Raw genomic sequence first — 72,089 nt, forward strand, 5'->3', positions numbered from 1 at the left:
CTTCCTTCCTTCTCTTTTTCCCTTCCTCTTTTCCTATTCCATATGGGAGGTGGAATCCTACTAGGACTAGGGAGTCCTAGTAGGACTCCACACTTGGTGCGCCCCCTCCTAGGGCCGGCCTCCTCCTCCCTTGCTCCTTTATATACGGGGGCAGGGGGCACCCCATGGACACAACAATTGATCCTTGAGATCTCTTAGCCGTGTGCGGTGCCCCCTTCCACCATATTACACCTCGATAATACCGTTGCGGAGCTTAGGCGAAGCCCTGCGTCGGTGGAACATCATCATCGTCACCACGCCGTCGTGCTGACGAAACTCTCCCTCAACACTCGGCTGGATCGGAGTTCGAGGGACGTCATCGAGCTGAACGTGTGTAGAACTCGGAGGTGCCGTGCGTTCGGTACTTGATCGGTCGGATCGTGAAGACGTACGACTACATCAACCGCATTGTGATAACGCTTCCGCTGTCGGTCTACGAGGGTACGTGGACAACACTCTCCCCTCTCGTTGCTATGCATCACCATGATCTTGCGTGTGCGTAGGAATTTTTTTGAAATTACTACGTTCCCCAACAGTGGCATCCGAGCCTGGTTTTATGCGTTGATGCTATGCACGAGTAGAACACAAGTGAGTTGTGGGCGATATAAGTCATACTGCTTACCAGCATGTCATACTTTGGTTCAGCGGTATTGTGAGATGAAGCGGCCCGGACCGACATTACGCGTACGCTTACGCGAGACTGGTTTCACCGTTCGGAGCACTCGTTGCTTAAAGGTGACTGCCGGGTGTCTGTCTCTCTCACTTTAGTTGAATCGAGTGTGGCCACGCCCGGTCCTTGTGAAGGTTAAAACAGCACCAACTTGACAAACTATCGTTGTGGTTTTGATGCGTAGGTAAGAACGGTTCTTGCTAAGCCCGTAGCAGCCACGTAAAACTTGCAACAACAAAGTAGAGGACGTCTAACTTGTTTTTGCAGGGCATGTTGTGATGTGATATGGTGAAGACATGATGTGATATAATTTGTTGTATGAGATGATCATGTTTTGTAACCGAGTTATCGGCAACTGGCCGGAGCCATATGGTTGTCGCTTTATTGTATGAGATGCAATCACCATGTAATAGTTTTACTTTATCACTAAGCGGTAGCGATAGTCGTAAAAGCAATTAGTTGGCGAGACGACAACGATACTACGATGGAGATCAAGGTGTCGCGCCGGTAATGATGGTGATCTTGACGGTGCTTCGGAGATGGAGATCACGAACACAGTACTTCGGAGATGGAGATCACGAACACGGTGCTTCGGAGATGGAGATCACAAGCACAAGATGATGATGGCCATATCATATCACTTATATTGATTGCATGTGATGTTAATCCTTTATGCATCTTATCTTGCTTTGTTTGACGGTAGCATTATAAGATGATCTCTCACTAAAATTTCAAGATAAAAGTGTTCTCCCTGAGTATGCACCGTTGCAAAAGTTCTTCGTGCTGAGACACCACGTGTTAATCGGGTGTGATAGGCTCTACGTTCAAATACAACGGGTGCGAAACAGTTGCACACGCGGAATACTCAGGTTAAACTTGACGAGCCTAGCATATACAGATATGGCCTCGGAACACAGAGACCGAAAGGTCGAACGTGAATCATATAGTAGATATGATCAACATAGTGTTGTTCACCATTGAAACTACTCCATCTCACGTGTTAATCGGACATGGTTTAGTTGCTTTGGATCACGTAAACACTTAGATGATTAGAGAGATGTCTATCTAAGTGGGAGTTCTTAAGTAATATGATTAATTGAACTTAAATTTATCATGAACTTAGTCCTAATAGTATTTTGCAAATTATGTTGTAGATCAATAGCTCGCGTTGTTGCTTCCCTGTGTTTATTTTTGATATGTTCCTAGAGAAAATTATGTTGAAAAATGTTAGTAGCAAAGATGCGGATTGGATCCGTGATCTGAGGATTATCCTCATTGCTGCACAGAAAAATTATGTCCTTGATGCGCCGCTAGGTGACAGACCTATTGCAAGAGTGATGCAAACGTTATGAACGTTTGGCTAGCTCAATATGATGACTACTTGATAGTTTAGTGCACCATGCTTAACGGCTTAGAATCGGGACTTCAAAGACGTTTTGAACGTCATGGACCATATAAGATGTTCCAGGAGTTGAAGTTAATATTTCAAGCAAATACCCGAGTTGAGAGATATGAAGTCTCCAACAAAGTTCTATAGCTAAAAGATGGAGGAGAATCGCTCAACTAGTGAGCATGTGCTCAGATTGTCTGGGTACTACAATCGCTTGAATCAAGTGGGAGTTAATCTTCCAGATAAAATAGTGATTGACAGAATTCTCTAGTCACCATCACCAAGTTAGTAGAACTTCGTGATGAACTATAGTATGCAAGGGATGACGAAAGTAATTCCCAAGCTCTTCGTGATGCTGAAATCGACGAAGGTAGAAATCAAGAAAAACATCAAGTGTTGATGGTTAACAAGACCACTAGTTTCAAGAAAAGGGCAAAGGGATAGAAGGGGAACTTCAAGAAGAACGGCAAGCAAGTTGCTGCTCAAGTGAAGAAGCCTAAGTCTGGTCCTAAGCCTGAGACTAAGTGCTTCTACTGCAAAGGGACTGGTCACTGGAAGCGGAACTACCCCAACTATTTGGTGGATAAGAAGGATGGCAAAGTGAACAAAGGTATATTTGATATACAGATTATTGATGTGTACTTTACTAGTGTTTATAGCAACCCCTCGGTAATTGATACTGGTTCAGTTGCTAAGAGTAGTAACTCGAAACGGGAGTTGCAGAATAAACAGAGACTAGTAAAAGTGAACAAAGGTATATTTGATATACAGATTATTGATGTGTACTTTACTAGTGTTTATAGCAACCCCTCGGTAATTGATACTGGTTCAGTTGCTAAAGAGTAGTAACTCGAAACGGGAGTTGCAGAATAAACAGAGACTAGTAAAAGGCGAGGTGACGATGTGTGTTGGAAGTAGTTCCAAGATTGATATGATCATCATCGCACACTCCCTATACTTTCGAGATTAGTGTTGAAACTAAATAAGTGTTATTTGGTGTTTGCGTTGAGCATGAATATGATTTGATCATGTTTATTGCAATACGGTTATTCATTTAAGTTAGAGAACAATTGTTGTTCTGTTTACATGAATAAAAACCTTTTATGGTCATACACACCAACAAAAATGGTTTGTTGGATCTCGATCGTAGTGATACACATATTCATAATATTGAAGCCAAAAGATGCAAAGTTAATAATGATAGTGCAACTTATTTGTGGCACTGCCGTTTAGGTCATATTGGTGTAAAGCGCATGAAGAAACTCCATACTGATGGGATTTTGGAATCACTTGATTATGAATCACTTGATGCTTGCGAACCGTGCCTCATGGGCAAGATGACTAAAACGCCGTTCTCCGGAACTATGGAGAGAGCAACAGATTTGTTGGAAATCATACATACAGATGTATGTGGTCCGATGAATATTGAGGCTCGTAGCAGGTATCATTATTTTTTTGACCTTCACAGATGATTTGAGCAAATATGGGTATATCTGCTTAATGAAACAGAAGTCTGAAACATTTGAAAAGTTCATATAATTTCAGAGTGAAGCGAAAATCATCGTAACAAGAAAATAAAGTTTCTACGATTTGATCGTGGAGAAGAGTATTTTAGTTACGAGTTTGGCCTTCAGTTAAAACAATGTGAAATAGTTTCACTACTCACGCCACCTGGAACACCACAGCATAATGGTGTGTCCGAACGTCATAACCGTACTTTATTGGATATAGTGCAATCTATGATGTCTCTTACCAATTTACCACTATCGTTTTGGGGTTATGCATTAGAGACAGCTACATTCACGTTAAATAGGGCACCATCAAAATCCGTTGAGACGACGCCTTATGAACTGTGGTTTGGCAAGAAACCAAAGTTGTCGTTTCTTAAAGTTTGGGGTTGCGATGCTTATGTGAAAAAGTTTCATCCTGATAAGCTCAAACCCAAATCGGAGAAATGTGTCTTCATAGGATACCCAAAGGAGACAGTTGGGTACACCTTCTATCACAGATCCGAAGGCAAGACATTCGTTGCTTAGTATGGATCCTTTCTAGAGAAGGAGTTTCTCTCGAAAGAAGTGAGTGGGAGGAAAGTAGAACTTGATGAGGTAACTGTACCTGCTCCCTTATTGGAAAGTAGTTCATCACAGAAATCTGTTCCTGTGACTCCTACACCAATTAGTGAGGAAGTTAATGATGATGATCATGTAACTTCAGATCAAGTTACTACCAAACCTCGTAGGTAAACCAGAGTAAGATCCGCACCAGAGTGGTACGGTAATCCTGTTCTGGAGGTTATGTTACTAGACCATGACGAACCTACGAACTATGAAGAAGCGATGGTGAGCCCAGATTCCGCAAAATGGCTTGAGGCCATGAAATCTGAGATGAGATCCATGTATGAGAACAAAGTGTGGACTTTGGTTGACTTGCCCGATGATCGGCACACAATTGAGAATAAATGGATCTTCAAGAGGAAGACGGACGCTGATAGTAGTATCACTATCTACAAAGCTAGAATTGTCGCAAAAAGGTTTTCGACAAGTTCAAGATGTTGACTACGATGAGAGTTTCTCACTCGTATCTATGCTTAAGTCTGTCTGAATCATGTTAGCAATTGCCGCATTTTATGAAATATGGCAAATGGATAAACAAAACTGCATTCCTTAATGGATTTATTAAAGAAGAGTTGTATATGATGCAACCAGGAGGTTTTGTCAATCCTAAAGGTGCTAACAAAATATGCAAGCTCCAGCGATCCATCTATGGACTGGTGCAAGCATCTCGGAGTTGGAATATACACTTTGATAAGTTGATCAAAGGATATAGTTTTATACATACTTGCGGTGAAGCCTGTATTTACAAGAAAGTGAGTGGGAGCACTACAGCATTTCTGATAAGTATATGTGAATGACATATTGTTGATCGGAAATAATGTAGAGTTATTCTGTAAAGCATAAAGGAGTGTTTTGAAATGAGTTTTTCAAAGAAAGACCTCAGTGAAGCTGCTTACATATTGAGCATCAAGATCTATAGACATAGATGAAGACGCTTGATAAGTTTTTCAATGAGTACATACCTTAACAAGATTTTGAAATAGTTCAAAATAGAACAGTCAAAGAAAGAGTTCTTGCCTGTGTTACAAGGTGTGAAATTGAGTAAAGACTCAAAGCCCGACCACGGCAAAAGATAGAAAGAGAATGAAAGTCATTCCCTATGCCTTGGCCATAGGTTCTATAAAGTATGCCATGCTGTGTACCAGATCTATTGTATACCCTACACTGATTTTGGCAAGGGAGTACAATAGTGATCTAGGAGTAGATCACTGGACAGCGGTCAAAATTATCCTTAGTGGAATAAGGATATGTTTCTCGATTATGGAAGTGACAAAAGGTTCGTCGTAAAGGGTTACGTCGATGCAAGTTTTGACACTAAATCTAGATGACTCTAAGTCTCGGTCTAGATACATATTGAAAGTGGGAGCAATTAGCTAGAGTAGCTCCGTGCAGAGCATTGTAGACATAGAAATTTGCAAAATACTTACGGATCTGAATGTGACAGACCCGTTGACTAAAATTATCTCACAATCAAAACATGATCACACCTTAGTACTCTTTGGGTGTTAATCACATAGCGATGTGAACTAGATTATTGACTCTAGTAAACCCTTTGAGTGTTGGTCACATAGAGATGTGAACTATGGGTGTTAATCACATGGTGATGTGAATTATTGATGTTAAATCACATGGCGATGTGAACTAGATTATTGACTCTAGTGCAAGTGGGAGACTGAAGGAAATATGCCCTAGAGGCAATAATAAAGTATTATATATTTCCTTATATCATGATAAATGTTTATTATTCATGCTAGAATTGTATTAACCGGAAACGTAATACATGTGTGAATACATAGACAAACAGAGTGTCACTAGTATGCCTCTACTTGACTAGCTCGTTAATCAAAGATGGTTATGTTTCCTAGCCATAGACATGAGTTGTCATTTGATTAACGGGATCACCTCATTAGGAGAATGACGTGATTGACTTGACCCATTTCGTTAGCTTAGCACCCGATCGTTTAGTATGTTGCTATTGCTTTCTTCATGACTTATACATGTTCCTATGACTATGAGATTATGCAACTCCCGTTTACCGGAGGAACACTTTGTGTGCTACCAAACGTCACAACGTAAATGGGTGATTATAAAGGTGCTCTACAGGTGTCTCCAAAGGTACTTGTTGGGTTGGCGTATTTCGAGATTAGGATTTGTCACTCCGATTGTCGGAGAGGTATCTCTGGGCCCACTCGGTAATGCACATCACTATAAGCCTTGCAAGCATTGTGACTAATGAGTTAGTTGCGGGATGATGTATTACGGAACGAGTAAAGAGACTTGCCAGTAACGAGATTGAACTAGGTATCGAGATACCGACGATCAAATCTCGGGCAAGTAACATACCGGTGACAAAGGGAACAACGTATGTTGTTATGCGGTCTGACCGATAAAGATCTTCGTAGAATATGTGGGAGCCAATATGGGCATCCAGGTCCCGCTATTGGTTATTGACCGGAGACGTGTCTCGGTCATGTCTACATAGTTCTCGAACCCGTAGGGTCCGCACGCTTAACGTTACGATGACAGTTTTATTGAGTTTTGATGTACCGAAGGAGTTCGGAGTCCCGGATGAGATCGGGGATATGACGAGGAGTCTCGAAATGGTCGAGACGTAAAGATCGATATATTGGACGACTATATTCGGACTTCGGAAAGGTTCCGAGTGATTCGGGTATTTTTCGGAGTACCGGAGAGTTACGGGAATACGTATTGGGCCTTATTGGGCCATACGGGAAAGAAGGAAAAGGGCCTCAAGGGTGGCCGCACCCCTCCCCTTGGTCTGGTCCGAATTGGACTAGGGAAGGGGGGCGCCCCCTTCCTTCCTTCTCTTTTTCCCTTCCTCTTTTCCTATTCCATATGGGAGGTGGAATCCTACTAGGACTAGGGAGTCCTAGTAGGACTCCACACTTGGTGCGCCCCCTCCTAGGGCCGGCCTCCTCCTCCCTTGCTCCTTTATATACGGGGGCAGGGGGCACCCCATGGACACAACAATTGATCCTTGAGATCTCTTAGCCGTGTGCGGTGCCCCCTTCCACCATATTACACCTCGATAATACCGTTGCGGAGCTTAGGCGAAGCCCTGCGTCGGTGGAACATCATCATCGTCACCACGCCGTCGTGCTGACGAAACTCTCCCTCAACACTCGGCTGGATCGGAGTTCGAGGGACGTCATCGAGCTGAACGTGTGTAGAACTCGGATGTGCCGTGCGTTCGGTACTTGATCGGTCGGATCGTGAAGACGTACGACTACATCAACCGCGTTGTGATAACGCTTCCGCTGTCGGTCTACGAGGGTACGTGGACAACACTCTCCCCTCTCATTGCTATGCATCACCATGATCTTGCGTGTGCGTAGGAATTTTTTTGAAATTACTACGTTCCCCAACAAGGGGGGTCTCCGAGTCGTCTACGAGGCAGGGGGGCGCGCCCTGGGAGGTTGGGCGCGCCCTCCACCCTCGTGGACGGCCCGGGACTCTTCTGGCCCAACTCTTTTACTCCGGGGGCTTCTTTTGGTCCATAAAATATCATAAAAAATTGGCACGTCAATTGGACTCCGTTTGGTATTCCTTTTCTGCGATACTCAAAAACATGGAAAAACAGAAACTGACACTGGGCTCTAGGTTAATAGGTTAGTCCCAAAAATCATAGTAAATAGCATATAAATGCATATAAAACATTCTAGATGGATAATATAATAGCATGGAGCAATCAAAAATTATAGATACGTTGGAGACGTATCAGAGACTTTGCTGCACCTCGCCACCGAGACTCCACAACGTCGATGCGTCATAGGGAATGCCGCTCCACCGCCAAAGCAGTCCACTTGGTCTTTCGAGCCTATGCACACCTCCAAGAATGACGCCCTCAAGAGGGGCACGACACATGAGCGCCGCCATCATCCGATCGAGTGATCTAGTGTTTCCCCCAGAGGTAGCGGATAGCGGTCTAGAGCTTCTCAACGACGATGCCTTCAAGAAGGGGATGACGCAGAAACACGCCGCCATCACCGACCTTGGCAACGTGCCAAGAGTAGGGTTTTAACACAGATCCGCTCGCGGACCCTCTGTCGTGTGCACGGGACTGCCATCGATCGCCGCCGCAGCACTTGGAATAGGCCGTACCGGCCGAAGAAGGCCCACCGTGTCGCCGCCGTAGTTCCGAAGTCAGATCTGATCTGACACGCCGCCGCCGCGGGCACGCAGCCAGCGTACAAGGGCCGCCCAAAGAGGACACATGCCAAAGAGGACGCAGCCGCCGTGAGCCGCCGCCGCTGCGCTACCAATCCTCGCGCCCGCCCGACTTTGCCGCCTAGCGAGACCGCCCACACCGTTCCTCCCGAAACGCGAAGAACAGGGCCTCGCCGCCGGCCATCGCAAAGGGCTTTGCCCTGGCGGACCCTGGCCGGTGGCGAGGGTGGAGGAAGGTAGTGAGGAGGCTAGGGGAAGGAGATGGGTTCCGCCGCCTGAGTCGTCTACTGCAACTATGAAAGAAGCGGGGGAGTGTGGATACTTGTCACTGTTGTCAAGTACAATACACATTTTTGAATTGGAATACCTATATATTTTTGTTTTGTGGCAACACACGTTTTAACATCTACTCCCTCTGACCCATAATATAAAACCATTTTGTAAGATATGGGACATAGGGAGTAGTATTGTATCCCTAGTGCAAAAAAGCCTAGTTGTGGCGTTGCAAAAAGACGACATCGGTGGCGTTTGCACCGAACACCATCATATGGCGCTAGTGTTAAAAATTAGTGGCGTTAGATGCCCCACGTCACTAGTATCATATATACTGACGGTGTTGGACCTACATGGATGACAGCAGTGTCATATGTATAGCTGGCATTCGACATACTTTGACACCACAAACTACGCAAAAATTTAGAGGCATCGTATTTTCTCCACACACGATTACCTAGTTTGAAGGTAGCAAAAAAAATGCTGCCATGACATCGTTTTTTATTATCTATTTTTTGAACATCAGTACAGACGCAAAGAGCTCATACATACGCGCATACACCCACCCCTATGAACGCACACACACCCTACCCCTATGAGCACCTCTGAGAGACTGAGCCGGCATATCATCTTGAGATTTACAAAGTCACTGAAGGCGCCTCATCATCGACGGGAACGTCTCCTCCTACTTAAAGCGCATCGCCGAAAATTCTGAAATAAATCTAGAAACAATGCGAGCACCAGGACTTGAACCCTGATGGGCTGGGGTCCCACTGTAAAAAGACGCTTGCATGCCTTAATTAGAAACTGGTAAAGTTAACTAAAAGACATCGACAATAATTATGAAATATGTAGAGTACTTAGTTAAGATAGCTAGCTAGGCAAGTTTTGAAACAGAACGATACTAGTCGAGTACTGACTAGAGAACCACAATAGCATAGTTAGCTGCTACTCTCCTTTTATAATGCATCATCGTAAACAGAACGATGCAAAAGCATTTTGGAGATTTGATTATTTTTTTTGGCACGCTGAGCCATGGTCGGAACCATGTGTTTCTCGCATTTCCATTGATATAGGTTTCAACTCTCGCAGCTCTTACGCCGTAGCCCCTCCATCAGCCGAGGGAAGACTTCCATCAGACTCCAACTCCATCAATCTTCAATATGACTCCGTAGAGCTGGTCATGCTACTCTGCGCCATGTCGATTTCAAGCTCCCATATGTGCACCATATCGAATCAGCCCCGCGTCATCACCATGTTGAAGCACACAAGTCCTCATACCTGTGGCACGTGTTTCCACCTTACGCCGTACTCCACCTTGTTCAACTACAACCGTACTCCACCTTACGCCGTATCAGCCCATCGTATCACAATGCATTGCTTGATGCCCTATAGAACATGATCCTCTACGGCACGTTCCAGACTCCATCGAAACATGCATGCACGTCGCAATGCCGCCACGAATGTCTGAATACACACTTGTTAAGCACTATAACTTCAACCACAAGTATCTGAACCCACATATCATCTTCGTGTGCAACTTGATGAACCATCAACATTAATAAAAAAAACTGGCCACATTGATGCTCATGCCATGCATCAGAAGCTCCCTGGTTTGCTACTGGCCCTTGAGCACCGTACCAACCTCTTATTGGGACCTCTTTTTTTTCATCCAAACAAATCTGACTTGCATTTGCAGCTTTTCCTTCGGCCTTGCACATCTCGCCGTCACGCTGGAGCCCCAAGCACGTGCACCGTCCGCCTTTTTTTTATAGGATCATGTGCACCGTCCGCCTAGGCCTCAGCTCACGCCTCCCGCCTGCTCGCGCCGCCGCGCCTTGCGGCTTGCCCACTGCACAGCCCGTTGCACAAGGGCCTCAAGCACACACAGGTCCGACTGGCCTTGTGCGGTCTGCGCGCTTTGAGCGCACAAGCCGCCCGCTCGAAAAAAAAAGAAGCCGCTCGCTCGAACCGACCCACGCTTGCCCTAGGGTGGCACCGTTGTTATTTTTTTGATGGTTGGGTGGCACCGTTGTTGATCCGTGTACGCGTCGCCGCTTGCACGCTGCCTCGAATCAGATCGGCGCTGCACGTTCGCGGCCTCGCCTGCTGCTTGCTTGCCTGCACTCCACTGCTCCTGATCACTTTTTTTAGCATGCTCCTGATCACTTTTTTTTTAGCATGCTCCTGATCACTTTTCGCATGACAATCTCCGATTGCTGCTGAGGTCCTTTCGGTAAAAGTATTCATTAGTAAATGGAAAACTGCATGTCCACCTACTATCTACAGAAAAAAGAAAAAAATTCGATGTCAAAAGAAAATTCATTAATAAAATGGAGCATTGTATATCTGCATACCTATATCTATGTAGTACGTAATAAATCCAAAAAATAATATCCATGACACTAATTAGGTCGATCTGCAGAAAACAGTGTGGCAGAAAGAAAATTCTATATCATTAAATGAGATCCACCTGGTCACATAGTTCCTTAGATTTTCGGCATACGATATTCTTTATTGATAATACTTATCATTGATAAATACAGGATTTTATATCCAGCTATTCTATCTGCAGAAAAAAATTTGATAACACTATTGAGGCTTATCTACAGTAAAGAGTGTTGCAGAGAGAGCCAAACCTATAACTTTAAATGAGGTCCACCTGCAATCACATATTTCTTTAGATTTTTGATATACATAATTCTTGTTTGATAAAACTTATCATTAATAAAAGGAGGATTGTATATTCAACTATCTATCTGCAGAATAAAGACTAAAGATTTCGTTATTAAATGGAGCAATGTATATCTGCCTACCTATACACACAAAACAAATTGATCCAAGAAATAAAAATCTATTACACCAATGACTCTTATCACAGAAAATATTGTGGCAGAAAGAACCGAACCTGGGACATTGAATCAGGTCAATGTACAACCACATAATACTTTCGATTCTCTATATACATAAATCTTTCTACATAAAAAATATAATTATTAAATGGAGGATTGTACTGTATATCCAACCATCTATCCGAGGAATAAAGAAAAAGATTCATTAATAAATGAAGCATTGTACATCTCCCTACCTATGCACACACAATAAACTGATCGAAGAAAAAAAAAACTATGACACTAATGAGGCTTCTATATAGTAATTGTTGTGGCAGAAAGAACCGAACCTAGGACATTGAATGAGATCCATCTACAATCTCGAAATACTATGCAGATCTATCCTTTTTAAATGCTAGAAATTACATGCTCCTCGGCACACCATCTATATAATCTTACTATTTGGATGCCGATGAGCAGAACAACACAATCAGCTCAATTACGAGTTACTACTTTCATAGCCATGGAACACTTCTGTTTCCTGGTCATCCTCTCACTCTCTGGCTTGGCCATGGCCTTGCAGCTGACCAGCCCGTGCAACGCTGCGCAAGCGCAGCCGCAGCCGATCTACGACACAGATGGCCATGAGCTAACAGGCCACAACATGTACAACATCATGCCGGTGGACCGTAATTTGAGCGACCAATGCATCTATGTTAGCTCATTACGGGACCCCAGATGTCGTATGCGTGCGATTCTGACACCGTGCAAGCAGTTTCGCGGGAATCCAGACGGGTATGTTTCGATCAAGCTGGCGGAGGCGAGCTCCGGCTCCGGCAAGGAGGCGTCACCCCGCCTCTCCACCGACGTCGTGATCGAGTTTGGCGGCATAATCACCTGGTGCATGCATCGTCGCCAGTGGTACGCCCATGGAGGGATCACTAACCAGACGCACGTGACCGTCGGCCGCCCCGGAGGGATGGAGGGGTGCCAAGCGCCGGCAGGCACATGCAAGAAGAGTTTCATGTTTCGCGTCGAGAAGCACGGCACCGGGTACAAGCTGACGTCGTGCTTCCAAGCGCCGTGCCGCGATCTGGTGTTGTTCGACTACAATGGACACATGTGGCTGACCGTAGAGAAAGATGGGCGTGAGCCTCTAGTGGTTGTGTTCAAGAAGTTCCATCTCGCCAGCTTGCCTCCTGCAAATCCTCCACAACTAGGCTAGTGCCGATGCTACTATGTATGTGTACTTGCTTAACCGTTTGATGCAAGGAATAAATTTCTAGTGGAAGCATGAAACAGTCCTATTTTGCTGGTCGTCCGGTATTGCTTTATGTTTTCGGGTCATTCTAGTGCACCATGTATCAAAGTGTTTTGAGACCTTGATCGGAACATCATGAGCTCACCCAGATGTCCACATGAGTCCCATAAGACCAACCTGAAGCGGTCGCGCACTTTCCCTTCTTATCTCTTCCATGGTTTCAGATGTTTCTTGTTCGTTCCCCATCTCTGAAGCCAGCGTCGGCCATCCCCGCCTCTCCTCGGATCCATCGTCCTACAACTCCGGCTAGCTCCTCTGCCACCCTAATCTCTCCTCCTCCTCGAGATAGTCCATTCTCCACGCCTCCTTCCTACACATGAGCCCTCTCCTTGGTTTGCGCACACGGTGCTCCGTGCAGTCATTGTCGCTACAAATAGCGAGCTGGGGGCGACACTAGGGTTGCGACTGGTGTCCGAGTTGATACAACCGTAGTCGCATAACGGTGCTGCTATGACCTCCACATCATGTTGCTACAACTAGTGAGCGGCCGTGCTAGAACTGGCGCATGGCAATGCTGCTATACGCCCACTGCCTGCTGGTGTTGGAGACGACGCGCACACACAACACCCGATATTGAAGATGATACACACACACAACACCCCCGTGCGCTGCGTCTAGCAACCCATCGGTGCTGGAGATGGCGCCGACAGTGTTGCAACTGGCAACCGCCGAGGCTGGTCCTGACATGGGATGTTGCAACCACGACCTTGGCAAGCTAGAACTAGCAACAACCTATGTTGGAACCTTACCAGCGATTGATGGAACCAGTGTCAGGGTTTTCTCGAACCAGAGGCACCTCGGGTTGCAACCAGCAAGCTAGTGAGCTGGAACCAAAATGGCGGCGAGCTGCAATCGGCGGGCGCCAATGTTGGAACCATCTCGGCGGTGAGCTACAACCTACATGCGCTGATGCTAGAATCAGCTATCGGCGGTGCTGCGATCCCAGATGACCACGCCATAACCTGGAAGCCCGTGATACAAGCCAACCTTGACTATGGAGTTGCAACCGACAGCACCAAAGGCTGCAAGCAGCGGACGAGATGTTGCGACCGATATTTTTGCACCCGCAGATGTTGTGTTGCGACGGAGCTGTGAGTCTTGGGATGCACGCAAGGGGTGGCGGACGCGCGGAATTGTGTTGTAGCAGGGCCCAGCTCGCTCAAGTCAACGCTCTGTCCCGTTTCTTTATTTCGTATCTGTTTCTTGGGACGAAGCTATGGGAAAGTGATGACGTGCGAGATTGCGATCGAACAGTTAAAGAGGGTTGCATCAAACGGTTGTGTGGCGACCACCGAAAATTTGGGCCGACCGGATGGCGCCTAGCGTCCGCCTTCTCTTTTTCTTTTGATTCATTTCATCTATATGTTGCGTGTTTCTGTCGTAGGCGACACAGACAACAACAGTGGCCAAGGCCCTGGTGTCGAGCCCCTAATCCATGTTCATTTCCATGTCCCTGGTGGTGGTGAGCTGCTCTGCCAGCACCCCACTAGTTATTCTTTTCCCTCGACCTGTGATGTGTTCGACGATGCTGTTGAAGAAGGACCTAACCGTAGGCTGCGGTGCTTCCCCACCCCATAAGGCCTAATTTGGTCGTAAGGAGAAAATATCCTAGGGCCACGGGGGATTTCCATGGCCATCGGGGACCCTCGCCTTCCACCACGGCGAGATCACCATGTCAGTTTGGATCGTAGGGAGAAGGGGAGGTGAGGAAAATGCTAGGGGTAGTGCTCAGGTGAAGGAGATCGCTATACGGTAGGTATGCTTTACCCTGTCGCCTCCCGCACTCCAATTGGCGGCTTTTCTCCCCGACGTTTGTAGGCATGGATCTCCCATCCGGGGAAAGGACGGGGATCGGGGCAGAATATTCACAGCGAGCGATCGACCAAATGTCGGGGTGGTTTTCCACGGGCCGATTGCCCTCCTGGGCTATGCACCCTGGTTTTTAGCGGGGATCCCCCCGGGATAACGAGCTACCAAATGAGCCCTAAGAGAGTCTTGTTTTCCCTTTCCTTCTCCCATCTACGCCTTCCTCATCGGCTATTCCATTGGATGATTTGCTCTCTTGATTATTCTCTACTCTGATCAGCCATGGCAGATAGTACTCTTACCCCATCAAGGAGAGCTTCAGTTAGGAACTCAAACTCAAGTACAATGGGAAGAACAGGAACACCTTCCACTCATGTCGACCATTTGCAATAGCTGCCCTAAAATAAGGCACTATCCCTTTTCAAGGCACTTAAGGCAAAAACAAACCCCTCCAACGGCTGCCCTAGAACAAATAATTTTTTTTTCTGAAAACTTGGGTTGTCCTAAAATATAGCAATTGGTACTACAAATATACAAAACCATGGGCAGCTGCCGCAAAATAAAACAACTTGTAGCTCAACCTGCAGCCTCCATCCACAGCCGCATGCAACCGCCGCCCCCTCTCCAGTGTCACCGTCATCTCAAGATCCATGATCGCCGCCGGATCCACTCACCTCCGATCGTCGCCGCCTACTGGACCGATCAAATTTCCGCGCGCCGCACCAAATTCACTGCACCGCACTGCTGCAGCCGAATCCGCTGCATCCTCATCACCTCTCATACATCAATGGTTGTTCCTCCACCGCCACAACATCCTCCTTTTCCTCCGTCCGCAGCTAACCCACCGCAGCCACCATGCGGAAGGGAAAGGGCACGACCGGGTTCAAGGGGTGCGGCCGCGGCCGTCCGGCAAGTTCAGCGTCGAGTAACAGCATGCCGCCCGGTGGTACTGGCTCAACACCCTCTTGACGCTAGACATTACTGCCCGCGCCAACGACATCGCGGCGTGGATGCTCAGCCTACCACATGAGAGGCTCAACTTCCTGGAGATCGAGTGTCTGCAGAGACCACCCTGAGTACGCGCAATAGGAGATGCAGTTCTACTAGAAATCTAGAATAGGGATCTCGAGAAGTGGAAGCTGTAGAATTGTATTAAATAATTGTTGATGCAATATTGTGCCGGTACAAGAAGTATATATAAGAGCCAAGCCGCACCTGACCTAGCCTTATTACAAACCGAGTAGGAGTCATAATCCTAATACAAGTTGTATTCTAACATCCCCCGCAGTGTCAACGGTAGGCTCGACGACGTTGAGACTGAAATGAATGTCTTGAAACGGAGTAGTCGCCAGGCCTTTAGTAAAGATATCAGCAAACTGAGCAGAAGTAGGCACGTGGAGAACGCGAACTTGACCGAGAGCCACCTTCTCTCGAACAAAATGAATGTCGATCTCAATACGCTTGGTGCGACGGTGTTGAACTGGATTCCCGGACATGAGGACAGCTGAAATATTATCACAGTAAACAATGGTAGCTTGCTCAATAGGACGGTGCAGCTCCGACAGCAACTGGCGCAACCAAACCATATCAGGAACCGCATGAGCCACAGCGCGGTACTCAGCTTCAGTCGACGAGCGGGAGACCGTAACCTGCCTTTTTGAAGACCAAGAAACTAAATTGTTACCAAGAAAAACACAAAATCCTGATGTGGACCTATGATTATCTGGACAACCAGCCCGGTCTGCATCTGAGTAAGCTGTCAAGGAGGTGGGAGAGGATTTGTTGATATGAAGACCCAAGTCTAGTGTGCCTTTGAGATACCGAAGAATATGTTTGACATGATTGTAGTGGGGAATACGAGGATCATGCATGTATAAACAAGCTTGTTGGACAGCAAAAGAAATTTCAGGACGAGTGAGAGTGAGATACTGAAGTGCACCGGTAAGACTCCGATAAAGAGAAGGATCAGAGAAAGGATCATTGTCGGCAGAGAGTTTGGAACCTGTATCAACAGGGGTACGGGAAGTTTGACAATCAAGCATACCAGCACGAGAAAGTAGATCCAGAGTGTACTGACGGTGAGCCAAGCCGCACCTGACCTAACCTTATTATAAACCGAGTAGGAGTCATAATCCTAATACAAGTTGTATTCTAACAGAAGCGCAAGAACGACAGCGAGGCAGGACCTTCGCGGGTCAAGGAGGAGGATGCATGCCCCTCCAGTGTGGTCAACCGCTGTTCCAGCGACGAGAGTGACGTGTCCGACGAGAGTTACATGTCCGCCGAAATTGACGGGGACAACCTGTAGTGTTTCTAGTTTAAGTTTGCATGTAGTAGTTGAGCTATGTTTGTAGTTTGCATGTTTAAACTTTGAATGTGTGGAACTTTGGATCGAAGTATGAAATATGGTCGAAGAGTTTGAATGTTTGTTTGGAAGAAATGAGGTTTTGCTGTTTTGGGTGCCCTATTTTAGGGGAGCTGTTGAAGACACTGAATTTTCCATGTCCTAAAAAGCACTTTTTAGTGCCCACAAATTTAACCCACACACATTTTGTTCAATGGGTGGAGAAAGCTCCACCCATTATTCCCCTCCTCTGCATGAACTAACATCGGTTAATGATTACTTTTGGGGGGAATGGGCGAGATAGCAGAGAATTTATATGCCATTTCTTGCTGGAGTCAGTGGGACGGCGGACTGATTATTTAGTTGTCAGTTGTCCAATGTGTAGTGTTTACAATGATGGTTATGCAGATTTTAGATGAGTGTTTCAGCCGATGATTGTCTCACGAGTCTCCTCGATTACCTGTTATAGGGGTTTGGACACTGAATTTTGTGTAGCTTCTCCCCCAGGTTTATCTACACACATAATTGGGGAGAAGTGTAAATTTGCGACCAGATACTGTGAACTGTGGTCAGAATTCTGAAGCATATTCTTCTCCCTGATTGTAAAAGACCAAAACTTGTTGGTGAATCAGTCATCTGCTAGATTGCTGCTGCCTGCTGCTACTATGAACAGAGTGGAAAGACCCTAGGAGAGCACGAGCTTCTGTGTATGCATCATTAATCGACTTTTTTTATGCGCATGCTCCTCTTTAACTCATTTGTATGAAGTGCACAATGGCAATTATTTCAGTTTTTCCTTGTTTGTAGTAATCCATCCTTTTATAATGGGGAAACACTTGTTATCTGTAGTCTGGTAGAAAGACAACATCAGACCCCTCCTTGTCCATCGATTCCAATTCAATCCCACGGTGGAGAAATTAAGCACTGACCCTTGTTCCTATAATTCCTCTCAGCTGTTGCTAACTACCCGTACATCACGCATTAATGATCGCATATCCCTTATCTCTCTCGTCTGCTCCATCTCTCCTGCTCCCCTCCTTCGTCTCTCCCGCATGCACGCTCCAGCTCGCCATCAACATCGCCGCTTCTATCCTCTTCGATTTCTCAGCCCAGATTCAATCTGCTGCACATCGTGCGTCCTTCCCACCTCGTTTCCGGCCACAACATCCACCACACGGCCCAGATCCAAACCTAAACCCATGCGTGATCTGCTCCATGATGCAGCCACCAGTGAGCTCGCCTGTGCGACATCCCTACAGCAGGTGCTTGTGCCCGCCATCTCCATCATACATCACAGGTTGGACGGAGGCTGTAGGTGTGCCCGACATCTCAACCACCCCTCGATCGGTGAACTAGCAGTGACCACCCTTGATTGTTCTTCCCTTTTTATTTCTAGATTTGAATCCATTTTTACCATTGATTGATGGTAATTTATTCAAATTGATTCCATGTTTTTATCTTGTTCTGCCTTGTTTTTATGTGTGCATAAAAAAATAGAACCAATCAATTTGAATGGAATTGGTTTGCAAATCACAAAATGATGCGCATGCATATGTTGGCAGTAAGCGTTGTGAATTTCTACTTTCAGTTTTTATGCTTCCATTCTTTTATTGAAATAACATGAAATTGGTGCTTTGAGATATCCATGCTTCCTAATCTGATCTATATTTCTTCAGTTCAGGTACTTTACCGCAATATAGAACCATGCTTCGAAATGTTTATTTTTAAGCATCCAACGTTTCTGTACATGTATTTTGATTTTCGAACCTTCTTTCTAGTACTTGTTGTTGCTTCCTACCTTCTATTATTATGCATCATGCCTAAACTTATTATGCTTCAAAGGTACCTATAGGTCGTCGACGCCAGCCAGGTGGGATGCTAACCAGCAGGCATGAGGAGCTCAAGGATAGGGGGGCGCCAGCAGCATGCAGACGAGTCACGATGACAAGTAGAAGAATCGGCAATGGAAACTGATGGCAATGGCGACGAAAACTTTTGGCACGATGATAACTTAACTCATGATAATGGTCGATGGGCCTGCTTGCTTCCCAACACATGGAATAACAAGCGATGCGGTTGCATCGTCAAGCTCCGTGAAGCAAATAGGAAGCATATATGTAGCTTGGAAATAGGAAACGACATGGGCGGACGCTTGTCAATGTTTATGAAAGCAAACAAGAACCTATTAGGAAGCATATGTGGCACAATCAATCAAAAGAAATATTTGTGATTACCGATCTCATAAAAAAGGTTATCCTTATAATTTGAGGTGTTTTCTTCAAGAAGCAAACTCACCGTAGGAAGGGAGAACAATTATATTTCTCTAGATGCACACTCCCTGTTCGGTTGAAGCATGTGCGATTGTGATAGCGAAAATAAGTGTGCTTTTGATGGAAGCAAATTCCTATTACGTATGAAGCAATACTATAGTTTCTGGAAACAATATTGTGATCTTTTTTCACCAAATTGAGCCGAATCTAATTCACCCTGGAAGCTAATTGTCCAATCGACATAAACACGTACGATTTCATTGTTATGGAAAGAAACAAAAATGTTAGGGAGTAGAATAATTTGCAACAAATTGAAATACATTGGATACAATGTTTTCTACGTGAAAACAGGGATTATTTTCCTAAAATAGGGGGCTAATTACTCGTCAATCCCACATTACTAGCGCTGGATTAGTTACCATAGAAAATAAACGCAATCATCATTGATGCAGAAGCGGTCCCACCGAATTAGTGATCCAGTCAACCGGATCTCTTGCCTGGACCAAGTAGCAGATCCAACGTACGTGTTGCTTCCGATCCAACCGCTAATGAATGGTCTGATAGGATGCAATTAGCAGTAGTCTGATGCCTAGCGGCGTCCTTTATAATGTCCCATTTATTAAGGATTGTAAGGAATTAACAAAGAAGTGTAACGGAGCGTCAGCAGAATGGAGTAGCATTCAAATAGTGGACTTTGCCCATGGCAGGAGCATGAACATTGTTCTTCTGCCTCCCATTTGTTGTGTCAGCTCCCATGCACGGGTGCTCCAATCAATAGCAGGGTAGACTACCGCAACCAACAATCGCTACACAGGAGTATCGCCCCCGGCAATACCTATTAACTGCGCAGGTCTCTGAGTAGCGACGTATCGTGTACTGCCATCGCAAGCTTCAAAGTTAATAGGGGACGTTTTTTTCACCCTGTTCTGCACTGTGTTTGCAAAAGTTCTAGAACCTTTCGTGTCCATTTTTTTTGTTTCCATTCGGTTTTCTACAGCTTTTACTTTCCATTTATTTTAGATTTCACAAACAATTTTTATTATCAAGCATTTTTGTATTTCATGAAATTTGTGAAATCGCAATTTTTTTGAAAATTTTCAACATCTAATATTTCATAAATTTATAAATTTTTCATCAATTTATGAAGATTTTTTAGGAATTTAAAAATATTTAAATTTTGGGAGCCTTTTTTTTTCAAAAATCATGAACATTTTGAATTCATGAACATTATTTTATCCACCAAAAAAATTCAAATTCGCAAACATTTCTGTAATCCATGAATTTTTTTTGATTTCATATACATTTTTATTTTGAATTCATGAACACTTTTTGCAAAGTCCTGAACATTTTTTATATTCTCAAAAATGTTTTGCAAAATCATGAACATTTTTTATCCTTGGAGATTTTTTAACTGGCAGAGACTATTGTCAAAATCATTAAAAACTTCAAATTCGTGAACATTTTGTCAAATTCGGGAACTTTTTCTGAATTAATAAATAATTTCCAAATTCAGAATTTTTTGAAAATTCATGAATATTTTTTGAATTCGTCTATACTCTTTTTATTAACAAGCATGTATTTTTTCTAAAATTCATGAATATATTTTGAATTTGTCTATGTTTTATTTTTATTCATAAGCATGTATGTTTATAGTTTTTTGAAAATATCTTAATACTAAACCAACCAAATAAGAAACAACAGAAAGGAACCATTGAAGAAAGTCTATTTTAAGTACTAATTGTTGAACTCTGTAGGTCGTCCAATTTAGCGCACGCGAAGGGGAGGGGGGGGGGGGGGGCCTCAAGGGTGCGCAAGTCAGGGAGTATGAGCTCTCAACCCCCATTCCCAGTAATGCACGTGGCACTTGCCCATTAGCCTAATAGAATCGTGTTCATGAATAGGGAAGCCTCAGGTTGTGATGGACTATCTATACATGGTTTTATTTATATCCGGAAAAGGAACCTCTACACAGTTCTAACCTGTTCCATAAAATTTCTCAACTGCGCAAGAAGGAAAAAAACATGAAAAGCTTGGTCACTGCGATGTCTTCGCATTCATGAATTAATTCTAGCCATTCATTAGTCAGTTGATTGATTAATTGATTGTCATAGCAGCTTCCAGGTTTAGATTTTGGGTCCTGATAACGCCCACACGTGTGGCATATCAGACATCCGTTCACACACCGTGTGTGGCGTGAACAGGAGGCAGCCCACACGGGCTGTGTGTGGGCCAACGTTAGAATTGCCCACATGTGTGAGCACAACTACTTCATGTCATACGCCCAACAAGTACTACTCATCTCTATCCCGCGTGTGTGGCACGAAGCAAAAATGCCCACACGTCCTGGCGCAACTACGGTTGCCATCCGGGATGGTAGATGTAGTTATCCGGGATGGCAAATGTAGTTGTAAAAGCATGTCAACTCTATCTGTTTTGGTTAACTATAGTTGTCATGTCTAATTTATAATAGTTGCCATGTGTGTTTACCTAGTTGCCACGTCTGGTCCAACCATAGTTGTCATGTATGGTTAATCACAGTTACCATGTGTGTTTATCTGGTTGCCACGTATGCGCAACTGCAGTTGCCGTCTAGCAACGAGTCATAGTTTCCATATGGGTTTACCTAGTTGCCAAGTACGCGTAACTGCAGTTGCCATCCAACAACGTACGAGTGTTGTGTGGGCGAAAAGCAGTTCGCCCACACACGAGTGGACTAGGTAGTGGCTGTGTGGCCAGAAACTAGTTCGTCCACACAGCGCAGCTGGCAAACCGCATGCTGCGGGGCATGTGGGCGAACTCTCCAACGCCCACACACCAGCCCCGTCCTACGTGGCACGCAAATTCTGCCTCAATGTGTCAAGATTCGTGCAACTCGACTGGACGGTGATCCACGCGTGTGGGCGACTTACAAAATTGCCACACGTGTGGGCGTTGTCATTTAGGTAGATTTTTGACTTGAATTTAGGGTGCGTAGTGTCCCCCTTCACTATTAACACAGTTTTGTTGGGGAACGTACTAATTTCAAAAAATTTCCTACGCACACGCAAGATCGTGGTGATGCATAGCAACGAGAGGGGAGAGTGTGTCCACGTACCCTTGTAGACCGAAAGCGGAAGCGTTAGCACAACGCGGTTGATGTAGTCGTACGTCTTCACGATCCGACCGATCAAGTACCGAACGCACGGCACCTACGAGTTCAGCACACGTTCAGCCCGATGACGTCCCTCGAACTCCGAACCAGCCGAGTGTTGAGGGAGAGTTTCGTCAGCACGACGGCGTGGTGACGATGATGATGTTGTACCGACGCAGGGCTTCGCCTAAGCACCGCTACAGTATTATCGAGGTGGACTATGGTGGAGGGGGGCACCGCACACGGCTAAAAGATCAACAGATCAATTGTTGTGTCTCTAGGGTGCCCCTGCCCCCGTATATAAAGGAGCAAGGGGGGAGAGGCGGCCGGCCAGGAGGGGCGCGCCAGGAGGAGTCCTACTCCCACCGGGAGTAGGACTCCCTCCCTTTTCCTTGTTGGATTAGGAGTGGAGAGGGGAGGAGAGAGAGGGGGAAAGGAAAGGGGGGGGGCGCCGCCCCCCCTCCTTGTCCAATTCGGACTTGGGGGGGGGGGGAGGGGCTGCCCCTTGGCCGCCTCTCCTCTTCCACCAATTGGGCCCATGAAGCTCCCGGGGGTTCCGGTAAACCCCCGGTACTCCGGTATATATCCGATAACCCCCGGAACCACTACTAGGAAAAGGCCTACTAGTGGCGCACCAGGTTTTCCTACTAATGGCGCATTACTGGTGCGCCACTAGTACCACGCCACTAGTATTTTTTACTAATGGTGCACCACTGGTGCACCATTAGTATCTGGTACTAATGGCGCACCACTGGTGCGCCATTAGTATAGGCCACGGTGCGCCATTAGTATTTTTGAATTTTGAAGGCGGGAAAATAGTAGTGGCGCACCGTCTAACCCCCACCGTGCGCCATTGCTATTTTTGAATTTGGATCTGGATCGCGAATTTTTTGCCCATTTTTTGCTCGTTTTTTTTTCAAATTTTGTTCTCGTTTTTGGATCTTGTACGTTATTTTGCCGTGTTCTTTTGCCGGAGAGGAGTTCGCCGGAGAGGAGGGCCGAGGTCACCGGAGAGGCGCTCGCCTACATCGCCGGAGAGGAGGAGGAGGTCGCCCGAGAGGAGTTCACCGGAGCATCGGAGAGGAGGAAGGAGAAACCATGAGGGGAGGGGAGGAGAGGAGGGAGGAGGAGCTCACCGGAGAGGAGGGAGGAGGAGCTCACCGGAGAGGAGGGAGGGAGGAGCTCACCGGAGAGGAGGAGGAGGAGCTCACCGGAGAGGAGGGAGGAGAAACCGTGAGGGGAGGGGAGGAGAGGAGGGAGGAGGAGGTCGCCGGAGAGGAGAAGGAGGAGGAGGAGGTTGCCGGAGACGAGGAGGGTAGTATGGTGGAGGAGAGAAGGGGAGATGGAGTGGAGGAGAGGAGGAGATGGAGTGGAGGAGAGGTGGAGTGGAGGAGAAGAATGAAGAGGTAAGGAGGAGAGGACCACGCCCAGCCATATATACGGCATAGCGGCATAGTAATGGCGCACCGTGGGCAGGTGCGCCATTACTAACTTTTTTTTTATTTTTTTGATTTATTTTGAATTTTGAAGGTGGGAAGATAGTAATGGCGCACCATGGGCAGGTGCGCCATTAGTAAGTTTGAAATTTTTTTGAATTTTTTTGCCTCTCCAGATCTTAAAAGCCCCGTATCTTTTTTTCTGTTAGGTTTTGAGGATTTTGAAAGTGTTTAACAAGGTTCCCCCGATTAAATTCGGATGTATCTTTTCGAGTAGATGATTTTTCATATAAAAAACTTTTTCATCCGAGTTCGTATGCAAAAGTTATGCCCATTTTACAAATTCTCGAGAGATTTTGCAAAAAAGTCGAAAATTCATGTTTGTAAATTTTGCTAACAACTAGACCACATATCACATGGGAATCTTATTTTATTTTATTTTTTTTACATTTCTATCATTTTCTTTTATTTTTTTGAAACTGAAAAGGCGGTCCGGGGGTGCATTCGGGGGAATGTTTGGACCAAATTACTAATGGCGCACCGTGGGAGTGGTGCGCCATTACTAGTTTAAAAAATAAAATAAAATAAATTTGATTTTTTTTTTGAAACATAACAAGTTTTGAAAAAAAATTACTAATGGCGTACCGTTCATGTGGTGCGCCATTAGTATTTACACACTAATGGCGCACCAACACATGGTGCGCCATTAGTGTCCATATTGGCTATAGCTGTTTTCGTAGTAGTGAACCATTCCGGTGTCCGAATATAGTCGTCCAATATATCAATATTCATGTCTCGACCATTTCGAGACTCCTCGTCATGTCCGTGATCACATCCGGGACTCAGAACTACCTTCGGTACATCAAAACATATAAACTCATAATATAACTGTCATCGAAACTTTAAGCGTGCGGACCCTACGGGTTCGAGAACTATGTAGACATGACCGAGGCACGTCTCCGGCCAATAACCAATAGCGGAACCTGGATGCTCATATTGGCTCCCACATATTCTACAAAGATCTTTATCGGTCAGACCGCATAACAACATACATTGTTCCCTTTGTCATCGGTATGTTACTTGCCCTGGATTCGATCGTCGGTATCTCAATACCTAGCTCAATCTCGTTACCGGCAAGTCTCTTTACTCGTTCTGTAATACATCATCCCGCAACTAACTCATTAGTTGCAATGATTTGCAAGGCTTAAGTGATGTGCATTACCGAGTGGGCCCAGAGATACCTCTCCAACAATCGGAGTGACAAATCCTAATATCGAAATATGCCAACCCAACAAGTACCTTCGGAGACACCTGTAGAGCACCTTTATAATCACCCAGTTACGTTGTGACGTTTGGTAGCACACAAAGTGTTCCTCCGGTAAACGGGAGTTGCATAATCTCATAGTCATAGGAACATGTATAAGTCATGAAGAAAGCAATAGCAGAATACTAAACGGTCGTGTGCTAAGCTAACGGAATGGGTCAAGTCAATCACATCATTCTCCTAATGATGTGATCCCGTTAATCAAATGACAACTCATGTCAATGGCTAGGAAACATAACCATCTTTGATCAACGAGCTAGTCAAGTAGAGGCATACAAGTGACACTCTGTTTGTCTATGTATTCACACAAGTATTATGTTTCCGGTTAATACAATTCTAGCATGAATAATAAACATTTATCATGATATAAGGAAATAAATAATAATTTTATTATTGCCTCTAGCGCATATTTCCTTCAAGTTTGGGTTGTAGCTTCAAATTTGATGCTGAATTGTTCCCTTTTTAGGCCATTGGCGTCGAGTGGTTTTATACGCTATATGTATATTCCCTTTCTATATTGGCCTGATGAGGATTATAATTTTGATTATGTAAATGAATGTTTCATTTATATATGCAAACGAAGCTGTAGTTCTTGTTGTTTAAATAGTAATTATGATATTATTTTGTGGTCAAGTACTTATGATACTTTTTTAACTAATCATCTCATACGCTACTTGTGCAACAATGCAGAAGTATTAAGGCTTACTTTCAGGATGGTGAACCGTGATGTGTCAAAGTTACTTTATAATCCTTTGTGGATACGGTATTGCGGAACTAAAGATGGGTTGGTTAAACAAACACTAGGATGTGAAAAACTAGTTGGGTAAGGTATAGTATCATAATCAACTCAGATGCCATACATTTACCAAGCTCATCTTGTTTCTTTTACTATTCTATTTTCATAATATACAACGGCATCGACGGCTAACCTCCAACTCCCCTCCCGTTGATCCCGGCACTGAAACAGGAGTTATCCTAACCGAGCACTTCCCGTCAAGGGGTTCGGCTTAACGCCACTCATGGTGTACCACTCTATTGATGAAAATAGTTGAGTATATTGCAGTTAAGGGGTTTTGGGATCCCAAAACTAAATCTGTTTGTATGTATGTGCCACTTTTATATGTACAACAAGCCATATAATATTTTGTATTAATGGTCTATAACTTATTTCCATTTTGCCTCCGATACAATTTTACAATGATCTCCTAGGACCAGTTAAATTAGTCAAACAAAAAATGTATGCATACACTTGAGCACTTGTTTCGTAATTTACTTTGTTGCGAGCTCAACATTTTAAAAAAACTGGTCCCCAAGTAAACTGCTAGAAAATTTCAACTAATTTGAGTTTATCTTTATTTTTAGGGAACATAAATTAGTAAGATTATCATATACCAGATTCAGATTAGATTTATTTACAATGTGCTTGGGGAGGAAGATGAGAAGACGTTGATGTTGGTCGTGCCATTGATGGCGATGGAAGCCATGCGGAGGAGATCAAGAGCATTAACAACCTCTTGGCCCCGCTCGATGTTGTTGCCGCCATCAACATCAACAACATGGACCCTCTCGCGAGGCAGCTCCTGGAGCACCGGGGCTAGGGTTCTCTCTAGAAGAAGAACATGCTGCTGACCAAGATATTGAACGCAGATGAGAAGCACGACAACGACGGGGGGAGAAAAGACGGTTACCACCACGGGAGAAGATGACTATGACAAACCCAAGTGATGTGCATGAGAATCATAAGATATGTGTTAGTTTGTAACATATAATTGTCTGGATCATTGCTCTCTATGTTTACATCATCGAGTTACATTGCAGTTGAAGTGAATTCCAATTTTTTTCCAAAATTTTGCAGGTTATCCTTTATATATATGAAAAATATGATATACATTATATTCGCAATCAGAACAAATCTATACATGTGAAATTTGATATGCATTGTATTCATAGGTGTAAGCGGGAAAAAAATGAAAAGCCTATGGCAATGCACGGGCGGGCGTTCTACTAGTATCAATTAATGTGGTCCACCTACAGTCACATAATTCCTTAGATATTAGATATAGCAAATTCTTTATTGATAATAATATCATTAATAAATGCATGATTCTATATCCAGCTATCTATCTGCAGAATAAAGACACAAGATTTCATTAATAAATGGAGCATTGTATATCTCCCTACCTCTGCACACAGAATAAATTGGTCAAAAAAAAATCTATGCCACAAATGATGCTTATCTACAGAAAATAGTGTTGCGGAAAGAACCAAACCTGTAACATTAAATTAGGTCGACCTACAATCACATAGAGTATTTCTTTAGATTTTTGGTACACATAATTCTTTCTTGATAAAACTTAACATTAATAAATGGAGATTGTATATCCAACTATCTATATGTGCTATCTATATGCAGAATAAAGAAACAGATTTCACTAATAAATGGAGCATTGTATATCTCCCTACCTATGCACACAAAATAAATTGATTGAAGACAAAAATCAATGACAGGAATGAGTCTTATCTGGGGAAAATATTGTGGCAGAAAGATAGGAACCTAGGACATTGAATCAGGTCCACTTACGATCATTAATTAATGGAGGATTATATATATCCAATAATATATATGAAAGAAAAAATATTTCATTAATAAATTGAACATTGTATATCTCCCTACCCATGCACACACAATAAATTGACCGAAGAAACAAAATCTATGACACTAATGAGGTCCACTTACAATCTTGAACTAGCACTATGCATATCTTTTCGACTTAAATGCTAGCAATTAATTGTTGCTCACCGCACCATCTATATAATCCTACTATCTGGATGCCCCCAAGCAACAATTTCAACTTATTGTGAGTTAATACTTTCATAGACATGGAGCACTTTTGTTTCTTGGTCATCCTCTCACTCTCTGGCTTGGCTGTGGCCTTGCAGCTGACCACTCCGTGCAACGCTGCGCAAGCTCAGCCACCACCAGTCTACGACATAGATGGCCACGAGCTAACAGGTAACAACATGTACACCATCATGGCAGCAGATCGCAATCTGAGCGACCATTGTATCTCCGTTGGCTCATTTCGGAGTGAGGAATGTCATAAGCATGCGACCCTGACACCGTGCAAGCAATTTGGCGGGATGAGAGGCGTGCATGTGTCGATCAAGCCGGCGGAGGCGAGCGATGGCTCTAGCAAGGAGGCGTCAATCCGCCTCTCGACCGATGTCGTGATCGAATTTAAAGGCGTGGTCACCTGGTGCAAGCACCATCTCCGGTGGTACGTCCATGGAGAGAACACGAACCAGACGCATGTGTCCGCCAGCTGCTTCAGAGGGATGAACGGATGCCAACCGTCGGCAGGCACATGCATGGAACAAAGTTTCCTATTCCGCGTCGAGAGGCATGGCACCGGGTACAAGCTGACATCGTGCTTCAATGCGCCATGCCGCGATCTTGTGTTGTTCGACTACGCCGGCCAAAGGTGGCTGACCGTAAAGAAAGATGGGCGTGAGCCTCTGGTGGTCGTGTTCAAGAAGTTCCCTCTCGCCAGCTTGCCACCTGCGAGTGCTCCCCAACTAGGCTAGTGTGTATGCTACTATGTATGTGTACTTGCTTGAGCGTTCGATGCAAGGAATAATTTCTAGTACAAGCATGGAACTGTCCTATTTTGCTGGTCACTGTTCGATGCGACAAGGGGCGGCCGACGGACGGAACTCTGTTGTAGCAGGCGGCAGCTCGCTCAAGTTAACACACACTTCTCTCTGTGTGTGTGTGTGTGTGTGTGTGTGTCTGTGTGTGTGTGTTTCGAGAGAAAACTATGGGAAAGTGAAGACATGTAGGATTGCGATCCAACGGTTACAATTACACAGGGTTGCATCGGACGGCCGTGCGGTGATCGGCCAAAATTTGGAACGGTCGACTGACTTCTAGTGTTCACCTTTTCACTTTCTCTTTGATTTGTTTGCTCTGTTTGTGGCGTGTTGCCCATTGTCCACATGGCTCCAAGAGAGTTAAGCTGCCATCGTTGGTCATGCTATCTAGGCGACGCAGAGGGCACGGCGCAAGGCCCAGGTGCAGCGCCCCTAATCCATGTTCGTTTCCATGTCCCTGGTGCTGGTGAGCTGCTCTGCCAACGCCCCACCGTTGGCTGTTCATGGAGGAGCCGACCGTTGGCTGCGGTGCTTCTCCTCCTCCTCATAAGCGAGTCTTCCTTTTCCTTTCCCTCTTCCATCTACCCCTTCCTCATCGCCTATGCCATTGGTTGATCTGCTCTCTTCACTGTTCTCTACTCAGATCAGCCATGGCAGATACTACTCTTACCCCATCAAGGAGAGCTTCAGTTGGGACTCGCGCTCAAGCACAATGGCATGAACAGGAACCCCTTCCGCTCCTATCGAGCATATCCAATAGCTGATCCAAACTGGGGAACTGCCCCTTTTTAGGGCAATTGAGGCAAAACAAAACCCTCCAGCAGCTGCCCTCTCACAAAAATTTGCTCAAAACTTTTTGGGCTGCCCTAAAATACAGCAGACGGTGCTGCAAATATACAGCACTGTGGGCGACTGCCGTAAAATAAAATGGCTCGTAACCAAGCTTCAAAATATCGGATATCGGGTTCCTATCGGTTTGGCTTCGACATATCGGATATTGAATATCGGGTGATATATCGGACGATATATAGATATATCGGAGAAACCAAGTCTAGTTTTTTTTCATTATTCTTGTTCAAAACATTAACTTTTAGTAAATGAAAATGTATGATCTCAATGCTTTAACATAACACTTTTAGATTCCTAGTTTAGTAACTTGTTGATATAGAAACTAATAAGGAAGGACTCACAAAATCCTTACTCTATGATTAAAAACAATAACATATATATGAAGGAAATATGCCCTAGAGGCAATAATAAAGTTATTATTTATTTCGTTATATCATGGTAAATGTTTATTATTCATTCTTTGTGTGCTACCAAACGTTAGCTTAGCACTTGATCGTTTAGTATTCTGCTATTGCTTTCTTCATGACTTATACATGTTCCTATGACTATGAGATTATGCAACACCCGTTTACCGGAGGAACACTTTGTGTGCTACCAAACGTCACAACGTAAATGGGTGAATATAAAGGTGCTGTACAGGTGTCTCCAAAGGTACTTGTTGGGTTGGTGTATTTCGAGATTAGGATTTGTCACTCCGATTGTCGGAGAGGTATCTCTGGGCCCACTCGGTAATGCACATCACTATAAGCCTGGCAAGCATTGTAACTAATGAGTTAGTTGCGGGATGACGTATTACGGAACGAGTAAAGAGACTTGCTGGTAACGAGATTGAACTAGGTATTGAGATACCGACGATCGAATCTCGGGCAAGTAACATACCGATGACAAAGGGAACAACGTATGTTGTTATGCGGTTTGACCGATAAAGATCTTCGTAGAATATGTGGGAGCCAATATGATCATCCAGGTTCGGCTATTGGTTATTGACCGGAGACGTGTCTCGGTCATGTCTACATTGTTCTCGAACACGTAGGGTCCGCACGTTTAAAGTTCGATGACGGTTATATTATGAGTTCGGAGTCCCGGATGAGATCGGGGACATGACGAGGAGTCTCGAAATGGTCTAGACGTAAAGATCGATATATTGGACGACTATATTCGGACATCGGAAAGGTTCCGAGTGATTCGGATATTTTTCGGAGTACGGAGTATATGGGCCTTATTGGGCTTTAGGGGAAAGAGAGAGGAGAGGCTGGGCACCCCCCCAAGCCCTAGTCCGAATTGGACTAGGGGGAGGGGCTGCGCCCCCTCCTTCCTTCTCTTCTCTCTCCCCTTTCCTTGACTCCTACTCCTACTACTTGGAAGGGGGGATCCTACTCCCGATGGGAGTAGGACTCCTCCTAGGGCACGCCATAGAGAGGGCCGGCCCTCCCCCTCCTCCACTCCTTTATATACGGGGAGGGGGGCACTCCTTGGAGACACAACAATTGATCATTGATCTTTTAGCCGTGTGCGGTGCCCCCCTCCACCATAGTCCACCTCGATAATATCATAGCGGTGCTTAGGCGAAGCCCTGCATCGATAGAACATCATCATCGTCACCACGCCGTCGTGCTGACGAAACTCTCCCTCAACACTCGGCTGGATCGGAGTTCGAGGGACGTCATCGGGCTGAACGTGTGCTGAACTCGGAGGTGCCGTGCGTTCGGTACTTCATCGGTCGGATCGTGAAGACGTACGACTACATCAACCGCGTTGTGCTAACGCTTCTGCTTTTGGTCTACGAGGGTACGTGGACACACTCTCCCCTCTGGTTGCTATGCATCACGATGATCTTGCGTGTGCGTAGGAATTTTTTTGAAATTACTACGTTTCCCTACAGTGGCATCCGAGCCTGGTTTTATGCGTAGATGTTATATGCACGAGTAGAACACAAGTGAGTTGTGGGCGATATAAGTCATACTGCTTACCAGCATGTCATACTTCGGTTCGGCGGTATTGTTGGATGAAGCGGCCCAGACCGACATTACGCCTACGCTTACGCTTACGCGAGACTGGTTCTACCGACGTGCTTTGCACACAGGTGGCTGGCGGGTGTCAGTTTCTCCAACTTTAGTTGAACCGAGTGTGGCTACGCCCGGTCCTTGAGAAGGTTAAAACATCACCAACTTGACAAACTATCATTGTGGTTTGATGCGTAGGTAAGAACTGTTCTTGCTCAGCCCGTAGCAGCCACGTAAAACTTGCAACAACAAAGTAGAGGACGTCTAACTTGTTTTTGCAGGGCATGTTGTGATGTGATATGGTCAAGGCATGATGCTATATTTTATTGTATGAGCTGATCATGTTTTGTAACCGAGTTATCGACAACTGGCAGGAGCCATATGGTTGTCGCTTTATTGTATGCAATGCAAACGCCCTGTAATGCTTTACTTTATCACTAAGCGGTAGCGATAGTCGTAGAAGCATAAGTTGGCGAGACGACAACGATGCTACGATGGAGATCAAGGTGTCGCGCCGGTGACGATGGTGATCATGACGGTGCTTCAGAGATGGAGATAACAAGCACAAGATGATGATGACCATATCATATCACTTATATTGATTGCATGTGATGTTTATCTTTTATGCATCTTATTCTGCTTAGATCGACGGTAGCATTATAGGATGATCTCTCACTAAATTATCAAGGTATAAGTGTTCTCTCTGAGGATGCACCGTTGCGAAAGTTCTTCGTGCTGAGACACCACGTGATGATCGGGTGTGATAGGATCTACGTTCAAATACAACGGGTGCGAAACAGTTGCACACGCGGAATACTCAGGTTAAACTTGACGAGCCTAGCATATAACAGATATGGCCTCGGAACACTGAGACCGAAAGGTCGAGCGTGAATCATATAGTAGATATGATCAACATAGTGATGTTCACCATTGAAACTACTCCATCTCACGTGATGATCGGACATGGTTTAGTTGATTTGGATCACGTGATCACTTAGAAGGTTTAGATAGATGTCTATCTAAGTGGGAGTTCTTAAGTAATATGATTAATTGAACTTTAATTTATCATGAACTTAGTCCTGGTAGTATTAGCATATCTATGTTGTAGATCAATAGCTCGCGTTTAGTTCCCCTGTTTTATTTTTGATATGTTCCTAGAGAAAACTAAGTTGAAAGATGTTAGTAGCAATGATGCGCATTGGATCCGTGATCTGAGAATTATCCTCATTGCCGCACAGAAGAATTATGTCCTTGATGCACCGCTAGGTGACAGACATATTGCAGGAGCAGATGCAGACGTTATGAACGTTGGAGAAAGCTCGGTATGATAACTACTTGATAGTTTAGTGCACCATGCTTTACGGCTTAGAACCGGGACTTCAAAAATGTTTTGAACACCACGGAGCATATAAGATGTTCCAAGAGTTGAAATTGGTATTTCATACTCATGCCCGTGTCGAGAGGTATGAGACCTCTGACAGTACTTTGCCTACAAGATGGAGGAGAATTGCTCAGCTAGTGAGCATGTGCTCAGAATGTCTGAGTACTACAATCACTTGAATCAAGTGGGAGTTAATCTTCCAGATAAGATAGTGATTGACAGAGTTCTCTAGTCACTATCACCAAGTTACTAGAACTTCGTGATGAACTATAATATGCAAGGGATAAACGGAAACGATTCCCAAGCTCTTCGTGATGCTGAAATCGACGAAGGTAGAAATCAAGAAAAGCATCAAGTGTTAATGGTTGACAAGACCACTCGTTTCAAGAAAAGGGCAAAGGGAAGAAGGGGAACTTCAAGAAGAACGGCAAGCAAGTTGCTACTCAAGTGAAGAAGCCCAAGTCTGGACCTAAGCCTGAGACTAAGTGCTTCTACTGCAAAGGGACTGGTCACTGGAAGCGGAACTGCCCCAAGTATTTGGCGGATAAGAAGGATGGCAAAGTGAACAAAGGTATATTTGATATACATGTTATTAATGTGTACTTTACTAGTGTTTATAGCAACCCCTCAGTATTTGATACTAGTTCAGTTGCTAAGATTAGTAACTCGAAATGGGAGTTGCAGAATGAACAGAGACTAGTTAAGGGTGAAGTGACGATGTGTGTTGGAAGTGGTTCCAAGATTGATATGATCATCATCGCACACTCCCTATACTTTCGAGATTAGTGTTGAACCTAAATAAGTGTTATTTGGTGTTTACGTTGAGCATGAATACGATTTGATCATGTTTATTGCAACACGGTTATTCATTTAATTTAGAGAATAATTGTTGTTGTGTTTACATGAATAAAACCTTCTATGGTCATACACCCAATGAAAATGGTTTGTTGGATCTCGATCGTAGTGATACACATATTCATAATATTGAAGCCAAAAGATGCAAAGTTAATAATGATAGTGCAACTTATTTGTGGCACTGCCGTTTAAGTCATATTAGAGTAAAGCGCATGAAGAAACTCCATGCTGATGGGATTTTGGAATCACTTGGTTATGAATCACTTGATGCTTGCGAGCCATGCCTTATGGGCAAGATGAATAAAACTCCGTTCTCCGGAACAATGGAGCGAGCAACTGACTTATATGAAATAATACATACTGATGTATGCGATCCGATGAGTGTTGAGGCTCGCGGCGGGTATCATTATTTTCTGACCTTCACAGATGATTTGAGCAGATATGGGTATATCTACTTGATGAAACATAAGTCTGAAACATTTGAAAAGTTAATATAATTTCAGAGTGAAGTAGAAAATCATCGTAACAAGAAAATAAAGTTTCTACGATCTGATCGTGGATGAAAATATTTGAGTTACGAGTTTGGCCTTCAATTAAAACAATGTGGAATAGTTTCACAAACTCATGCCACCTGGAACACCACAGGATAATGGTGTGTCCGAACGTCATAACTGTACTTTAGTGAATATAGTACAATCTATGATGTCTCTTACCGATTTACCACTATCTTTTTGGGGTTATGCATTAGAGACAGCTCCATTCACGTTAAAAGTTCACCATCTAAATCCATTGAGATGACACCATATGAACTGTGGTTTGGCAAGAAACCAAAGTTGTCATTTCTTAAAGTTTGGGGTTGCGATGCTTATGTGAAAAAGTTTCATCCTGATAAGCTCAAACCCAAATTGGAGAAATGTGTCTTCATAAGATACCCAAAGGAGACAGTTGGGTACACGTTCTATCACAGATCCGAAGGCAAGACATTCGTTGCTAAGAATGGATCCTTTCTAGAGAAGGAGTTTCTCTCGAAAGAAGTGAGAGGTAGGAAACTAGAACTTGATGAGGTAACTGTACCTGCTCCCTTATTGGAAAGTAGTTCATCGCAGAAATCTGTTCCTGTGACTACTACACCAATTAGTGAGGAAGCTAATAATGATGATCATGTAACTTGAGATAAAGTTACTACCGAACCTCGTAGGTAAACCAGAGTGAGATCCGCACCAGAGTGGTACGGTAATCCTGTTCTGAAGGTCATGTTACTTGACCATGACGAACCTACGAACTATGAGGAAGCGATGATGAGCCCAGATTCCGCGAAATGGCTTGAGGCCATGAAATCTGAGATGGGATCCATGTATGAGAACAAAGTGTGGACTTTGGTTGACTTGCCCGATGATCGGCAAGCCATGAAAATAAATGGATCTTCAAGAGGAAGATGGACGCTGATAGTAGTGTTACTATCTACAAAGCTAGACTTGTCGAAAAAGGTTTTGACAAAGTTCAAGGTGTTGAATATGATGAGATTTTCTCACTCGTAGCGATGCTTAAGTCTGTCTAAATCATGTTAGCAATTGCCGCATTTTATGAAATTTGGCAAATGGATGTCAAAATTGCATTCCTTAATGGATTTCTTAAAGAAGAGTTGTATATGATGCAACCAGAAGGTTTTGTCAATCCAAAAGATGCTAACAAAGTGTGTAAGCACCAGTGATCCATTTATGGACGGGTACAAGCATCTCGGAGTTGGAATGTACGTTTTGATAGTGTGATCAAAGCATATAGTTTTATACAGACTTGCGGTGAAACCTGTATTTACAAGAAAGTGAGTGGGAGCACTACAGCCTTTCTGATAAGTATATGTGAATGACATATTGTTGATCGGAAATGATGTAGAATTTTTTGGAAAGCATAAAGGAGTATTTGAAAGGAGTTTTTTCAAAGAAAGACCTCAGTGAAGCTGCTTACATATTGAGCATCAAGATCTATAGAGATAGATCAAGACGCTTGATAAGTTTTTTCAATGGGTACATACCTTGCCAAGATTTTGAAGTAGTTCAAAATGGAACAGTCAAAGAAAGAGTTCTTGCCTATGTTACAAGGTATGAAATTGAGTAAGATTCAAAGCCCGACCAGACAGAAGATAGAAAGAGAATGAAAGTCATTCCCTATGCCTTGGCCATAGGTTCTATAAAGTGTGCCATGCTGTGTACCAAATCTATTGTATACCCTACACTGATTTTGGCAAGGGAGTATAATAGTGATCTAGGAGTAGATCACTGAACAGCGGTCAAAATTATCCTTAGTGGAATAAGGATATATTTCTTGATTATCACTAGTAGAAAACAGGGCATTGGTTCGACCCTCGTAATACCATTAATCCCGGTTCGCTCACGAACCGGGACCAAAGGAGACAACTGTCCTGGTTCGTGAGCCCAGGGGACCGGCCGGGCCACGTGGGCCATTGGTCCCGGTTCGTCTGGACCTTTTGGTCCCGGTTCCACGCACGAACCGAGACCAATGCGCCTCGCCCCTGGCCCATGACCATTAGTCCCGGTTTGTGCCACAAACCGGGACTAAAGGGTTGGTCCTCGTTGCGGTCAGAGTTCAGTCCCACCTCGCCAACCGAAGGGCGCTCACACCGGTTTATAAGCCCGCCCCTCTCTGCCTTGTTGAGCTCCTCTCAAAGTGAAAATAGATGCCCTTATACAGGGAATTTGACCTAAATTCAGAGTAAATTTCTTTGAAATTCATAGAATTTATTATGAATTTAGGTTGAATTCTCTCTATAGGCACATCTATGCTCATTTTTTATGTTGGGGTTGGCGATCTTTACAGACTTTTTGTGTGTTGAATATGCACCATTCAAAATCAGTCTTTGCTTTCAATGGTTCTTTTTGAACACACAAAAAGTCTGGAGTTCAAATAAGTTCAAGAAAATGAAATCCCTTTGTAACAGATGAGTTTTCGTCCGAAACCCTGATACTTCGAAAGAGATTGTCCATTTTCTTCACGAAGTGCATCCAGCTTTTGCCGTAACCCTCTCAACTTTTTAGCACATGCTATGTGGGTGAAATGATGATACCATGCCAACTTTCAACCTTTTCAGAGCTCATTTGTAAGGCTTTTCAATTTCAGGGTCATTTAGCTCAAAACAATCCGTCACTGCATGAAAAATAGCAAAAGTCAGAAAGGGTTGAAAATTGATGATGTGGCTTTGAATGGTGCATTTTGAACACACAAAAATTCTGGAGTTCAAATAAGTACAAGAAAATGAAATCCCTTTGTAACAGATGAGTTTTCCTCTGAAACCCTGATACTTCGAAAGAGATTGTCCATTTTGTTCACGAAGTGCATCCAGCTTTTGCCGAGACCCTCTCAACTTTTTAGCACATGCTATGTGGGTGAAATTATGATACCATGCCAACTTTCAACCTTTTCAGAGTTCATTTGTAGGGTTTTTCAATTTCAGGTTCATTTGAAATGCTTTTCAATTTTAGGGTCTTATAGCTCAAAATAATTAGTAAATGCATGAAAAATAATAAATGAAGTCAGAAAGGATTGAAAAATGATGATGTGGCTTTGAATGGTGCATTTTGAACACACAAAAAGTCAGGAGTTCAAATAAGTTTTAAAAAATGAAATCCCTTTGTAATAGACGAGTTTCCGTATGAAATCCTGATACTTTGAAAGAGATTGTCCGTTTTGTACACGAAGTGCATCCAGTTTTTGCCGTAACCCTCTCAACTTTCTTGCACATGCTATGTGGATGAAATGATGATACCATGCCAACTTTCAACCTTTTCATAGTTCATTTGAAATGCTTTTCAATTTTAGGGTCTTATAGCTCAAAATAATCAGTAAATGCATGAAAAATGGTGCATGAAAAATAACAAATAAAATAAATAAGTAATTAGAAACAAAATAATATAAACTTTATTAGAATATATAAGTAGAAACAAAATAAAATAAACTTTAATAAAATTTATGAAACTAAAATTAACAAAGTATTTTCTATTCAAAACATTATAAGAAACCTCTAGTATTATTGAAACTAAAATTATATAAAATTGATGCAACTAAAATTACCGAAGTATTTTCTGTTCAAAATCATTAAAAGCAAAAAGAATTTTCATAAAGAACTTTTTTTGTTAGAAACTTTAATAGCAAAAAGAATTATCATAAAGTAAAATAAATAAGTAATTAGAAACAAAATAAAATAAAATAAATAAGTTTTTTGTTGTAAGTAGAAACAAAACAAACTAAATAAAGCAAAAAAGAAAACAAAAATTAGGTAAAAAATAAAAAATATGCCACCTACTGGGCCACCACGGCCTGAATACGACTAGAAACCCATCGATGGGCCAGGATTCAGGCCCGCACAAGGCCCAGTAAGCCCATCAGGCATAGCAGTGACAATTAGGCCCGTAAGCCTGCAATGGAGAGTAGCTAGAGAGGGGTGCGGCAGTGGGGCTTATAAACCACTGCGCGCCCCTCTCAACTAGCGAGGTGGGACTAAACTTTCGACGCAGGCGCAACAGCACAAGGCCTTTGGTCCCGGTTGGTGGCACCAACCGAGACTAAAGGTGTGCATTGGTACCGGTTCGTGGCACTAACCGGTACCAATGCCCCCCCTCTTTAGTCCCGGTTGCTGACACCAACCGGGACCAAAGGCCGCCGCTTCCCGCCATTTGGGGGGGGGAGGGGCTGCCCCTTGGCCGCCTCTCCTCTTCCACCAATTGGGCCCATGAAGCTCCCGGGGGTTCCGGTAAACCCCCGGTACTCCGGTATATATCCGATAACCCCCGGAACCACTACTAGGAAAAGGCCTACTAGTGGCGCACCAGTTTTTCCTACTAATGGCGCATTACTGGTGCGCCACTAGTACCACGCCACTAGTATTTTTTACTAATGGCGCACCACTGGTGCACCATTAGTATCTGGTACTAATGGCGCACCACTGGTGCGCCATTAGTATAGGCCACGGTGCGCCATTAGTATTTTTGAATTTTGAAGGCGGGAAAATAGTAGTGGCGCACCGTCTAACCCCCACCGTGCGCCATTGCTATTTTTGAATTTGGATCTGGATCGCGAATTTTTTGCCCATTTTTTGCTCTTTTTTTTTCAAATTTTGTTCTCGTTTTTGGATCTTGTACGTTATTTTGCCGTGTTCTTTTGCCGGAGAGGAGTTCGCCGGAGAGGAGGGCCGAGGTCACCGGAGAGGCGCTCGCCTACATCGCCGGAGAGGAGGAGGAGGTCGCCGGAGAGGAGTTCACCGGAGCATCGGAGAGGAGGAAGGAGAAACCATGAGGGGAGGGGAGGAGAGGAGGGAGGAGGAGCTCACCGGAGAGGAGGGAGGAGGAGCTCACCGGAGAGGAGGGAGGGAGGAGCTCACCGGAGAGGAGGAGGAGGAGCTCACCGGAGAGGAGGGAGGAGAAACCGTGAGGGGAGGGGAGGAGAGGAGGGAGGAGGAGGTCGCCGGAGAGGAGAAGGAGGAGGAGGAGGTTGCCGGAGACGAGGAGGGTAGTATGGTGGAGGAGAGAAGGGGAGATGGAGTGGAGGAGAGGAGGAGATGGAGTGGAGGAGAGGTGGAGTGGAGGAGAAGAATGAAGAGGTAAGGAGGAGAGGACCACGCCCAGCCATATATACGGCATAGCGGCATAGTAATGGCGCACCGTGGGCAGGTGCGCCATTACTAACTTTTTTTTTGATTTATTTTGAATTTTGAAGGTGGGAAGATAGTAATGGCGCACCATGGGCAGGTGCGCCATTAGTAAGTTTGAATTTTTTTTGAATTTTTTTGCCTCTCCAGATCTTAAAAGCCCCGTATCTTTTTTTCATATAAAAAACTTTTTCATCCGAGTTCGTATGCAAAAGTTATGCCCATTTTATAAATTCTCGAGAGATTTTGCAAAAAAGTCGAAAATTCATGTTTGTAAATTTTGCTAACAACTAGACCACATATCACATGGGAATCTTATTTTATTTTATTTTTTTGACATTTCTATCATTTTCTTTTATTTTTTTTGAAACTGAAAAGGCGGTCCGGGGGTGCATTCGGGGGAATGTTTGGACCAAATTACTAATGGCGCACCGTGGGAGTGGTGCGCCATTACTAGTTTAAAAAATAAAATAAAATAAATTTGAATTTTTTTTGAAACATAACAAGTTTTGAAAAAAAATTACTAATGGCGCACCGTTCATGTGGTGCGCCATTAGTATTTACACACTAATGGCGCACCAACACATGATGCGCCATTAGTGTCCATATTGGCTATAGCTGTTTTCGTAGTAGTTAACCATTCCGGTGTCCGAATATAGTCGTCCAATATATCAATATTCATGTCTCGAACATTTTGAGACTCCTCGTCATGTCCGTGATCACATCCGGGACTCAGAACTACCTTCGGTACATCAAAACATATAAACTCATAATATAACTGTCATCGAAACTTTAAGCGTGCGGACCCTACGGGTTCGAGAACTATGTAGACATGACCGAGGCACGTCTCCGGCCAATAACCAATAGCGGAACCTGGATGCTCATATTGGCTCCCACATATTCTACAAAGATCTTTATCGGTCAGACCGCATAACAACATACATTGTTCCCTTTGTCATCGGTATGTTACTTGCCCTGGATTCGATCGTCGGTATCTCAATACCTAGCTCAATCTCGTTACCGGCAAGTCTCTTTACTCGTTCTGTAATACATCATCCCGCAACTAACTCATTAGTTGCAATGATTTGCAAGGCTTAAGTGATGTGCATTACCGAGTGGGCCCAGAGATACCTCTCCGACAATCGGAGTGACAAATCCTAATATCGAAATATGCCAACCCAACAAGTACCTTCGGAGACACCTGTAGAGCACCTTTATAATCACCCAGTTACGTTGTGACGTTTGGTAGCACACAAAGTGTTCCTCCGGTAAACGGGAGTTGCATAATCTCATAGTCATAGGAACATGTATAAGTCATGAAGAAAGCAATAGCAGAATACTAAACGGTCGTGTGCTAAGCTAACGGAATGGGTCAAGTCAATCACATCATTCTCCTAATGATGTGATCCCGTTAATCAAATGACAACTCATGTCAATGGCTAGGAAACATAACCATCTTTGATCAACGAGCTAGTCAAGTAGAGGCATACTAGTGACACTCTGTTTGTCTATGTATTCACACAAGTATTATGTTTTCGGTTAATACAAATCTAGCATGAATAATAAACATTTATCATGATATAAGGAAATAAATAATAATTTTATTATTGCCTCTAGCGCATATTTCCTTCAAGTTTGGGTTGTAGCTTCAAATTTGATGCTGAATTGTTCCCTTTTTAGGCCATTGGCGTCGAGTGGTTTTATACGCTATATGTATATTCCCTTTCTATATTGGCCTGATGAGGATTATAATTTTGATTATGTAAATGAATGTTTCATTTATATATGCAAACGAAGCTGTAGTTCTTGTTGTTTAAATAGTAATTATGATATTATTTTGTGGTCAAGTACTTATGATACTTTTTTAACTAATCATCTCATACGCTACTTGTGCAACAATGCAGAAGTATTAAGGCTTACTTTCAGGATGGTGAACCGTGATGTGTCAAAGTTACTTTATAATCCTTTGTGGATACGGTATTGCGGAACTAAAGATGGGTTGGTTAAACAAACACTAGGATGTGAAAAACTAGTTGGGTAAGGTATAGTATCATAATCAACTCAGATGCCATACATTTACCAAGCTCATCTTGTTTCTTTACTATTCTATTTTCATAATATACAACGGCATCGACGGCTAACCTCCAACTCCCCTCCCGTTGATCCCGGCACTGAAACAGGAGTTATCCTAACCGAGCACTTCCCGTCAAGGGGTTCGGCTTAACGCCACTCATGGTGTACCACTCTTGATGAAAATAGTTGAGTATATTGCAGTTAAGGGGTTTTGGGATCCCAAAACTAAATCTGTTTGTATGTATGTGCCACTTTTATATGTACAACAAGCCATATAATATTTTGTATTAATGGTCTATAACTTATTTCCATTTTGCCTCCGATACAATTTTACAATGATCTCCTAGGACCAGTTAAATTAGTCAAACAAAAAATGTATGCATACACTTGAGCACTTGTTTCGTAATTTACTTTGTTGCGAGCTCAACATTTTAAAAAAACTGGTCCCCAAGTGAACTGCTAGAAAATTTCAACTAATTTGAGTTTATCTTTATTTTTAGGGAACATAAATTAGTAAGATTATCATATACCAGATTCAGATTAGATTTATTTACAATGTGCTTGGGGAGGAAGATGAGAAGACGTTGATGTTGGTCGTGCCATTGATGGCGATGGAAGCCATGCGGAGGAGATCAAGAGCATTAACAACCTCTTGGCCCCGCTCGATGTTGTTGCCGCCATCAACATCAACAACATGGACCCTCTCGCGAGGCAGCTCCTGGAGCACCGGGGCTAGGGTTCTCTCTAGAAGAAGAACATGCTGCTGACCAAGATATTGAACGCAGATGAGAAGCACGACAACGACGGGGGGAGAAAAGACGGTTACCACCACGGGAGAAGATGACTATGACAAACCCAAGTGATGTGCATGAGAATCATAAGATATGTGTTAGTTTGTAACATATAATTGTCTGGATCATTGCTCTCTATGTTTACATCATCGAGTTACATTGCAGTTGAAGTGAATTCCAATTTTTTTCCAAAATTTTGCAGGTTATCCTTTATATATATGAAAAATATGATATACATTATATTCGCAATCAGAACAAATCTATACATGTGAAATTTGATATGCATTGTATTCATAGGTGTAAGCGGGAAAAAAATGAAAAGCCTATGGCAATGCACGGGCGGGCGTTCTACTAGTATCAATTAATGTGGTCCACCTACAGTCACATAATTCCTTAGATATTAGATATAGCAAATTCTTTATTGATAATAATATCATTAATAAATGCATGATTCTATATCCAGCTATCTATCTGCAGAATAAAGACACAAGATTTCATTAATAAATGGAGCATTGTATATCTCCCTACCTCTGCACACAGAATAAATTGGTCAAAAAAAAATCTATGCCACAAATGATGCTTATCTACAGAAAATAGTGTTGCGGAAAGAACCAAACCTGTAACATTAAATTAGGTCGACCTACAATCACATAGAGTATTTCTTTAGATTTTTGGTACACATAATTCTTTCTTGATAAAACTTAACATTAATAAATGGAGATTGTATATCCAACTATCTATATGTGCTATCTATATGCAGAATAAAGAAACAGATTTCACTAATAAATGGAGCATTGTATATCTCCCTACCTATGCACACAAAATAAATTGATTGAAGACAAAAATCAATGACAGGAATGAGTCTTATCTGGGGAAAATATTGTGGCAGAAAGATAGGAACCTAGGACATTGAATCAGGTCCACTTACGATCATTAATTAATGGAGGATTATATATATCCAATAATATATATGAAAGAAAAAATATTTCATTAATAAATTGAACATTGTATATCTCCCTACCCATGCACACACAATAAATTGACCGAAGAAACAAAATCTATGACACTAATGAGGTCCACTTACAATCTTGAACTAGCACTATGCATATCTTTTCGACTTAAATGCTAGCAATTAATTGTTGCTCACCGCACCATCTATATAATCCTACTATCTGGATGCCCCAAGCAACAATTTCAACTTATTGTGAGTTAATACTTTCATAGACATGGAGCACTTTTGTTTCTTGGTCATCCTCTCACTCTCTGGCTTGGCTGTGGCCTTGCAGCTGACCACTCCGTGCAACGCTGCGCAAGCTCAGCCACCACCAGTCTACGACATAGATGGCCACGAGCTAACAGGTAACAACATGTACACCATCATGGCAGCAGATCGCAATCTGAGCGACCATTGTATCTCCGTTGGCTCATTTCGGAGTGAGGAATGTCATAAGCATGCGACCCTGACACCGTGCAAGCAATTTGGCGGGATGAGAGGCGTGCATGTGTCGATCAAGCCGGCGGAGGCGAGCGATGGCTCTAGCAAGGAGGCGTCAATCCGCCTCTCGACCGATGTCGTGATCGAATTTAAAGGCGTGGTCACCTGGTGCAAGCACCATCTCCGGTGGTACGTCCATGGAGAGAACACGAACCAGACGCATGTGTCCGCCAGCTGCTTCAGAGGGATGAACGGATGCCAACCGTCGGCAGGCACATGCATGGAACAAAGTTTCCTATTCCGCGTCGAGAGGCATGGCACCGGGTACAAGCTGACATCGTGCTTCAATGCGCCATGCCGCGATCTTGTGTTGTTCGACTACGCCGGCCAAAGGTGGCTGACCGTAAAGAAAGATGGGCGTGAGCCTCTGGTGGTCGTGTTCAAGAAGTTCCCTCTCGCCAGCTTGCCACCTGCGAGTGCTCCCCAACTAGGCTAGTGTGTATGCTACTATGTATGTGTACTTGCTTGAGCGTTCGATGCAAGGAATAATTTCTAGTACAAGCATGGAACTGTCCTATTTTGCTGGTCACTGTTCGATGCGACAAGGGGCGGCCGACGGACGGAACTCTGTTGTAGCAGGCGGCAGCTCGCTCAAGTTAACACACACTTCTCTGTGTGTGTGTGTGTGTGTGTGTGTGTCTGTGTGTGTGTGTTTCGAGAGAAAACTATGGGAAAGTGAAGACATGTAGGATTGCGATCCAACGGTTACAATTACACAGGGTTGCATCGGACGGCCGTGCGGTGATCGGCCAAAATTTGGAACGGTCGACTGACTTCTAGTGTTCACCTTTTCACTTTCTCTTTGATTTGTTTGCTCTGTTTGTGGCGTGTTGCCCATTGTCCACATGGCTCCAAGAGAGTTAAGCTGCCATCGTTGGTCATGCTATCTAGGCGACGCAGAGGGCACGGCGGCAAGGCCCAGGTGCAGCGCCCCTAATCCATGTTCGTTTCCATGTCCCTGGTGCTGGTGAGCTGCTCTGCCAACGCCCCACCGTTGGCTGTTCATGGAGGAGCCGACCGTTGGCTGCGGTGCTTCTCCTCCTCCTCATAAGCGAGTCTTCCTTTTCCTTTCCCTCTTCCATCTACCCCTTCCTCATCGCCTATGCCATTGGTTGATCTGCTCTCTTCACTGTTCTCTACTCAGATCAGCCATGGCAGATACTACTCTTACCCCATCAAGGAGAGCTTCAGTTGGGACTCGCGCTCAAGCACAATGGCATGAACAGGAACCCCTTCCGCTCCTATCGAGCATATCCAATAGCTGATCCAAACTGGGGAACTGCCCCTTTTTAGGGCAATTGAGGCAAAACAAAACCCTCCAGCAGCTGCCCTCTCACAAAAATTTGCTCAAAACTTTTTGGGCTGCCCTAAAATACAGCAGACGGTGCTGCAAATATACAGCACTGTGGGCGACTGCCGTAAAATAAAATGGCTCGTAACCAAGCTTCAAAATATCGGATATCGGTTCCTATCGGTTTGGCTTCGACATATCGGATATTGAATATCGGGTGATATATCGGACGATATATAGATATATCGGAGAAACCAAGTCTAGTTTTTTTTCATTATTCTTGTTCAAAACATTAACTTTTAGTAAATGAAAATGTATGATCTCAATGCTTTAACATAACACTTTTAGATTCCTAGTTTAGTAACTTGTTGATATAGAAACTAATAAGGAAGGACTCACAAAATCCTTACTCTATGATTAAAAACAATAACATATATATGAAGGAAATATGCCCTAGAGGCAATAATAAAGTTATTATTTATTTCGTTATATCATGGTAAATGTTTATTATTCATTCTTTGTGTGCTACCAAACGTTAGCTTAGCACTTGATCGTTTAGTATTCTGCTATTGCTTTCTTCATGACTTATACATGTTCCTATGACTATGAGATTATGCAACACCCGTTTACCGGAGGAACACTTTGTGTGCTACCAAACGTCACAACGTAAATGGGTGAATATAAAGGTGCTGTACAGGTGTCTCCAAAGGTACTTGTTGGGTTGGTGTATTTCGAGATTAGGATTTGTCACTCCGATTGTCGGAGAGGTATCTCTGGGCCCACTCGGTAATGCACATCACTATAAGCCTGGCAAGCATTGTAACTAATGAGTTAGTTGCGGGATGACGTATTACGGAACGAGTAAAGAGACTTGCTGGTAACGAGATTGAACTAGGTATTGAGATACCGACGATCGAATCTCGGGCAAGTAACATACCGATGACAAAGGGAACAACGTATGTTGTTATGCGGTTTGACCGATAAAGATCTTCGTAGAATATGTGGGAGCCAATATGATCATCCAGGTTCGGCTATTGGTTATTGACCGGAGACGTGTCTCGGTCATGTCTACATTGTTCTCGAACACGTAGGGTCCGCACGTTTAAAGTTCGATGACGGTTATATTATGAGTTCGGAGTCCCGGATGAGATCGGGGACATGACGAGGAGTCTCGAAATGGTCTAGACGTAAAGATCGATATATTGGACGACTATATTCGGACATCGGAAAGGTTCCGAGTGATTCGGATATTTTTCGGAGTACGGAGTATATGGGCCTTATTGGGCTTTAGGGGAAAGAGAGAGGAGAGGCTGGGCGCCCCCCCAAGCCCTAGTCCGAATTGGACTAGGGGGAGGGGCTGCGCCCCCTCCTTCCTTCTCTTCTCTCTCCCCTTTCCTTGACTCCTACTCCTACTACTTGGAAGGGGGGATCCTACTCCCGATGGGAGTAGGACTCCTCCTAGGGCACGCCATAGAGAGGGCCGGCCCTCCCCCTCCTCCACTCCTTTATATACGGGGAGGGGGGCACTCCTTGGAGACACAACAATTGATCATTGATCTTTTAGCCGTGTGCGGTGCCCCCCTCCACCATAGTCCACCTCGATAATATCGTAGCGGTGCTTAGGCGAAGCCCTGCGTCGATAGAACATCATCATCGTCACCACGCCGTCGTGCTGACGAAACTCTCCCTCAACACTCGGCTGGATCGGAGTTCGAGGGACGTCATCGGGCTGAACGTGTGCTGAACTCGGAGGTGCCGTGCGTTCGGTACTTCATCGGTCGGATCGTGAAGACGTACGACTACATCAGCCGCGTTGTGCTAACGCTTCTGCTTTTGGTCTACGAGGGTACGTGGACACACTCTCCCCTCTGGTTGCTATACATCACGATGATCTTGCGTGTGGGTAGGAATTTTTTTGAAATTACTACGTTCCCCTACAGTGGTATCCGAGCCTGGTTTTATGCGTAGATGTTATATGCACGAGTAGAACACAAGTGAGTTGTGGGCGATATAAGTCATACTGCTTACCAGCATGTCATACTTCGGTTCGGCGGTATTGTTGGATGAAGCGGCCCGGACCGACATTACGCCTACGCTTACGCTTACGCGAGACTGGTTCTACCGACGTGCTTTGCACACAGGTGGCTGGCGGGTGTCAGTTTCTCCAACTTTAGTTGAACCGAGTGTGGCTACGCCCGGTCCTTGAGAAGGTTAAAACATCACCAACTTGAAAAACTATCATTGTGGTTTGATGCGTAGGTAAGAACGGTTCTTGCTCAGCCCGTAGCAGCCACGTAAAACTTGCAACAACAAAGTAGAGGACGTCTAACTTGTTTTTGCAGGGCATGTTGTGATGTGATATGGTCAAGGCATGATGCTATATTTTATTGTATGAGATGATCATGTTTTGTAACCGAGTTATCGACAACTGGCAGGAGCCATATGGTTGTCGCTTTATTGTATGCAATGCAAACGCCCTGTAATGCTTTACTTTATCACTAAGCGGTAGCGATAGTCGTAGAAGCATAAGTTGGCGAGACGACAACGATGCTACGATGGAGATCAAGGTGTCGCGCCGGTGACGATGGTGATCATGACGGTGCTTCAGAGATGGAGATAACAAGCACAAGATGATGATGACCATATCATATCACTTATATTGATTGCATGTGATGTTTATCTTTTATGCATCTTATTCTGCTTAGATCGACGGTAGCATTATAGGATGATCTCTCACTAAATTATCAAGGTATAAGTGTTCTCTCTGAGGATGCACCGTTGCGAAAGTTCTTCGTGCTGAGACACCACGTGATGATCGGGTGTGATAGGCTCTACGTTCAAATACAACGGGTGCGAAACAGTTGCACACGCGGAATACTCAGGTTAAACTTGACGAGCCTAGCATATAACAGATATGGCCTCGGAACACTGAGACCGAAAGGTCGAGCGTGAATCATATAGTAGATATGATCAACATAGTGATGTTCACCATTGAAACTACTCCATCTCACGTGATGATCGGACATGGTTTAGTTGATTTGGATCACGTGATCACTTAGAAGGTTTAGATAGATGTCTATCTAAGTGGGAGTTCTTAAGTAATATGATTAATTGAACTTTAATTTATCATGAACTTAGTCCTGATAGTATTAGCATATCTATGTTGTAGATCAATAGCTCGCGATGTAGCTCCCCGTTTATTTTGATATGTTCCTAGAGAAAACTAAGTTGAAAGATGTTAGTAGCAATGATGCGCATTGGATCCGTGATCTAAGAATTATCCTCATTGCCGCACAGAAGAATTATGCCCTTGATGCACCGCTAGGTGACAGACATATTGCAGGAGCAGATGCAGACGTTATGAACGTTTGAGAAAGCTCGGTATGATAACTACTTGATAGTTTAGTGCACCATGCTTTACGGCTTAGAACCGGGACTTCAAAAATGTTTTGAACACCACGGAGCATATAAGATGTTCCAAGAGTTGAAATTGGTATTTCATACTCATGCCCGTGTCGAGAGGTATGAGACCTCTGACAGTACTTTGCCTACAAGATGGAGGAGAATTGCTCAGCTAGTGAGCATGTGCTCAGAATGTCTGAGTACTACAATCACTTGAATCAAGTGGGAGTTAATCTTCCAGATAAGATAGTGATTGACAGAGTTCTCTAGTCACTATCACCAAGTTACTAGAACTTCGTGATGAACTATAATATGCAAGGGATAAACGGAAACGATTCCCAAGCTCTTCGTGATGCTGAAATCGACGAAGGTAGAAATCAAGAAAAGAATCAAGTGTTGATGGTTGACAAGACCACTAGTTTCAAGAAAAGGTCAAAGGGAAGAAGGGGACTTCAATAAGAACGGCAAGCAAGTTGCTGCTCAAGTGAAGAAGCACAAGTCTAGACCTAAGCCTGAGACTAAGTGCTTCTACTGCAAAGGGACTGGTCACTGGAAGCAGAACTGCCCCAAGTATTTGGCGGATAAGAAGGATGGCAAAGTGAACAAAGGTATATTTGATATACATGTTATTGATGTGTACTTTACTAGTGTTTATAGCAACCCCTCAGTATTTGATACTAGTTCAGTTGATGAGATTAGTAACTCGAAACGAGAGTTGCAGAATGAACAGAGACTAGTTAAGGGTGAAGTGACGATGTGTGTTGGAAGTGGTTCCAAGATTGATATGATCATCATCGCACACTCCCTATACTTTCGAGATTAGTGTTGAACCTAAATAAGTGTTATTTGGTGTTTACGTTGAGCATGAATACGATTTGATCATGTTTATTGCAACACGGTTATTCATTTAATTTAGAGAATAATTGTTGTTGTGTTTACATGAATAAAACCTTCTATGGTCATACACCCAATGAAAATGGTTTGTTGGATCTCGATCGTAGTGATACACATATTCATAATATTGAAGCCAAAAGATGCAAAGTTAATAATGATAGTGCAACTTATTTGTGGCACTGCCGTTTAAGTCATATTAGAGTAAAGCGCATGAAGAAACTCCATGCTGATGGGATTTTGGAATCACTTGGTTATGAATCACTTGATGCTTGCGAGCCATGCCTTATGGGCAAGATGACTAAAACTCCGTTCTCCGGAACAATGGAGCGAGCAACTGACTTATATGAAATAATACATACTGATGTATGCGATCCGATGAGTGTTGAGGCTCGCGGCGGGTATCATTATTTTCTGACCTTCACAGATGATTTGAGCAGATATGGGTATATCTACTTGATGAAACATAAGTCTGAAACATTTGAAAAGTTAATATAATTTCAGAGTGAAGTAGAAAATCATCGTAACAAGAAAATAAAGTTTCTACGATCTGATCGTGGATGAAAATATTTGAGTTACGAGTTTGGCCTCAATTAAAACAATGTGGAATAGTTTCACAAACTCATGCCACCTGGAACACCACAGGATAATGGTGTGTCCGAACGTCATAATTGTACTTTAGTGAATATAGTACAATCTATGATGTCTCTTACCGATTTACCACTATCTTTTTGGGGTTATGCATTAGAGACAGCTCCATTCACGTTAAAAGTTCACCATCTAAATCCATTGAGATGACACCATATGAACTGTGGTTTGGCAAGAAACCAAAGTTGTCATTTCTTAAAGTTTGGGGTTGCGATGCTTATGTGAAAAAGTTTCATCCTGATAAGCTCAAACCCAAATTGGAGAAATGTGTCTTCATAAGATACCCAAAGGAGACAGTTGGGTACACGTTCTATCACAGATCCGAAGGCAAGACATTCGTTGCTAAGAATGGATCCTTTCTAGAGAAGGAGTTTCTCTCGAAAGAAGTGAGAGGGAGGAAACTAGAACTTGATGAGGTAACTGTACCTGCTCCCTTATTGGAAAGTAGTTCATCGCAGAAATCTGTTCCTGTGACTACTACACCAATTAGTGAGGAAGCTAATAATGATGATCATGTAACTTGAGATAAAGTTACTACCGAACCTCGTAGGTAAACCAGAGTGAGATCTGCACCAGAGTGGTACGGTAATCCTGTTCTGGAGGTCATGTTACTTGACCATGACGAACCTACGAACTATGAGGAAGCGATGATGAGCCCAGATTCCGCGAAATGGCTTGAGGCCATGAAATCTGAGATGGGATCCATGTATGAGAACAAAGTGTGGACTTTGGTTGACTTGCCCGATGATCGGCAAGCCATGAAAATAAATGGATCTTCAAGAGGAAGATGGACGCTGATAGTAGTGTTACTATCTACAAAGCTAGACTTGTCGAAAAAGGTTTTGACAAAGTTCAAGGTGTTGACTATGATGAGATTTTCTCACTCGTAGCGATGCTTAAGTCTGTCTGAATCATGTTAGCAATTGCCGCATTTTATGAAATTTGGCAAATGGATGTCAAAATTGCATTCCTTAATGGATTTCTTAAAGAAGAGTTGTATATGATGCAACCAGAAGGTTTTGTCAATCCAAAAGATGCTAACAAAGTGTGTAAGCACCAGTGATCCATTTATGGACGGGTACAAGCATCTCGGAGTTGGAATGTACGTTTTGATAGTGTGATCAAAGCATATAGTTTTATACAGACTTGCGGTGAAGCCTGTATTTACAAGAAAGTGAGTGGGAGCACTACAGCTTTTCTGATAAGTATATGTGTATGACATATTGTTGATCGGAAATGATGTAGAATTTTTTGGAAAGCATAAAGGAGTATTTGAAAGGAGTTTTTTCAAAGAAAGACCTCAGTGAAGCTGCTTACATATTGAGCATCAAGATCTATAGAGATAGATCAAGACGCTTGATAAGTTTTTTCAATGGGTACATACCTTGCCAAGATTTTGAAGTAGTTCAAAATGGAACAGTCAAAGAAAGAGTTCTTGCCTATGTTACAAGGTATGAAATTGAGTAAGATTCAAAGCCCGACCAGACAGAAGATAGAAAGAGAATGAAAGTCATTCCCTATGCCTTGGCCATAGGTTCTATAAAGTGTGCCATGCTGTGTACCAAATCTATTGTATACCCTACACTAATTTTGGCAAGGGAGTATAATAGTGATCTAGGAGTAGATCACTGAACAGCGGTCAAAATTATCCTTAGTGGAATAAGGATATATTTCTTGATTATCACTAGTAGAAAACAGGGCATTGGTTCGGCCCTCGTAATACCATTAATCCCGGTTCGCTCACGAACCGGGACCAAAGGAGGCAACTGTCCCGGTTCGTGAGCCCAGGGGGCCGGCCGGGCCACGTGGGCCATTGGTCCCGGTTCGTCTGGACCTTTTGGTCCCGGTTCCACGCACGAACCGAGACCAATGCGCCTCGCCCCTGGCCCATGACCATTAGTCCCGGTTTGTGCCACAAACCGGGACTAAAGGGTTGGTCCTCGTTGCGGTCAGAGTTCAGTCCCACCTCGCCAACCGAAGGGCGCTCACACCGGTTTATAAGCCCGTCCCTCTCTGCCTTGTTGAGCTCCTCTCAAAGTGAAAATAGATGCCCTTATACAGGGAATTTGACCTAAATTCAGAGTAAATTTCTTTGAAATTCATAGAAATTTATTATGAATTTAGGTTGAATTCTCTCTATAGGCGCATCTATGCTCATTTTTTATGTTGGGGTTGGCGATCTTTACAGACTTTTTGTGTGTTGAATATGCACCATTCAAAATCAGTCTCTGCTTTGAATGGTTCATTTTGAACACACAAAAAGTCTGGAGTTCAAATAAGTTCAAGAAAATGAAATCCCTTTGTAACAGATGAGTTTTCGTCCGAAACCCTGATACTTCGAAAGAGATTGTCCATTTTGTTCACGAAGTGCATCCAGCTTTTGCCGTAACCCTCTCAACTTTTTAGCACATGCTATGTGGGTGAAATGATGATACCATGCCAACTTTCAACCTTTTCAGAGCTCATTTGTAGGGCTTTTCAATTTCAGGGTCATTTAGCTCAAAACAATCCGTCACTGCATGAAAAATAACAAATGAAGTCAGAAAGGGTTGAAAATTGATGATGTGGCTTTGAATGGTGCATTTTGAACACACAAAAAGTCTGGAGTTCAAATAAGTTCAAGAAAATGAAATCCCTTTGTAACAGATGAGTTTTCCTCCGAAACCCTGATACTTCGAAAGAGATTGTCCATTTTGTTCACGAAGTGCATCCAGCTTTTGCCGGGACCCTCTCAACTTTTTAGCACATGCTATGTGGGTGAAATGATGATACCATGCCAACTTTCAACCTTTTCAGAGTTCATTTGTAGGGTTTTTCAATTTCAGGTTCATTTGAAATGCTTTTCAATTTTAGGGTCTTATAGCTCAAAATAATTAGTAAATGCATGAAAAATAACAAATGAAGTCAGAAAGGATTGAAAAATGATGATGTGGCTTTGAATGGTGCATTTTGAACACACAAAAAGTCAGGAGTTCAAATAAGTTTTAAAAAATGAAATCCCTTTGTAACAGACGAGTTTCCGTATGAAATCCTGATACTTTGAAAGAGATTGTCCGTTTTGTACACGAAGTGCATCCAGTTTTTGCCGTAACCCTCTCAACTTTCTTGCACATGCTATGTGGATGAAATGATGATACCATGCCAACTTTCAACCTTTTCAGAGTTCATTTGAAATGCTTTTCAATTTTAGGGTCTTATAGCTCAAAATAATCAGTAAATGCATGAAAAATGGTGCATGAAAAATAACAAATAAAATAAATAAGTAATTAGAAACAAAATAATATAAACTTTATTAAAATATATAAGTAGAAACAAAATAAAATAAACTTTAATAAAATTTATGAAACTAAAATTAACAAAGTATTTTCTGTTCAAAACATTATAAGAAACCTCTAGTATTATTGAAACTAAAATTATATAAAATTGATGCAACTAAAATTATCGAAGTATTTTCTGTTCAAAATCATTAAAAGCAAAAAGAATTTTCATAAAGAACTTTTTTTGTTAGAAACTTTAATAGCAAAAAGAATTATCATAAAGTAAAATAAATAAGTAATTAGAAACAAAATAAAATAAAATAAATAAGTTTTTTGTTGTAAGTAGAAACAAAACAAAATAAATAAAGCAAAAAAGAAAACAAAAAACAGGCAAAAAATAAAAAATATGCCACCTACTGGGCCACCACGGCCTGAATACGACTAGAAACCCATCGATGGGCCAGGATTCAGGCCCGCACAAGGCCCAGTAAGCCCATCAGGCATAGCAGTGACAATTAGGCCCGTAAGCCTGCAATGGAGAGTAGCTAGAGAGGGGTGCGGCAGTGGGGCTTATAAACCACTGCGCGCCCCTCTCAACTAGCGAGGTGGGACTAAACTTTCGACGCAGGCGCAACAGCACAAGGCCTTTGGTCCCGGTTGGTGGCACCAACCGAGACTAAAGGTGTGCACTGGTACCGGTTCGTGGCACTAACCGGTACCAATGCCCCCCCCCTCTTTAGTCCCGGTTGGTGACACCAACCGGGACCAAAGGCCGCCGCTTCCCGCCATTTGGGCTGCTGAAAAGAGGCCTTTGGTCCCGGTTGGTGGCACCAACCGGGACTAAAGGTCGCATTCATCCTGGTTGCTGTCACGAACCGGGACCAATGCTTCGTCTATATAACTAGCACTTGTGAAAATTTTCATTCAGTTCGTCTTCCCCGCCCCGACGACGCCGCCAGGCTGCCCCTCTGCGCCTGGCCATCGCCGTCATCGCCCCTGCCTCCGACGCCATCCCGCGCCGCCCAGACGCCGTCCCGCGCCGCCTAGACGCCGTCGCCGCCCCGCGCCTCCTGCCTCCTCGTCGCCCGTCGCCGCGCCCCTCACCTCCGCCGCCTGCCTCCTCGTCGCCCGTCGCCGCGCCCCTCACCGTCGCCGTCGTCGCCCTCTGCCTCCTCGTCGCCCGTGGCCGCACCCCTCGCCGTCGCCCCGGTGCCCTGCCTCCTCGTCGATCGCCGCCCCCTTAGTGAGCTCATATGAATTTTCCTAATTTAGATGTGTAGTTTAGATGTGTAGTTAATTGAGTTGTTGTAATTTGTTCATAAATTAATATGCAAAAGTTAGAATTTTTTCTGTTCATAGATTTTTTTGTGATATTATTGTTGAATATGCAAATGTTTGTGTGTTCATATATATGCAAAGAATATGTCAATTTTTTCATAGAATTTTTATAATTTTTTTCTGTTGTAATTTTGTGCATACAATTTTCATCTTGTTCATAGAATTTTTATGATTTTTTTCTGTTGTAATTTTGTTCATAGAATAAGAAGAGCAAGTGTTTAATAGAATTAGTTATAAAAATAATAGAACTAGTTAAACTAGTTTATTTTTGTAAGTACTACTTTATTCTATTTATAGTAAGTGCTTAGTAGTTGAACTAGTTGATTTAATAAAACTAGTTTATTTTACTATAGAAGTAGTTTATTTTTAGCAAGAAAATTAATAGAACTAGTTTATTTTTTTTAGTTAAAGCAATTATTCCCACATCGACGTCGACGATGCCAATCCCGCATCCTCGTCGTCGACTCGGCGGAGCAGGCCGGCTTGATCACAGGGGCCATGTCCGGGGGGTCGTAGGTTGGTGAGGAGCCAGCCCGTCATTGACCCGATCCTTGTTTGGTGGCGGTCGCGTGGGCCAGTGATCGTGCTGAGGCTTTCGGACATCGCGGAGGTGGTACGTCACCGTGTCAGCGAGGAGGACGATCACGTCCGTCGCTACATGGTTGCGTTGGAGTGCAGGTTCGACAATACCTGGCAGGTTCTTCAGGGATCTCACTGGAGCTATGATCCTGTGATGGTTCCTTCTCTTTGGGTATCCACCGCCCGCGCCGATACCCGTCGGGCGCTACGGTTCTAGCTGTACTAGCGATGCCATATGTATGACAGTATTCGAGGTGTATTAGTGATAATATTCGACGATGTACGGACGCATGGAGATGATGTAGTTTTGCTTATAATTGAATGCATCCTAATTTGAATACTACTTTATTTTGTGATTTGATTTTCCTTATTGAATGCTCAAATTGGAAAACTACTCCTACTTTGAATGCTAAAATTGGAGAGCACTATGCAAGGCGTATGCATATGATTAGTTGATAGCTTATAGGGTTTTTGTTTTCGCAGAAATGTAGGAGCCCCCCTCCATCATCCCCGCCGTCCTCCCCATCACCGACCCCCTCCGACCTCGAGGTGAGACCAGCCACGAACCGGTTTTAGAAAGATAATTAAACGATATTTCGGGTTGACTTTAAGTCTATTGAGTCTCCACCATATATGAGAGGACGAAGAATCCCGACTGTTGTCGTGGGGGTAGCTTCTCCTTCGTTCCCGTGTGCTAGACAATTTGGTGTAATGCACTCGGGAACGAAAGGAAGGAGCTACCATCACCGACGGTCGCAAATGTCTGAGAGGAATCAGTGAGGGAGAGTTCCACCATATATATATGAGAGGACGAAGAATCCCGACTGTTGTCGTGGGGGTCGCTTCTCCTTCATTCCCGTGTGCTAGACATTTTGGTGTAATGCACTCGGGGATGAAAGGAGGAGCGACCATCACCAACGGTCGAATGTATACACCACGTGAGCTGAGAGTTTTTAAGAAAAGGCTCGACAAACCGATAGTCAACCCGTGATGAATAATAATGATCTAACTTAGGTTTTTTAGTACATATATTTAATTGTAGACGTTTAATATTTGAATTATGAACATAGGAAATGTCGTACTCGGACGACGAAAGTCTCCCGGGGGAGTGCGACTGGTGCCACGACGACCGAGGTCTGTGCGACAGGCCTCACCTGGACGAAGATCGGCGCTTCAGTATTAAGCTGGAGGAGACCTTCGATGTTGAAACGGTACGCAACGACGACAAGTGTTATTTTTTCGTAATTAAGCATGACTTCAACTATTTCAACGTGTACTTTTCATCTTTTACAATTCGACTAGCTTATCCCATGCCATGCAAGACGCTACGTCTTGGAGAGGATGGGTTTTGAAGACCATGAAAGTATGGAAACAAAGAAAATTCACCTAAGGACCCATCATGATATAGATTTTGAAGTAAATCTGTATAATTCTGAGAGCGTAACCCATTTTGGTTGCAAAAATTGGGAAGCATTTTGCAAGATGTATGGTTTTGATGAGGGTATGCTTGTCACCATGGATCTTGGTGATCCTGACATCGAGCAAGACAATATGGACATTTGGGTCCTTGTTGATACGCCTCCAATTCTACCGCTATGTGAGTTTCTCAAACATAGTTATTAGCTAATTTATATTGTTCATTTCAAAATAGTTGACAGCTTATTTTCATTGACAGCTTATTTTGATTGTTCAAACAATGTGCGGAACATGGTAGACAGAACCTACTACACCGATGGCTCTGAGTTAACTTATAAGGAGAAAACTCATCTGGTCGGATTTTGTACTGATCTTGAGAATTACAATATCTATTGTAAAACTCCTCCACATTATGGTCAATACGTGCCACTAGTGCACGTGTTGAACTACGGTAACTACTATGGAGATACCCTGGTAAGATTTCTTACTATTACGACATCCGTGCATCTTTTGCATACTTCTAAAACTAGTACATCATTGCTAACTATGAAGTTATTACTATGTTTTTCAACAGATAATCCCAGAGGATTGTGTGCCTCATTTGATGTATCAGAATGGTAGCCTTGATGTTTTGAACATACAACCAGGTCATCCTACGAATCTCAACTGTCCATACCGGATTTCTAAAAGAAGTGGAGACATGAAAATCAAAGAATGGAAAAAATGTATGGACAGTCGCAAGGAGGTTCTTGGAAGCAAAAGGAAGCGAAGCGCAAAAATTGGAGACAGGATGATCTCCATTCTCCATAATGGAGAGTCGGGGTCTATATTGTTTTATGCTATTTTACCTTAAAGAGGGTATTTAGGTCCTACCTAATACTGATGATCATGTGCTAAGAACAATTAAGTAGGGTTGGTTCGATGACTATGAGGATGATGATCGTATGACTTGTTATTAATAACGAGTAGAAGTTGTATGATGATGATTAGTAGGACTTGTTATTATGATGATGCATGATGCGGGCATGAAGAGTTATTATATATCAGTGGGTGAAATGAACATGGATTGGAATGAAGTGAAGGCAACAAGCATGTGGTGCATGTCGAAAGTAGTACTAATCCAAACTTGATCAAGTTAGGATTAATATTACTTTCGACATGCACCACATGTTGCCTTCACTTTAATCTAAGCCATGTTTAGTCATAGCAGTAGCGTTGGTAAATCAAGCACAGAAATAAGAGAGGACAGTCTCTCTGTTAGCTAGCTTACACACCCTAAATTACCCCCTAAATCCTCCCCCCTTTAAAAAAACAAAAACCCAGCCACTGAAATGCTGACGCGTGGATGCCTTTTGGTCCCGGTTGGTGTCACCAACCGGGACCAAAGGCCCTCCTGCCTGGGCTGGCCGCAGCGGCCACGTGGAGGCCCATCTGTCCCGGTTCGTGTAAGAACCGGGACTAAAGGGCTAGGGCATTAGTAACGACCCTTTAGTCTCGGTTCAACAACCGGGACAAAACGCCCTTACCAACCGGGACAGATGACCCTGTTTCTACTAGTGTATGGAGGTGACAAAAGGTTCGTCGTAAAGAGTTACTTCGATGCAAGTTTTGACACTAATCCAGATGACTCTAAGTCTCAATCTGGATACATATTGAAAGTGGGAGCAATTAGCTAGAGTAGCCCCGTGCAGAGCATTGTTGACTAAAATTTTGCAAAATACATACGGATCTGAATGTGGCAGACCCGTTGACTAAACTTCTCTCACAAGCAAAACATGATCACACCTTAGTACTCTTTGGGTGTTAATCACATAGCGATGTGAACTAGATTATTGACTCTAGTAAACCCTTTGGGTGTTGGTCACACGACGATGTGAACTATGGGTGTTAATCACATGGTGATGTGAACTATTGGTGTTAAATCACATGGTGATGTGAACTAGATTATTGACTCTAGTGCAAGTGGGAGACTGAAGGAAATATGCCCTAGAGGCAATAATAAAGTTATTATTTATTTCCTTATATCATGATAAATGTTTATTATTCATGCTAGAATTGTATCAACCGGAAACATGATACATGTGTGAATACATAGACAAACAGAGTGTCACTAGTATGCCTCTACTTGACTCGCTCGTTGATCAAATATGGTTATGTTTCCTAGTCATGGACATGAGTTGTCATTTGTTAATGGGATCACATCATTAGGAGAATGATGTGATTGACTTGACCCATTCCGTTAGCTTAGCACTTCATCATTTAGTATTCTGCTATTGCTTTCTTCATGACTTATACATGTTCCTATGACTATGAGATTATGCAACTCCCGTTTACCGGAGGAACACTTTGTGTGCTACCAAACGTCACAACGTAAATGGGTGATTATAAAGGTGCTCTACAGGTGTCTCCAAAGGTACTTGTTGGGTTGGCGTATTTCGATATTAGGATTTGTCACTCCGATTGTCGGAGAGGTATCTCTGGGCCCACTCGGTAATGCACATCACTATAAGCCTTGCAAGCATTGTAACTAATGAGTTAGTTGCGGGATGATGTATTACGGAACGAGTAAAGAGACTTGCCGGTAACGAGATTGAACTAGGTATTGAGATACCGACGATCGAATCTCGGGCAAGTAACATACCGATGACAAAGGGAACAACGTATGTTGTTATGCGGTTTGACCGATAAAGATCTTCGTAGAATATGTGGGAGCCAATATAAGCATCCAGGTTCCGCTATTGGTTATTGACCGGAGACGTGTCTCGGTCATGTCTACATTGTTCTCGAACCCGTAGGGTCCGCACGCTTAAAGTTCGATGACGATTATATTATGAGTTTATATGTTTTGATGTACCGAAGGTAGTTCGGAGTCCCGGATGAGATCGGGGACATGACGAGGAGTCTCAAAATGGTCGAGACGTAAAGATCGATATATTGGACGACTATATTCGGACATCGGAAAGGTTCCGAGTGATTCTGCTATTTTTCGGAGTACCGGAGAGTTATGGGAATTCGCCGGGGAGTATATGGGCCTTATTGGGCTTTAGGGGAAAGAGAGAGGAGAGGTTGGGCGCCCCCCAAAGGCCTAGTCCGAATTGGACTAGGGGGAGGGGCTGCGCCCCTTCCTTCCTTCTCTTCTCTCTCCCCTTTCCTTGACTCCTACTCCTACTACTTGGAAGGGGGGGGGGAATCCTACTCCCGGTGGGAGTAGGACTGCTCCTAGGGCGCGCCATAGAGAGGGCCGGCCCTCCCCCTCCTCCACTCCTTTATATACAGGGAGGGGGGCACTCCTTGGAGACACAACAATCTATCATTGATCTTTTAGCCGTGTGCGGTGCCCCCCTCCACCATAGTCCACCTCGATAATATCGTAGCGCTGCTTAGGCGAAGCCCTGCGTCGGTAGAACATTATCATCGTCACCACGCCGTCATGCTGACGAAACTCTCCCTCAACACTTGGCTGGATCGGAGTTCGAGGGACGTCATCGGGCCGAACGTGTGTTGAACTCGGAGGTGCCGTGCGTTCGGTACTTGATCGGTCGGATCGTGAAGACGTACGACTACATCAACCGCGTTGTGCTAACGCTTCCGCTTTCGGTCTACGAGGGTACGTGGACACACTCTCCCCTCTCGTTGCTATGCATCACCATGATCTTGCGTGTGCATAGGAATTTTTTGGAAATTACTACGTTCCCCAACAATATATGCATTTGTACAAAGCATTGTGCTTGACTTTGATAATATATAATGAAGTTGTAAATGCATAATGTTATTTCACTGTTCTCTAATAAAAAAATTGTTGTCATCTACGGATCGTTCTATATTGGTGGACATATCGGACTAGATATCGGACATATCAGTCGATATTTCGGTCCATATCGTATGATATGTTGGAAAATGATATTTACCAAATAATATGTTATGTTTATATCGGTAGAGCCCCAAAAGTGATATATCGGCCTATATATCGGTCGTATCGGCTTAGATTTAAAAGCTTGCTTGTAACCTCCATCAGAAGTCACACGGAACCGCCGCATCCACACTGCCCCGCTGCTGTCGGATCCAGTCATATCCGTTCGCCGCCCGCCGGACCGACCAAATCTCCACGCACCGCACCGAATACGCCGCACTGCCGCAGCTGGATCCGCCACAATGCCAAAGCATCCTCATCGCGTCTTGTACATTTGCCGGGTGTTCCTCTGATGCCGCCGCATCCCCGTCTGACCCACCGCAACCGCCATGCAGAAGGTCAATGGTAAGATTAGGTTCAAGGGGGTGCTTTGTCCGGTCTGTTCGGCGTCAATTTCCAGCACGCCGGCCGCAGTATTGGCTTGGCACTTTTGGCGGCAGACATTGCCACCCGCGCCTACGACGTCGGGGCGTGGAGGCTCGGTCTGCCGTGTAAGAGACTCAACTTCCCGAAGATCGAGCGTCTGTAGGTGGCGGAGCTCGTTGGACCACCGGTGACCGTTGAGTCCAGTTCGATGAAGACGGCAACCCACATTGTTGTTGAGGAGAGTGATGAGCAGGCGATGGCGAGATTTGCGAGGAAACACCCGGAGCACGTGCAGTACGAGATGGAGTTCTACTGGAAGAGGGATCCCGAGAAGTCGAAGCAGAAGAACGATAGGGAAGCATGGCCTTTACTGGTCAAGACGGCGGAGGATACATTCCCCTCAAGTGTGGTCAACCTCGATTCCGACGATGAGAATGACATGTCCGATGAAATTGACTAGGACAACCTATATTGTGTCTAGTTTAAGTTTGCACGTTGTAGTTGAACTATGTTTGTAGTTTGCATGTTTAAACACTGAATGTTTGGAACTTTGGATCAAAGTATGAGATATGGTCAAAGTAGTTTTAATATTTATTTGAAAAAATGGGTTTTTACTGTTTTGGATGACCTATTTTAGGGCAGCTGTTGGAGACACTACTTTTTTCGTGCCCTAAATTTTACTCCACACACATTTTGGTACCCCAAAAGTAGGGCTGCTATTGGAGATGCTCCCCACACTACGCCAGCTACAAGAAGGATGTCAGCATTGACACATACCATAGACTGAATGTGAGCTGGGTTATTCCCCTCCTCTACATCAGCTAACATCTGGTAGTGATTTCTTTGGGGGGGGGGGGGGGGGGGGGGGGGGGATGGGGCGAGATAGCGAAGAATTTATATGCCGTTTCTTGTTGGAGTCACTGGGACGCACTGATTATTTAGTTGTAGTCAGCTGTCCAATATGTAGTGTTGACAATGATGGTTACGCAGATTTTAGATGAGGGTTCAGCCGATGATGGTCTCGTGAGTCATGAATTGTGTAGCGGTTTGGAGACTGGATACTGTGAACTGTGGTAAGAATTCTGAGGCATGTTCTTCTCCCTGATTGCAAAAGACCAAAGCTTGTTGGTTGAATCAGTCATCTGCTAGATTGCAGCTTTTTTTTATATGCATGCTCTTCTCTTTAACTCATTAGTATGCAGTGGACAATGGCAATTGTTTTAGTTTTTCCTTGTTTGTAGTAATCCATCCTTTTTTAATGTCTCAATTATTAACTGAGCATATGCAAAATGCAGTAGCATACAAACAGGGCCGGTCCTGAGATATGGGGGCCCAGGGCAAAAACTAATATTAAGGCCCCCTCCCCCCTCGTATAGTTATATTTTATGTATGTATGTTGTATTAGAATACACTTCAATTTAGGAAAAAGTAGTCAATGCAAAAATAATTTCTATGAAACATCTTAAAGTTCATTAAAAGGACAAACATAATCATAAACACTTACTTCACACTTAACATCATTAGTTGGTTCTGCATGCAAATAGTGGACTTTGGCCATGGCTGGAGCATGCAAATTGTCTTGCTTCCCATCATTTGTTGTGTGTCAGCTCCGATGCACTGGTGGTCCTCTCTCTGAACTTGTTTGCTTAGAGTAAACTATACCTTGACACCTTTAATCAGATTTAGCACGCCTAATTCTGTTATATACCATGTATATGGACATACTACTCAAACATGGCGAGGATGTATGGGTTGATCGCTCGCCAAAACTGACATTGTTCTGCCTCCCATCATTTTACTTCTTCATTCTTTTTCTATTTGTGGGGAGTTTGTGTACTCAGTCATTGTATAGTTTTAGCTCGTCCTCAGTTTTATTCATTCATTCGGATCATTGGTTAGCATTCAAAGGTCAGAACATGTGTATTCAATCTTTCTTTTATTGCTGTTATCATTTCTGTCATAAACGACATGAGCAGATAGTCAACATAGAGAGTCCTTCATTCCTTTTCACTATTCTTAACATCGAGAGATAGTCAGTGTGTCAGTGTGTTCTTCTGGTCCTTGTTCAGCTAATTAGAACGTCAAGTCAGTCATTTTAGAGGTTATTATTTTTATACTTTCAGTTTACAGTGAACTGTCAAACTGCACCAAGTGTGGAACTCGGCAAACGTACAATTAGCCAGTCGGCTGTAAAAAAAAGAGCATCACTAGACTCTCGGACCCCTTGACCCATCCTCTCCACCCCCCTCCCCCCCCCCACCCCCCCCCCCCCCCCCCCCGCATGCTCGGTTCGCTCGTTAGTCCCACGTGGACGACGGGCGAACCCTAGCTCGTCTCCCCTCCTCCAGCCCACCTCCCTCTCCCCTGCTGCCCGGCCTTGCCCCGCAGCGCTGGTGAAGGCGGGTCGGCCTTTTCCCGTGCATGCGGATGGTAGCACGAGGGCTTTTGACGGCGACGGTGTGGCTCGGCCTGTGACGGTCCGGCTCGGCGGCATGGTTCCCGCGGGTCCGGGTGATCTTCGGTGCCGCGGTGCAGCTGTTGGCTGTGGGGCGGCGTCCTAGTGCGGGCGTGGCCGGCGGCGCCCGCTCTGCCCAAATCTGGGCCCTAGGGGCCCCATATGGGTCAGGGTGGGCCGGTTGTTGCCTCCTCGGCGGCGCAGCTCCCTCCAGGTCAAGGTGGTGCGGCGGTGGTCTCCGTGTGGTGGCGGCACCGGCGGTGGGCACCGGTTTAGCTGTCCCCTCTTCGTTCCTCTAGGCCTCATGCCGGACCACAGTGAGGCGCTGCGGAGGGCTCTGTGGCCATGGTGGTGCATGTGGATAGGCGGCACGTTGGGTGGAGCACTCCGGATTGTCAAGGGCGGTGGTGATTTTTGGTTTCGGGAGAAATCCCTATCGGCTTGTCTGTCTCTGACGTGGTGACATCTGCGGGTGCCGCCGTTCCTTTCTGAAGGGCCTCGGATTTACCCCTTCCCACTGCCCTCCACGTACCGGGGGAAACCCTAGGACTCATCCAGGCGGCAATGACGTCGTCGTCACATTCCTTGTTGAAGGCGTTGCTTGGTACGCGGTGCTGCGGAGTGCTAGGAGCGTGGTGGGACTTCTCCGGTGGGCGTAGCGGTTTCGGTCTTCTTCGTTTTCGTCGATCTGCCGATGTTAGCATTTGTTTCTTTCTTCTTTCTCTTCTTTTACCTTGGGCTTGGTTGTGCCGCAGCCCCGGGGATCTTGATGTATCCTGTGCTTGCTCGTTGATCTATAATATAAAGCGGGAACCTTTATCATTGAATATTCGCCAAGTTCATATCGCCAAAAAACTCAGTATATCGATAGATGTTTGCCCAGTTTCATTCGTGACAAACTCGGTGAAACGTGGCACTGGGTAATAACGAAGTGCCATGCGGCTGCCCTTATTAGTTGGTGACTGCCGAGTTGCAAACTCGACAAAGTGTTTGCCCAGTTTCTGTTTTTAAGAATAGGGCGAATTTTGGCACTGGGTAGTAATGTTGTGCCACGCGGCACCTGGACCTAATTGGTTAGTAATTTCCCGAGTGTGGAGCTCGGCAAACAGGTTGCCTAGTTCTGCTGAATAAAGAACCCGGCAGATATTTTGTACTGGGCAATATGTTCTTCCATGTGGATTATTTCTATTGGTCAGACTCACCGAGTTTAGCTATACAAAACTCGGTAAACATTTGTGACACATGGCACTTTTGTTAACTGTTATGTTATGCTCCAAATTCTAGTATAAAGAGAAAGGCTAACTTCTGACGAGCGAGCGGAGCGAGGCCCGTCGTCGGTAGGCTGGGGCCGAAGTGAAGCGGAGCGATAAGTTACAAACGCCGGTGAGGATCAGTATTGACCTAGGTCACCTATGTTATATATACCTCTTGTAAGCCGGCGCACGGGATAAGTTGATCAGTTGTGAATCGCAGGCATTTGTAACCTCCTATGATATAGTGAAGTTTGGCTGGCTGGCGCCCGTGAATTTTTCCCCTTCGTGTTGGAGGGGTTTTCCATGTTAAATCTCGCGTCTCCTTGCTTGTTTTTGTTCTTCATCGTGTTTGATTGCGTGTCGTATCTCTAACATTAACGACGCGTCCAGTCTGACGGTGTGGTTCACCGAGTTTTTTCTGGCAGGATATTCATTGAGTTCTCGATAGAATGCACTCAATAGTATTAATGATTGCCGGCCCCGTCCAACCGAGTGCGCTGCGCCGAGTTTGGCACTCGGCGAAGATTTCTCTGAGTTTAATATGTGTTCGGCCGAGTTTCTTTGAAACTCGGCATAAACGACGATTCTAGTAGTGGTCTAAGTATTTCAGTCTTTCGCCTTGTCAGCTTCGCATGGTGGTGAGACCTCGAAGTGGATCGCGGCAAAGAGAGCTCGGCCATTCACGTCACTGATAGAATACATGGGCCTTCCATGCTACAACCACTAGTAGAAAACGGGGCAAACGTCACAGAGCAGTTTTCACATTAGCCCCGGTTCAGTCACGAACCGGGACTAATGTGAGCATTGGACCCGGTTCATGAGCCCAGGGGGCCGTCCGGAGCCTCGTGGGCATTGGTCCCGGTTCGTATGGACCCTTTGGTCCCAGTTGGTGGTACAAACCGGGACCAATAGGCCACGCTCCTGGCCCACCACCCTTTAGTCCCGGTTCATACCACAAACCGGGACTAAAGGGCGCGGCCAGTGTTTAGTCCCACCTCGCCAACCGAAGGGGGCTCACACCAGTTTATAAGCCCGTCCCTCTCTGCCTTTTATAGTGAAAATAGATGCCCTTATACAGGGAATTTGACCTAAATTCATAGTAAATTTCATTCATAGAAATTTATTATGAATTTAGGTTGAATTTTCTCTATAAGCGCATCTATTTTCATTTTTTTATATTTATAAAATAAATAAACCTTAATAAAATAAATAAAACTAAATAAACCTTAATAAAATAAAATAAAATAAACTATAGTAACTACAATAAATAAACCTTAATAAATTAAGTAAAAATAGCAGCAGTAAAATAAATAAAAATAGCAGCAGTAAAATAAATAAAAATAAAATGCGTCTGGAAGAGATTGTCCGTTTTATACACGAAGTGCATCCAGTTTATGCCGTAACCCTCTCTACTTTCTTGCACATGCTATATGGATGAAATGATGATATCATGCCAACCTTCAACCTTTTCAGAGTTCATTTGAAATGCTTTTCAATTTTAGGGTCTTATAGCTTAAAATAATTAGTAAATGCATGAAAAATAACAAATGAAGTCAGAAAGGATTGAAAAATTATGATGTGGCTTTGAATGGTGCATTTTGAACACACAAAAAGTCAGGAGTTCAAATAAGTTTTAAAAAATGAAATCCCTTTGTAACAGACGAGTTTCCGGATGAAATCCTGATACTTTGAAAGAGATTGTCCGTTTTGTACACGAAGTGCATCCAGTTTATGCCGTAACCCTCTCAACTTTCTTGCACATGCTATGTGGATGAAATGATGATGTCATGCCAACTTTCAACCGTTTCAGAGTTCATTTAAAATGCTTTTCAATTTTAGGGTCTTATAGCTCAAAATAATTAGTAAATGCATGAAAAATAACAAATGAAGTCAGAAAGGATTGACAAATGATGATGTGGCTTTGAATGGTGCATTTTGAACACACAAAAAGTCAGGAGTTCAAATAAGTTTAAAAAAATGAAATCCCTTTGTAACAGACGAGTTTCCGGATGAAATCCTGATACTTTGAAAGAGATTGTCCGTTTTGTACACGAAGTGCATCCAGTTTATGCCGTAACCCTCTCAACTTTCTTGCACATGCTATGTGGATGAAATGATGATATCATGCCAACTTTCAACCTTTTCAGAGTTCATTTGAAATGCTTTTCAATTTTAGGGTCTTATAGCTCAAAATAATTAGTAAATGCATGAAAAATAACAAATGAAGTCAGAAAGGATTGACAAATGATGATGTGGCTTTGAATGGTGCATTTTGAACACACAAAAAGTCAGGAGTTCAAATAAGTTTTAAAAAATGAAATCCCTTTGTAACAGACGAGTTTCCGGATGAAATCCTGATACTTTGAAAGAGATTGTCCATTTTGTACACGAAGTGCATCCAGTTTATGCCGTAACCCTCTCAACATTCTTGCACATGCTATGTGGATGAAATGATGATATCATGCCAACTTTCAACCTTTTCAGAGTTCATTTGAAATGCTTTTCAATTTTAGGGTCTTATAGCTCAAAATAATTAGTAAATGCATGAAAAATAACAAATGTAGTCAGAAAGGATTGACAAATGATGATGTGGCTTTGAATGGTGCATTTTGAACACACAAAAAGTCAGGAGTTCAAATATGTTTAAAAAAATGAAATCCCTTTGTAACAGACGAGTTTCCGGATGAAATCCTGATACTTTGAAAGAGATTGTCCCTGTTGGTGCCACGAACCGGTACTAATGAGGCTGTGGCCCCACGAGCACCTTTAGTACCTGTTCGTGGCACGAACCGGTACTAGAGTTTCTTACTAGCTAAGCAGTTTTTTAGTCCCACCTCGCTAGCTGAGAGGCACTAGGAGCGGTTTATAAGCCCTGAGTGCAGAGACGATGAAGAAGAGGCGCAATGCTCACGTTGCTTAGCTTCAAGCCTTGAGGAATAAGGTAGACTGCATCGAGCTATGTGCAGTGCAGTCTACACTATTCTGAAGGGCTTGAAGCAAATCAACGCGCATTGCGCCTCTTTTTTATTTTTAATCATTAAAAGCAAAAAGAATTTTCATAAAGAACTTTTTTTGATAGAAACTTTAATAGCAGAAAGAATTGTCATAAAGTAAAATAAATAAGTAATTAGAAACAAAATAAAATAAAATAAATAAGTTTTTTGTTGTAAGTAGAAATAAAACAAAATAAATATAGAAAAAAAGAAAATAAAAAAACAAAATACAGCAAATAGAATTTTCATAAAGAACTAATGGCACTAATAGAAAGTTTATATGTTTTCTAAAACTAATGGCACTAACAGATAGTTTATAATTTTGCTGACCTAAAAGCAAAAAGAATTAAAAAATAAAGAAAATAAATAATGCAAAAAATTTAAAAAACTGCCACCTATTGGGCCACCACGGCCTGAATACGACTAGAAACCCAATCTGGGCCAGGATTCAGGCCCGCAGAAGGCCCAATAGGCCCACAGACAGCACAGTGTGACATTAGGCCCGTAAGCCTGCATTTGAGAGGAGCTCGAGAGGGCAGCCGCAGTGGGGCTTATAAACCACTCCGAGCCCCTCTCAACTAGCGAGGTGGGACTAAACTTTTGGCCGCGGGCAGCGCAAGGCCTTTGGTACCGGTTCGTGAGGCCAACCGGGACCAATGCCCCCCCTTTAGTCCCGGTTGGTGCCACCAACCGGGACCAAAGGCCTCTGCTTCCCGCCCTTTGCGCTGGTGAAAAGAGGCCTTTAGTCCCGGTTGGTGGCACCAACCGGGACCAAAGGGTGGAATTGGTTCCGGTTGGAGCCACCAACCGGGACCAAAGCCTTTGCTATATAAGTAGCACTTTGGAAATTCGCGGTGTTCCATCGCCAGTGTCCCCCCGCCCGACGACGCCTGGAGCTCGATCTACGCCGCCAGGCTGCCCCGTCGTCGTCGCCGTCGCCCGTGCCCCCGAGCCCACGCCATCGCCTGTCGCCGTCGTCCTCCGCCCCCCGCCGCCGTCGCCGTCGGCATCCGCCGCGTGCCCCCGAGCCGTCGCCCCGTACGTCACCGTTGCCGCCCTCCGCCCCCGGCCCGCCGCGGTCGCCGTCGCCCTCCGCCACCCTGTGAGCGCCGCCCCGATCCCCTCCTCCTCCTCCCTGTAATATGGATGTGTAGTTAGATTTGTGTAATTAGATTTGTATGTGTAGTATTAATTTGGATGTAATTAGATTTGTATGTGTAGTATTAATTTGGATGTGTAGTTAGATTTAGTTGTTGTAATTAGATTTGTATGTGTAGTATTAATTTGGATGTGTAGTTAGATTTGTAATTTAGTTGTATTAATTTGGATGTGTAGTTAATTAGATAATTTAGTTGTTGTAATTTAGATGTATTAATTTAGATGTGTAGTTTAGATTTTTTTTGGTGATATTATTATTGAATATGCAAATGTATGTATGTTCATATGCAAAGAATATATATATCAATTTTTTCATAGAATTTTTATGATTTTTTCTGTTGTAATTTTGTTCATGGAATTTTTATGATTTTTTTTGTTCATAGAAATTGTGTATGATCAAAGTCATTTATGTATTGTTCATATTTAGAAGAAAAAGAAGGAGAGAAAAAAGGAAAATAAGAAGGAGAGAAAAAAGGAAAATAAGAAGGAGAAGAAGAAGAGAAGAAGAGAAGAAGAGGAGAGGAAGTAGAGGACAAATAAATAAGAAGATGAAAAAGAAGGAAAAAAAGAGTAGAAGAAGAAGAAATAGAGGAGAAGAAGAAGAAATAGAGTAATATTATTCTATTTCTTCTTCTTCTCCTCTATTTCTTCTTCTTCTCCTCTTTTTTTCTTTTTTTTTTCTTCGATCTCCTCCTCTATTCCTTTCTTCTTCTCCTCTTTTTTTGCGTCTTCTTCCTCTTCTTATTTTTTATCGGGTATGTCGTTGTCGATATATGTACCCCCTCCCCGATAACTTTTAGTAAGTACTACCTAGAAAGTGTTTAATAGAATTAGTTAGAAAAATAATAGAACTAGTTAAACTAGCTAGTTTATTTTTAGTAAGTACTACTTTATTCTATTTATAGTAAGGAAATTAATAGAACTAGTTTGTTTTTTTAGTTAAAGCAATTATTCCCGCATCGACGTCGACGATGCCTATCCCGCATCCTCGTCGTCGACTCGGCGGAGGAGGCCGGCTTGATCAGAGGGGCCATGTCCGGGACTGGGCTCCGCCGGGCTGGTTTTCGGAGGTGCTACCTTCCGGTGGGCGTAGGTTGGTGAGGAACCAGCCCGTCGTTGACCCGATCCTTGTTTGGTGGCGCTCGCGTGGGCCAGTGACGGTGCCGAGGCTTCCGGACACCGCGGAGGAGGTACGTCACCATGTCAGCGAGGAGGACCAGCACGTCCGTCGCTACATGGTTGCGTTGGAGGGCAGGTTCGACAGTACCTGGCAGGTTCTTCAGGGATCTCACTGGAGCTATGATCCTGTGATGGTTCCGTCCCTTTGGGTGTCCACCGCCCGCGCCGATGTCCGTCGGGCGCTACTGTTCTAGCTGTACTAGCGATGCTATATGTATGATAGTATTCGAGGTGTATTAGTGATAATATTCGGCGATGTACGGACGCATGGAGAAGATGTAGTTTTGCTTATAATTGAATGCATCCTAATTTGAATACTACTTTATTTTGTGATTTGATTTTGCTTATTGAATGCTCAAAGTGGAAAACTACTCCGATCCTACTTTGAATGCTAAAATTGGAGAGCACTATGATTAGTTGATAGCTTATAGGGTTTTTGTTTTCGCAGAAATCTAGGAGCCCCGCCCCCGGCCCCTCCATCATCCCCGCCGTCGTCCCCGTCACCTCCCCCTCCGACATCGAGGTGAGACCAGCCAAATTCTCTTTTAGAAAGATAATTAAACAATATTTCGGGTTGACTGTAAGTCTGTCGAGTCTCCACCATATATGAGAGGACGAAGAATCCCGACTGTGTTGTCGTGGGGGTAGCTTCTCCTTCGTTCCCGTGTGCTAGACAATTTGGTGTAATGCACTCGAGAACGAAAGGAGGAGCTACCATCACCGACGGTCGCAAATGTCAGAGAGGAATCAGTGAGGGAGAGTTCCACCATATATATATGAGAGGACGAAGAATCCCGACTGTTGTCGTGGGGGTCGCTTCTCCTTTGTTCCCGTGTGCTAGCTAGACATTTTGGTGTAATGCACACGGGGACAAAGGGAGGAGCGACCATCACCAACGGTCGAATGTATACACCACGTGAGCTGAGAGTTTTCAAGAAAAGACTCGACAAACCGATAGTCAACCCGTGATGAATAATAATGATCTAACTTAGGTTTTTTAGTACATATATTTAATTGTAGATGTTTAATATTTGAATTATATATGAACATAGGAAATGTCGTACTCGGACGACGAAAGTCTCCCGGGGGAGTGCGACTGGTGCCACGACGACCGAGGTCAGTGCGACAGGCCTCACCTGGACGAAGATCGGCGCTTCAGTATTAAGCTGGAGGAGACGTTCGATGTTGAAACGGTACGCAACGACGACAAAGTGTTATTTTTTCGTAATTAAGCACGACTTCAACTATTTCAACGTGTACTTTTCATCTTTTACAATTCGGCTAGCGTATCCCATGCCATGCAAGACGCTACGTCTTGGAGAGGATGGGTTTTGAAGACCATGAAAGTACGGAAACAAAGAAAATTCACGTAAGGACCCATCATGATATAGATTTTGAAGTAAAGTATAATTCTGAGAGCGTAACCCATTTTGGTTGCAAAAATTGGGAACCATTTTGCAAGATGTATGGTTTTGATGAGGGTATGCTTGTCACCATGGATCTTGGTGGTCCTGACATCGAGCAAGATAATATGGACATTTGGGTCCTTGTTGATACGCCTCCAGTTCTACCGCTATGTGAGTTTCTCAAACATAGTTATTAGCTAATTTATATTGTTCATTTCAAAATAGTTGACAGCTTATTTTCATTGACAGCTTATTTTGATTGTTCAAACAATGTGCGGAACATGGTAGACAGAACCTACTACACCGATGGCTCTGAGTTAACTTATAAGGAGAAAACTCATCTGGTCGGATTTTGTACTGATATTGAGAATTACAATATCTACAATCAAACTCCTCATCATTATGGTCCTCCATACGTGCCACTAGTGCACGTGGTGAACTACGGTAACTACTATGGAGATACCCTGGTAAGATTTCTTACTATTACGACATCCGTGCATATTTTGCATAGTTCTAAAACTAGTGCATTATCATTGCTAACTATGAAGTTATTACTATGTTTTTCAACAGATAATCCCAGAGGATTGTGTGCCTCATTTGATGTATCAGAATGGTAGGCTTGATGTTTTGAATATACAACCAGGTCATCCTACG

At 43.8% G+C, this 72,089-nt stretch overlaps 3 protein-coding genes and 1 long non-coding RNA gene across 4 annotated transcripts; all 4 read left to right on the top strand.

Annotated features, from left to right (window-relative positions):
- The first annotated feature begins 11,992 nt into the window (after nucleotides 1-11,992).
- Nucleotides 11,993-12,852, top strand: LOC123075791 (alpha-amylase/subtilisin inhibitor). Its single transcript, XM_044498311.1, has one exon. The coding sequence runs from the start codon at nucleotides 12,029-12,031 to the stop codon at nucleotides 12,728-12,730; it is 702 nt and encodes a 233-aa protein (XP_044354246.1). The 5' UTR covers nucleotides 11,993-12,028; the 3' UTR covers nucleotides 12,731-12,852.
- Nucleotides 12,853-17,971: 5,119 nt separating this feature from the next.
- On the top strand, nucleotides 17,972-19,236 carry LOC123075792 (uncharacterized). The gene is made up of 2 exons (XR_006436205.1): nucleotides 17,972-18,291; nucleotides 18,819-19,236. It is a non-coding gene; the product is annotated as an uncharacterized lncRNA (long non-coding RNA).
- An 8,758-nt stretch (nucleotides 19,237-27,994) lies between these two features.
- On the top strand, nucleotides 27,995-28,783 carry LOC123075793 (alpha-amylase/subtilisin inhibitor-like). The gene has a single exon (XM_044498312.1). The coding sequence runs from the start codon at nucleotides 28,017-28,019 to the stop codon at nucleotides 28,719-28,721; it is 705 nt and encodes a 234-aa protein (XP_044354247.1). The 5' UTR covers nucleotides 27,995-28,016; the 3' UTR covers nucleotides 28,722-28,783.
- A 14,819-nt stretch (nucleotides 28,784-43,602) lies between these two features.
- On the top strand, nucleotides 43,603-44,391 carry LOC123075794 (alpha-amylase/subtilisin inhibitor-like). The gene has a single exon (XM_044498313.1). The coding sequence runs from the start codon at nucleotides 43,625-43,627 to the stop codon at nucleotides 44,327-44,329; it is 705 nt and encodes a 234-aa protein (XP_044354248.1). The 5' UTR covers nucleotides 43,603-43,624; the 3' UTR covers nucleotides 44,330-44,391.
- Nucleotides 44,392-72,089: the final 27,698 nt, after the last annotated feature.

The sequence above is a fragment of the Triticum aestivum genome, chromosome 3D, assembly GCF_018294505.1.
Source record: "Triticum aestivum cultivar Chinese Spring chromosome 3D, IWGSC CS RefSeq v2.1, whole genome shotgun sequence".
NCBI classification, from domain to species: domain Eukaryota; kingdom Viridiplantae; phylum Streptophyta; class Magnoliopsida; order Poales; family Poaceae; genus Triticum; species Triticum aestivum.

Coding starts and splice junctions, on each gene's coding strand:
- LOC123075791 (XM_044498311.1), top strand. CDS start 12,029: ATGGAACACTTCTGTTTCCTGGTCATCCTCTCACTCTCTGGCTTGGCC.
- LOC123075793 (XM_044498312.1), top strand. CDS start 28,017: ATGGAGCACTTTTGTTTCTTGGTCATCCTCTCACTCTCTGGCTTGGCT.
- LOC123075794 (XM_044498313.1), top strand. CDS start 43,625: ATGGAGCACTTTTGTTTCTTGGTCATCCTCTCACTCTCTGGCTTGGCT.